Here is a 61,610-nt window from a genome sequence, read left to right on the forward strand (position 1 = left end):
TTTAAGGAGGGACCAGGACAGAGGATGCAGGGATGCCTCATCTTGAAAGTAGGAATAAGGGATCTTCCGGAAAAGAGCTTATTTTCTGCAAGATCCCGTCTAGACTGGCGCTTTTCTCCGACAAAACCCTGAGCCGGAAAAAAGCGGCAACCATGTTCATGCAAATGCTGCGGGGGATATTTAAATCCCCCGCGGCATTTGCAATTCCGACTGGTCTCATTAGCATCCCTTTTCCGGAAAGGGGTGCCAATGTAGACACAGCCTTTATGTTTAGATTACTTTAAGTTTTGAGATGTACAACTTAGAAAAAAAATAAGGGAGACCCTTCTTAAATTTGTATCAGCAGACTGCAGCTGAGCTCAATTATTGAATGGTACTAAGGACAAGATTTAGAAATGTTTCAGAAATTATTGAACTATTAAAGTTTTGTCATCTCTATTTACAGAAAGTTTGTGACACTGAACACTATTGTTGGTGGTTGGCTGGTCTCAACACAAGGTATTTTATGTCATGTAACCCTTCTGGCAGGTGAAGCCAGCAGCAAATAGGGCTAGGTTCAGAATCTAGACTCAAGATTCCTTTTGATTGATACACGAACTGGCTCCCCCCCTTCTGTGCGGCAATACTTCCCCACTCGCAAGCATAGAAACGGAGTGTAGAAAAGAAACCTAATAAAAGGAAGGAAGTAAATTGGCATTATTTTGGGAAAACACAACAGGATTCATAAACCATGAGTAAAAGACCCACTCCCAGGTAGGTTGGTGGGAAGTGTCATTTTCCCCTCAAAAGCGACGAGGAGTCCTGTGGCACATTATAGACTAACTGAAGTGTAGGAGCATAAGCTTTCGTGGGCAAAGACCCACTTCGTCAGATGCATGTGACATGCATCTGACGAAGTGGGTCTTTGCCCACGAAAGCTTATGCTCCTACACTTCAGTTAGTCTATAATGTGCCACAGGACTCCTCGTCGCTTTTGCAGATTCAGACTAACACGGCTACCCCTCTGATACTATTTTCCCCTCATGTTCTTAAGTCCAGCAACCCAACAGTCCTGTTCACATGCCCAACTCTTTTGTGCTCATCATTACTGTTCTTGGTCAGTGCAGACCCAGAGTTCACTGGCGCATCTATAGAGCTTGCCTCCCACCTCGAGGAAAGGTAAAGAGGCACCTTACTCACTCCTTTGCTCACCACCCTACTGGTCACTTTCTGCTGATGCCCTACTGGCTGTCCATTGCATCTCTTCAGTTCACCAGCTATTCATTCACTACCTCAGGGGTCAGCAACCTATGGCTCACAAAGGAGCCAAATATGGCTTGCAGCTCGAGTCCTCCGCCCTTCTGCAACCTATGCTGGTGATCCAGCCAGTGCCTGCTTTCTGCTGGAAGTGAGGGGTAGAGAAAGCCTCCAGCTTTCCTAGATTTTTAAAATAATCTTGTAATCTAAGAAGCATCTCTCGTCTCAAAGGACACAGACACCAAGATCACATGAGCAAGTCCATCTACCTGTGCTGGATGTGGTGGTGATGTACATTGAGTGCACTGGGGCAGCGTGGGAAGGGCAGCAAAAATGGCAGTGGAGGATATGGGCTTTGGTGACAAGGGCTACATCTACACTATGAGTTTTTATGGGCAAAAAATATGCTAATGAGGGACTCATTTGCATGCGTCATGATCTCATTTGTATATTTTCTGCCAATGCATTTTTCACTCGGGTTTTTGTGCAAAAACAAGCAGTCCGGATGTTTTCTTTTGGCAAAAAAAAACCCTCCTTTTCCCGCAAGATCGGTTAACCTCCTTTTTGGGGGCACAAGGAGGCCCACAAAATCCACTAATCCTAGAACTCCAGAAGAGTTAATCTGGCATGAGGACTTGAACCTCATTTCTTCCTGCCCTTTCCTCTCCCCATGGAGATGGAGTGCCACAGGAGTGAGGTGTCTCAGTTGGGGGACACATCAGTAAGGGTTGGAGGGTTTTTTGGGGGGGAGGGGTTGTTTGTTTTTTTGTTTGCTTCACACTTGTGTGGTCCCTGACTTTTTTCTTTGGGTCAGTAGCCCCTGACCAAAAAAAGGTTCCCCACCCTGCCATAAAGAAATACAATGTTGAAATCTTTTGTGTTGGACACAGTATTTTAATTTATTTAAAAATGAAGCTTGGCCAACAAGCCCCCTATTTGAGCCCATTCCCCATCTGGCTGCAGCATCATAACACTCCTGCCCCCTCACTCACAAACCAACCCTGAGCCCAACATACACATGAACTCCTTGCCCTGAGCCCCTCATACCGCTACATGCCTAATCTCCTGTACCCTCACATCTCGACTCCTGCACCCTCACATCTCCCAAGCCCGTGCCCTGAGCCCATCATATACTCCAACCCAGACTCCTGCCATAAGATTGACAGAAGATAGCCTGAAAGTGTGCATGAAGCACACTTTGACCAGTTATGATGTAAACTTCCAAGAAATGTGCAAAAAATGCAGCAGTGGAAGTCCCATAAAAGTCCCAGGAGTCTGTGAATACATTTCATTTATGCTGTTATTAATCATGTCAATTAATAATATTGTTGCATATTTGGAATCTTGCAAATGGGCATTCTTTTACAGCTCTTTTTTGACCACTTGTTTTGAATTTTGATGTAGTTTGGCTCTTTGGTTTGAAAAGATTGCAGACCCCTGCACAAGCTGACTGTCAGTTGCCTTCTGGTACAACAGCTACACATCAGTCTTTTACTAACTTTCAGTTCTTTGCAGTCTGGGCAGAAAGCTGCCTCCATCTTCAGTGATTTCAGTTTCAGTAATTTTTAGCAGGCTACAAAGCAGTTTAACTGTAATTGAGCATTTAACATAACAAAGAGGTTCCTATTGAAGCCTATTTACCTTTCTTTGAAGGGGAGAGGGGACACAAGTTAAACCACTCCAGGGAGGATTCTTGGGCTATGTCTACACTGGGGGGGGGGTGTTATTGTGCAAGAACGGCCATTCTTCCGCAGAGTATCCACACTGCCTGCCCGCTCTTACGCAATAAGATTTACAGTAAAGCATGGTAGGAGAGGGCTGCTTGTGCAAGAGCTACGCTGTTTTCTAACAGGTGTAAGCTCTCTTGCACAAGAGGGCAGTGTAAATGCATGGCAGGAGTTTCTTGCACAAGAAAGCCCTATGGCTAAAATGGCCATCAGAGCTTTTTTGCACAAGAGAGCGTCCACACAGTCATGGATGCTCTTGCACAAAAGCACATCTCACACGTGGCCGTGTTCTTGCATAAGAATCCTTGTGCAAGTTGTTCTTGCGCAAGAAGCCCCCAGTGTAGACATAGCCTTGATGAGGGTGTACAGCCTCCTAGATTAAACATCTGCCCCCACTCCTCTTCCTTTAACAGAGCTCTAACATTCGACCTGGCTTAACAAGGTTCTTTCAACCGAGGCTGGCCCCCTTATTTGGGACAGATTAAGGACAGCCCTGATTTTGCCTGTTGCCACAATAATTATAAAATTTGGTAATTATATTTCACTACCCCTGAATTCAGTACTAGGGTGATTTGTACCCAATACCAGCTGAAACTGATCACTTTGACAATCTGTCTGCTGAATGTGAGCAGGAGCAAACGGTATTACATAAACACACCCAAAGTCTTTCCCCCTCTCGGCTAGCTGTCAAGGAAGTACTTAAAAACAACATATAGTCTGGTAGCACTTTAAAAACTAATAAAGTATGTAGATGGTATCATAAGCTTTTGTGGGCACAGCCTACTTCTTCAGATGACCAGTGTGTGTTCATTGAGACCCTGCTCCCATCTACACTGACCAAAGGCTGTAAACATTTACACTAAAGTGTTGCTCTGGAAGCCACAAGAACAGTCATGTGATTCTACTTAGCAATATGTTTCTGGTGCCCAGGGCAATGCAGTAAGTACCTGAAAGGGTGTTACAAGAAGAGAGAAAAATTGTTTTCCTTGGCTGCTGCTAACAGCAATGGGCTTAAGCTGCAGCAAGGGAGGTTTAGGTTGGACGTTAGGAAAAACTTCCCAACTGTCAGGGTGGCACAACACTGGAACAAATTGCCCAGGGAGGGTGTGGAATCCAGCCCTCAGCCAGAGGCCCAGCCAGACTCTGGGCAGTGCGACCCCCACTCGCCCAGTCTGAGGCACGCGTGGATCCCTGGACAGTGCCCCATCCCTGGGCCAGCCCCTGGGACCCGCAAACACTTCGTCACCCCAGCCTGCCCGGAGGGGCCCCTTCTTCTTCGAGTGGTCCCCGTGGGTGCTCCACCAACCGCCCCTGTGACTTCCAATATGGCGTCCTCTCACCTTCCGCCAGCCAACTGGCTATTTGATTGACAGTTAACAGCCCAGCAACAGGCCTAAGAGAACGCTCGAGGTCACCCAAGATGAAGTTGGCTGATCCAATGGAATCTCTCGAACTGCCGAGTACCCAAGAAACACGAACCAACGGAAACAGAGAGAAAGGCAGCGTTTTCGGGGAGCCCTGGCCAATGGGTGGCCGGTGGGGCGGAACTAGATAGTAGACCCAATAGGATACGTTGGGGGCGGTACCTGATGGCAGCAGTAGCCAATGGGCAACAAGCGTGTGGCGCCTGCGTAGTGAGCGGAAGGGCGTGCAGTGCGGAGGTGCCGTTGGACTTGGCTCAAGGTGGAGGGAAACATGGATCAGGGATACGGTGAGCAAGCGGGACGGAATGAGGTCTGAGCTCTACAGAGAGCGCTGAGGCATCGCGGGGGACTCTCCCGCTCTCTATCCACCTTCACCGACACCGTTTGTTTGGGTAGGGGGTGCAGCCTACCCCCGGCAGTGCTAACCCCGCCTACCGTGTGGGTACGGCAGGTCTGATTGGTTGTCGGACCCGCCCCTCAGCGTTTGACCCCTGCGGATTGGTGGGGCGGGGGACGGCGTTGAGAGTGAGTTTGGCTGTTGTCCCCCCTCACCATGAGCAATGGCGCAGAGGGAGTAAGGGGAGGCAGGGCCCCTTTGGGGGGCGGAGGAGCCGCCCCGCTCTCTCCCGGGATTGGAAATGGAGCGGGTCTCATTTCTGAAGACGACACAAAATGGCGGCCGCCCGCCCCTCGCCGCGTGTGCGCGGCCCCGCGACCGCCTCTGTCCCGTGCGCGCTCCCTCGGATGCGCCGTAGGAAGCCGCGGCCGTCTGTGTGGTGCGGGCCTGTGTGCTGCTCCGCGGTCCCCCATTGGCGGGGCATGGGGCCCAACACAACTAGTGCTGCCTAGAATAGCGGCCCTAGCCCTGTAGCTGAGGCCTGGGGCGAGAGCGCCATCCCTTCAGTAGACACCCCAGCAGCCTTCCTCCCTGCATGCTCTGGCTCTCTCCATCTCTGTGTCTGCGGTAGCAGCTCCCCCCTCCCCTGTGCAGGCCTTGCCTAATCTCAGTAGTGAGCGCCGTGTTTCCTTCTCAGCCACCCCCCAGCGCAGCCCTGTAATCCAACCCCAAATGGCTTCCTGTTAGATGGAAAAATATCCGGGGTATTGAAATTGGGGGCGTAGGTGTTTCAAGCTTGGTGCTTGTTATGGCAGAGCTACCCACCCCAGCCTGTGAAAAGAAGGATCTGATTGAGAGGAACAAAATCAAAGCCAGGGTTATGGACATGAATAGGGAATTATTTAGGTTTCTTATGGTTTTGGTTCTCAGGTATATATCAACATTTGTAAATTCTGAGATCTTATATAAAACTATACAGATATAGTCACCTTAATGATAGAATATGCCCAATGGATCTCTAGCAGGTGACATTTTAATGTGTATTTAGTTGAGTGTATCTGTAAGTTTAAACACTTCCCCTTTTGAGTACAATAACAAAAATGTGTATGTGTGCAGTAGAGGGTGATGAATGGAATTCATGGAGAAAACAGATTTAACTATCAAAACGTTCTGTGACAATTGTTAAAACTGAGAAAATACTGTTGGTTTTTTATTCCAAATAATACCATGAATTCATGACATGAATATGCCTTAGGACAGTGATAAGCAGATGTTAAGCATTGTTGTTTATCATCGTTGTAGTAAATGCCAGTAGGTGGCCTTGTATGTTCTTAAATGATATAGGATTGTTAAAAGGAAAAGAAAAACCCTTCCCTAAATGTGGCTAATTTAGACATTTCTTATTTTAAGTTTCTTTTTAACCGTTGAATATATCTCTACTCCTTTGTGCTGTTCTGCCACAGACTTGGAATAAACATTAAGAACTGTACATATTAAGTTCCTTAAACTTCACATTATTTTCTAAACCTTTTGTGTGTTGTCATCCTTTGTCTCTTCCTAAGTATCAGTATGCCCTTTTGGAGATAAAATAATTTATAAATAGGATTAATCAAAAGGTCACTTTCTGTACCATTGTTTACTATAAGTGGATTGAAATGCTGCTGTCTATAGGACAATTCAGAATGGTGCCCTGACCAAAATATGTGCTGCTTTCTTTTAAAATCTGCAAAGTTCTTGGTGGAAACCATTTCCTTTAGTAGATGGCAAAGAATTCAACACAAGCAGATTGCTTTTATGACTGAAACAGCATGCTAAATTATCTGCAAAGCCTGTGATGATTGTGACTTACAAAGTTCATCACCTAATAAACCATCTTGTTAGTCTTTAAAGTGCTGCATAGTCCTGTTTTTTGTTTTAGCAAGACCAGACTAACATGGCTACATCTCTATTACTACTTACATTTGGAGTTATATCGGTCCTGTACAAAAACTAGGCGGTTGAATGTAAGAAGTACAGATTGTGGGTTGTGCCCATTAAAGTTCATGATACCATCTACATTTTTTGCTAGTCCCTAAGGTGCTGCAGGACCACTTTTTAAGTTTTTTCAGTTATAGACTCACAAGGGTACCCCTCTGAGAAGTAGAGATATAAATGAAACCCGTAGTGCCTGAAGCAGCTCTTTGCCTATTCTAGGCAGGGAGCCTGCCAGAACAGCTCCTGTCCATGGTGAGGCTGGCTTGCCCCCTGTTGTAGGTTACACACTGGCTCTGTGGGAGCCCCCTGGTCCCACGGAACTGGCTGCAGAGCCTGCACTCTGGGGAGGTGGCTTTGCTGTGGGCTCTGCAGTATAGAGATGTTAAATTGAGATTAATTGGCTAATCGAATAGTTGATGCAATTTACAGCTATTCTATTAGTTGATAAGGGCACCTCCACCTTTGAAGTGTAGCAACAGCCTCAGGACTGTTTCTATTCTTCAGAGGTGGAAGTGCTGCAGGGAGCATGGGGCCAGTGGGGCACTCAAGCAGTCCCCCACTGGCCCTGTGCTCCCTGTGGCATTTTAAAGCAGCATGGAGGCCAGGGTCAGCAGAGGAGTCCCCAGCTGATCCTGGGTTCCCCATGGCCCTGCCACTGCTGCTTTGAAACAGAGTGCAGCCCAGGGCCAGCTGGGGACTCCTCAGCTGTCCCCGGGCTGCACATGGCATTTCAAAGTGGCAGCGCTGCTGGAGCCCAGAGTCTGGCCCCAGGCACCACATGGCAGAGCTATTGTTTTGAAGCACCCCCTCCGCTGCCTCTTTCTGATAGAGGCAGCAAGAGTGGGGGAGCAACTAGTGTGTTGACTATCCAATAAGCATTTGCTTATTTGATAGTCAGCTAGTTGTTCCCATCCCTACTGAAGCTTATTTAAGTAGATTCCAAAACTGAAAGTGTCTAGGGATGTAGAACAAATCTGTTCTATATGAAAACCAAGAGGTGGAATGTGAGAAGTATAAGGCATAGCTCACAGTGTGTATAACAGCTATGATTTTTAGCAGTTGCATGGTTAAATTTTTAAAACAAATGTTTACATTCCTAGTGAGAGGTAGCTTTGTCCTAGATTCCAAGACTGAAAGGGATTAGGGATGTAAAAAATGGGGGAAAAATTAGCCATGTAACTGATAAAATTTTAACCAATAAAACTGTTACCTTTTCCTGGGGCACTCACACAGGCCTTCATAAATTATTCCAATTTGGAAATAAGGAGTAAACTAAATTTGTCTAACTTCAAACCATTGCATCATGTTATACAGGCAGTCCCCGACTTACGCGGATCTGACTTGTGTCGGATCCGCACTTACGAACGGGGCTTTCTCGCCCCGGAGCTCACAGGCAGTGATCAGCCACCTCAAGCTCCGGGTCAAGAAAAGCTGCTCCCGGTGCCCCTGGTCTGCTGGGGACCATCCCCAGCAGACCAGGGGCATCGGGAGCAAACCCGCAGCAGCGGCGGGTTTGCTCGCGGTGCCTCTGGTCTGCTGGGGACCGTCTCCAGCAGACCAGGGACACTGTGAGCAAACCTGCAGCCGCGGGGGGGTCCCGTGCTTCTGAGGCTTTGCTCTGGCAAAGCCTCAGAAGCGCGGGGACCCCGCCGCGGCTGCGGGTTTGCTCACGGTGCCCCTGGTCTGCTGGGGACCGCCTACAGCAAACCAGGGGCACCGGGAGCAAAGCGGTCCGGCCACAGCAAAGCCTCAGGGGCGAGGCACCCCCCGCTGCCGCTTTGCTCCCTGTGTCCCTGGTCTGCTGGGGGGGGGGCGCAGCTAGTGTGCCCCCCCCCCCAGCAGACCAGGCTTTTGTTGTGGACCCTGGGGCAGAGCAGCTGGGGCGCTGCCGGTTGGTCCCGCAGCGCCGCTCTGGGCACTACTGGACCAACCCGGCATCACCCCAAGTGCTCTGCCCCAGGCGTCCTGATTCAGCCGGTGCTGGTCAGTTTCAGCAGTGGCTGAATCAGGACTCCTGGGGCAGAGCAGCTGGGGTGCTGCTGGGCAGAGCAGCTGGGGTGCTGCTGGGTTGGTCCAGTAGCGCTGAGGAGCGGTGCTACTGGAACAACCCAGCAGCACCCCAGCTGCTCTGCCTCAGACATCCCCAAGTCAGCCGTTGCTGAAACTGACCAGCGCTGACTACAGGAAGCCCGAGGCACAGTTGCTCTGCCCTGGGCTTCCTGGAATCAGCTGCTGATCAGTTTCAGCAGCAGCTGACTTGGGGTTCTTAAGTTGAATCTGTATGTAAGTCAGAACTGGCGGTCAGTTTCAGCAGTGGCTGAATCTGGATGCCAGTTCTGACTTACATACAGATTCAACTTAAGAACAAACCTACAGTCCCTATCTTGTACATAACCCAGGGACTGCCTGTATACCTTTTTCTGCTAGAGTTCATTATTCAATATTTGTTCCTCATGTATAGGGCGAGTAGATTTCAGCTGGGTGCCCTGTTCATTTGCAGCATGCGCATGCTCAATGCTGGTCTTGCACATGTGCTGTGTGGGGCTGGCGAGTGGCTTTTGCTGCCATTTAAATTAAATTAACGGAGATTGCCTATCTCCTAGAACTGGAAGGGACCTTGAAGGTCATTGAGTCCAACCCCCTGCCTTCACAGCAGGACCAAGGAGCATCCCTGACAAACTTTTGCCCCAAATCCCTAAATGGCCTCCACAAGGATTGAACTCACAACCCTGGGTTTAGCAGGCCAATGCTCAAACCACTGAGCTATCCCCCCCCCCATTCACCAAGCCCTGCTTGTGTAGATGCTTATCAAGTTTAAAAGTCACCCCCTAATCTCTTTAACATAAGTAACAAGCTTAAAAATGGTTTGTTTTGAGCCTCACCATCTAGAGTCTTACTTCTGACCCTTGGAAAGTTATTTGTTCATCTGTAAAACTTAGGAAAAACTGATTTTCATTAAATTTTATGATTTTAATATTGGCGTGGAGTAGGGAGATACTTCTGTGATTGAGATGTGAATGTTCAACCTGTTCAACCTATAATCCTCACCTTTAACCCTATAGAGGTTTGCTTTAGGGATGTATCAGTAAGCCTCACCATTAATGGGTGAAGCTTACCCGGCTCTGGTTAACAGGTGGGGGCTGGAGTAGCTTCCTGTCCACCTTGGCAGGGTGCTGCCCAGGGCTCACTGGAGCAGCTCCTGTCCATGATGCACCCAGCCAGCCCTCCCTTTCCCAGCTGCAGGTGATACAGGCTCCCCTCAAGCAAGGCCTGCAGCAGCCCATGCTAGTCCCACTCCCAGGGAGGCTGCTTCACTGCAGTATAAAGCTTATTTAATTTTGTACTGCATCCCGCAGCATGTGTAACTACTATGATATTTAGAGATTACACAGTTATATTTTAAACCACATTTTTATTTGCCTCGTTTGCATTAAACACTTGTCATGACATTGAGGTGGACATCCAGTTTGTATATAGTAGAAGACATTCCAGCTGTCCTCATCTTTAATTCGGAGGTGTAGTCTGTTAATACTGGGGATATTAAGGACTAATCGGCTATCCAATAAGCAAATGCTTATCGGATAGTCGACCCGGGCTCTGTGCTGCCTCTTTGAAACACCTCCCTATTGACTAATCAAATAGTCAGTGCAAAAATGCATCGACTACTCATATAATTGTTTATTAATACTTAACATCCTTAGTTAATACTACAGTTTTCAGCATAGAGTAGTCTAGCCATGGACCAAGATTGAATGTTCCATGTTAGGCCAAATAGCCTCTGCAGACAGTAACTGTCAAAACTCGGGATATCTGTAGGGCATATTGTAGAGCAGAGATGGGGACCCTAAGGCCTGGGGGCCACATCCAGTTCCTGGCTGGCCTGAATCTGGCCCCCAAGACTCAGAGCTCCCTCCAGCATTGGGGAGCCCATACTAGTGCTCCAGTCCCCCCTGCCATGTCAGTGAGGGGAATTTTTTGTTTTTGTTGCTGTTTTGTTGGTTTTGCTTCTCACTTGTGTGACTGATTTTTCTGTGGGTCAGTGACCCCTGACTCAAAAAAGGTTCCCCACCCCTGTTGTACAGCTACTTAGGTCTTTTGTGGTTTTGTACATTTTGCATATACTGCAAAGCAAGCTTTAATTTGACATTTGTATTAAACCCATGCTAGTGATTTTTTGACTTGTGAGCTAATTTTCTATGTATTACAGTATTGTAGTCGAGTGACTAAGGCAATGCCTAGGATTTCAGATTTGGGGTCTTTGTTTGGCTCAGCTGCTTCACCTGCTGTGAACATAGGCAAGTCACTTTCTGCTCTGTGGCTCTTTCTTCTCTCAGGCTTTGTCTCAAATTCTGAATAGAGAGTGCATAGAAAAGTGGGTCATTAATCTAATTTGGGCTCTGCAGGTTTCATTGCAATACAAATATTTGCTCCTCTCTTCCCCTTTTATTTTTTCATATTTATAAGAGAATTATTTTCTGTCTGCTAAAGTGGTGGACTTCAAAACTAAGGGTCTGTGGTCCTAGTTATCTGTGTACACATATCATTTATAGGTTTCAGGCTTTATCATTAACTTTAAAAAAATGTACTTTTGTGTTTTGGACTGGGTTTAAACCTTCCTTGCAATGTCCCATATGCAGCCCAAACAGAGCAGCCTAATTCTAGTGTATATAAAAAAAAAAACCTGAAAAGTGAAACTGCTGAACTGAAGTGAAACTAAAGTTCATCCTGAAAGAGATGGATAATGTGAACAGATTAAATTTGATGATGAATCATCAAAAGTAAACATCAAAACTTGTAGACTTGTAAATATCCTTGACTTTTAATCTGACAATTCCCATTTTGCTGTAGCACCATACTGAGCACTACAGGAGCATTTAGAGATGTACAGGTTGAACCTCCCTGGTCTGGCATAGGGATGTTAGTGATTATCAACACACTAGTCAACTAGTTGCTTTCCCCTCCCCCTTGCTGCCTCCATCACAAAGAGGCAGCAAAGGGGGAGAAGAGGTGGGGCTACTGGTGGGAGCCCGCTTAACAGCCCATTCACCCCAGCTTCATGGGAAGAGTTAGGGCCACAGCGGCAGACAACTTTGAAATGTACAACAGCCCCAGCTGGAGCTATTGGGCATTTCACAATTGAAAGTGGCATGGAGCCCAGGGTCAGTGGGACTCCCTGCTGGCCCCCGGCTCCATGCTTGCCGTGTTCCAACTTTGAAATGCACAAGAGCCCCGGCTGGGGCTGTTGTACATTTCAAAGGTGGAATGCGGAAGCTCTTATTGACTAATCGAATAGTGGATGGAAATCCCATAAATTATTCGGTTAGTTAGTTAATTAAAATTTAACATCCCTAGTCTAGCAACATCCTCTGGACTGGCAGGGCCACGGGTGTCCCAGGATCAGAGAGTGCTGGTGGAGGGCTGGTCACTAAGGGTATGTCTACACTACAGTGCTAATTCGAACTAACTTAATTCGAATTAACTAATTCGAACTAAGCTAATCCGAATTAGCACAGCTAGACTTAAAAACTAGTTCGAATTAGCGTTTTGCTAATTCGAACTAGCATGTCCACACAGAGTGGACCCTGAACAGAGGTTAAGGATGACCGGAAGCAGTGCCGGCAGGGCATCAGATGAGGATTTAGAGCGTGGAGCTGCTGTCTCAGGCTAGCCGAGGGCTGTGCTTAAAGGGACCCGACCCCCACCCCGGACAGACAGTTCTCAGGGTTCCCCGCTTGCAAAGCAGTCCTGGCTTGGAGTGCCCTGAGTGCCCACACGCGGAACATCACAGCACTCGGCAATCAGCCTGGCTGCACTTGCCACAGGCTGCCATCTGGGGGGAGGGGGCAATCGGGGGGGCTGCAGGAGAACTTCCACCCCGAGAAGCCCGCAGAGCCAGCCCAGTCCTCCCCATCGGGGGTGCGTACCCCATTCCTTCCTCACCTCCTTCCACTTACCCTTCCCTAGCCCCCCTTCCTGATGTACAAAATAAAGAAAACGTGTGTTCAAAAATAGAATCTCTCTTTATTGAACAAAACTGGGGGAGACTGGGAAAAAGAGGTGGGAGGGGGAGGGCAACTAAAATGATCAGGGGTTTGGAACAGGTCCCATATGAAGAGAGGCTGAAGAGACTGGGACTTTTCAGTTTAGAAAAGAGGAGACTGAGGGGGATAGGATAGAGGTCTGTAAAAGCATGAGTGGGGTGGAGAGGGTGCATCAAGAAAAGTTCTCCATTAGTTCCCATAATAGAAGGACTAGAGGACACCAAAGGAAAGGAATGGGTAGCAGGCTTCAAACTAGTAACAGAAAGTTCTTCACAAAGCAAAGAGTCAACCTGTGGAACTCCTTGCTGCAGGAGGCTGTGAAGGCTAGAACTAGAACAGAGTTTAAAGAGAAGTTAGATCAAGTCATGGAGGTTGGGTCCATGGAGTGGTATTAGCCAGGGGGTAGAAATGGTGTCCCTGCCCAAAGTTTTTGGAAGGCTGGAGATGGATGGCACGAGACAAATGGCTTGGTCACTGTCTTTGGTCCATCACCTCCAGAGTACCTAGGGTTGGCTGCTGTTGGCAGACAGGCTACTGGGCTAGATAGACCTTTGGTCTGACCCAGTATGGCCATTCTAAGCTCAGGGCTCAGGGTTGGGGCTCTCAGTGGACCACCTTGATTTTCATGCCAACCTGCTCCGGGGTGGCCAGGCTGGCAGCTCTCTTGCCCTAGACGGCCACTTTCCTGTGCCTAGTGTGGAGTTCATGGACGAGGTCCACGATGTCTGCACTAGACCAGGTGGGTGCCCGCCTCTTGCGGTCCTGGCCAGGCTCCCGAGAGCCGCCAGCCTGGTCCCAGGAAGAGGCGGAGGGCTGGGGGGCATCGGGTGGCTGGCTCATGGCGTGCCAGGTGCAGGGTCTGCTGGCTGGGTGCTGGCAGGCTTGCACCTGGCACGGGCACCGTAGCCAGCCCGTGCCCCTTTAAGGGCTCCGGGGCCGGGAGGGGGGCATACGAGTTTCCCTGGTGGTGCCCAGAGTGGCCACCAGGGAAAGCTGGGGAGGGCTACCCTCCCACTAGTTCGAATTAAGGGGCTACACAGCCCTTAATTCGAACTAGTAAGTTCTAACTAGGCTTAGTCCTTGTAAAATGAGGTTTACCTAGTTTGAACTAAGCGCTCCGCTAGTTCGAATTAAGTTCGAACTAGCGGAGTGCTAGTGTAGCGCTTATGAAAGTTAATTGAAACTAACGTCTGTTAGTTCGAACTAACTTTGTAGTGTAGACATACCCTAAGAGCCCTGCAGAAGGACTAGGACCCAGTATTAGGGCTGCTGCCTGATGCCAACACTACGGGGAGTGGGATGCAGGGGCTGCGAGGCAGTGGGGCTGGAGTGCAGCAGTGAAATTGCACGGCGAAACCTGGAGACAGTGGGCCACCGAGTAGCCTGTCTGCTGCCAATCAGCTCAGCTGAACGGCAGGACTAGGAGGCAGCACAGTTGCCTCTTGGAGCCAGGAGCCTTACTGCAGGGCTGTCTTGCAGCAGGGCTGCAAATCCAGGAGTGGGGCTGTTATATGCCCCACTAGTGCCCAACAGACTTCCCTGATGTGATTGTTGCCCTGTGGGGCTGGCAGCCTGGTGCTGGGGTTGTGGAGCTGCCGTAATGGAGCCAGGAGCCCTGTGTGCGGAGGGGCCAGCAGCAGAGGGAAGCCACCTGAGAGGCTGGCAGCGATGCCATGGTTGGGGGGGGCAATGATGGGGGCCAAGAAATTATCTTCTATGGTCTGGCAAAATCCCTCATCTGTGACCCCAGGGGTGCTGGACCAAGGAGGTACAACTTGTACTTTCTTACTGACATATAACAATTATAATAGGAGCAGTAATTCTTTCTAAGCTCCTCTTGGCAATTTATTTTAGACTCTGAGGGTTTTTTCTTTGTTTAGTAATATCAGTGTGGATTTATCCTTATGAAAGTGTAGATTTAGTTAAGTTAACTTTAAGGTAGGGAAAATTCTCGGTATTCATGTTCTAAAGGGAGTTTTAGAATAGAGGATTCAATCCTTTAGTCTTAAATGAATTTATATATTTTTAAAATACATTTTCCTTAAGTCTTCTTTGAGAAATATGGACTTGTGAAACTAAATTAGAGGCAAGAGTCTCTACAAGGCTTGCCTACAGAGGGAAAGGGCAGTGTTTATGGCCCCGTATGCTCCTGACGAAGCGTGCAGAACTCAAAAATCCCATCCTAAATGTTTTGAGGAAAGGGTGGAATCCAGAATTGAGAAGAGAAAAATTACTTGATTTCTAGGGTAAAAATTACATTGGCTTTTTCTAAATTAGTAATAGGATTGGTAGCCAAAAAGAAACAGAGAGGAAAACCAGTCTTTTGCCTTCTATGGCTTCTTCAGCAAGATAACAACATGTATTATCTGAGTGTATATGGTCACTTCAGTGTGATTTGTAGCATTCTGACTAACTGTTCTTGAATTTGGGGAACAGCTAGACAAAAACTCAGAAAGCAAAATGTTTTTAAGTACATCAGAAGCAGGAAGCTTGCTAAACAACCAGTGGGACCCTTGGACGATCAGGATGCTAAAGGAGCACTCAGATGATAAAATCATTGCAGAGAAGCTAAATGAATTCTTTGCTTCAGTCTTCACAGCTGAGGATATTAGGGAGATTCCCAAACCTGAGCCATTCTTTGTAGGTGACAAATCTGAGGAATTGTCCCAGACTGAGGTGTTATTAGAGGAGATTTTGGATCAAATTGATAACTGAACGGTAACAAGTCATCAGGACCAGATGGCATTCATCCAAGAGTTCTGAAAGAACTCAAATGGGAAATTGCGGAACTATTAACTGTGGTTTGTAACCTGTCCTTTAAATCAGCTTCCGTACCTAATGACTGGAAGATAGCTAATGTGAGGCCAATATTTAAGAAGGGCTCTAGAAGTGTTCCTGGCAGTTACAAGAGTGGAAAGTCTAACATCAGTACTGTGCAAATTGATTGAAACTATAGTAAAGAATAGAATTGTCAGAAACAGATTAACATAATTTGTTGGAGGAAAGTCAACATGGTTTCTGTAAAGGGAAATCACGTCTTACTAATCTACTAGAGTTCTGTGAGGGGGTCAACAATATGTGAATAAGGGGAATCCAGTGTATATAGTGTACTTAGATTTCCAGAAAGCCCTTGACAAGGTCCCTCACCAAAGGCTCTTAAGTAAATTGCATGGGATAAGAGAGAAGGTGCTTTCATGGATTGATAACTGGTTAAAAGACAGGAAACAAAGGATAAGAATAAATGGTAAGTTTTCAGAGTGGAGAGAGGTAACTAGTGGGGTCCCCCAAGGGTCTGTTTGTGGCCTGTGGTACAGTTTGGGTTTATGCGGGTGGAGCCAAAACAAAAAAGTAGTTAATTTAATGTTCTTCTATTGAGATGCGTTTTAATAGTTAAATTCCTGGACTGTCATTGCTCATTAAAAATGTTTTACTATGGGTGGAAATTGGGTAAATATCTTTTTTATTAATATCAATAGAACTGACTTAAATGGGGCCTGCGTGTTGTGTCATTTTGCCTTAATCTTTGTATTCGTGCCTGTCGCTGTGAAAGAAGCTGTTTGCATATAGTTGTGTATATATATGCAATCACACTTAAGTTGCAGTCTTCAGCGTGTGCTGTGAGTATCAGTATGGCTCCCAGGGCTTCCAAAGTTAAGTAGTCCTGATGTAAAATAATGTACATTGGAAAAAATAATCCCTACTACACATACAAGGTGATGGGGACTAATATAGCTGTGTAGAGAGATTGTGAGGTCATTGTGGATAGCTCTCTGAAAACATGCACTCAATGTGCATCACCAGTCAAAGCAAACATAATGTTATGAATAATTTTAAAAGGGGAATGACAGTAAAACAGATATCTTATTGCCTCTCTATAAATCCATGGCACTCCCACTTCTTGACTACTATGTACAAATGTGGTCACCTCATCTCAAAAAAGATATATTGCCATTGGAAAAGGTTCAGAAAAGGTCAATAGAAATGATTGGGTGTTTGGAACAGCTGCCATATATGGGGAAATTAATGGTTGTTACAAAAATGGTTGTAAGTGTGGGGGGTCAGAACTTGGGCGGTTGCATCTCAGGAGTCTCCTGTGATTGCTTATTTTGGGGGGGGGGGAATCCTGTAAAATGTAGAGTATTTTAAACTTCTCAATGTTTCTGCTTTCACTTCTTATTATGTATCTTTGTGTTTAGCAGTAGTTTTTTAAAATCACAGATCCAGGGCTTCATATGCCAAACAATAAAAATCTGCAAACAAAAATAGTCCCTTAAACCACCGAAGAAAGAAACAAAAGCCACCCTTTAATGCTAGTCACTAGGGTAGCCTTCATTGTACAAGAGCCTTAGGAAAGAGTAGCATGTCCTTATAGTACAGTGGTTTCCAGTCTTTTTAAGCATAAGATCACTTTTTGAATTTAAGTGCAATCCAAAATCTACCTGCAACCCAAACACCCTTGCCCTACCTCCTTCCTCCGAGGCCCCCCCCCTTTGCATCCCTCCCCAGTCCTCATTCACTTTTATCAGGCTAGGGTTCGGAGGAGGGGGATGCAGACTCTGGCCTTGGGCTAAAGGATTTGGAGTGTGGGAGGGGTGCCAAGCTGAGCCTGGGGCAAGGAGTTGAGGTGCAGAAGGGGGTTCAGGGTGCAGGCTCTGGGAGGAAGGTTGGGGGCAGGGGTTTGGGATGCATGAGGGGTTCAGGACTGGGGCGGGGATTTGGAATGCAGCCTCCAGGTGGGCATTACTTACCACACGTGGTTTCTGGGTGGTGGTGCAGGCTTACCCCTACTCTGGCCCTGCACCATTTCCAAAAGCAGCCAGCAAACTCTCTCCATCAATGCCCCCCACCCGCTCTGTGGAGATGGGGTACAGGGTGGGTGGAGGTGCCTGACATCAGTGCCCTCTCCTCTTCCTCCTGTACCCTGCACAGCAAACAAAAGGCTCCCCGGGGCTGGGAGGCAGCTTCTCAGCAACAGCAGGTCAGTGCTGAGAGGGGCAGATGAAGTGCTGGCACTTGAAAGCCTCCCCGCCAAACCTGTCAGGATCACCTGTCAAAGGCTCCAAGATTTACCAGTAGATCCCAGTATACTGGTTGCTGGCCACTGTTATAGTAGCTTAATATGCTTGTTTCTTTCTATAGGTTATGGCACCTGGAGTACTGCAGCCACCAATGCTCAAGGTAAATTTCAGAGTGACATTGCAAGCTGGTAATGGCGAATTGCATTTTTTTTAAATAACTTGTTTTATGCCTCTTCCTTTCTAATGTTCTGCAACTGAAAGTGTAGCATCCTTCATTTTTGGCTTATAGCTTTTTTCCTCTATTATTATTATTATTTATTTATTGTTTAAATATTGACACTGTTTATTTCTTGAAAAACAGGACTACTCACTTCTGTTCTGTGGTGGTGTCTGTCCATCCTTCCACCTTCCCATCATATTCCTGGTCTCTTATATTGGAAGGTTGCTTTCCACACCTAGGCATTGATTCTGCGAATGTTTGGGTACTATATTCAGTGGGCAACATACTGTAGTAAAGTTAAATATGTGCTCAAGTATTTGCTAGATAAGGTTCCTACTACTTAAACTCATTATATCCCCCCTCTTGTCATCCATCTGAATTGAGGAGATAAAAGCAAGACATTTCAGAGTGTTTTGTTCCTGTTAGGGTATGTCTAGACTGCATCCCTCTGTCGGCACTGTCCCTAGACCCCAATCCCTCTGCCCCTCCCGTTCCCTGCATCCCATTCCCCATGCCTCCATCGCACCCTGCTACCCCCGATCCGTGCATCCCTCTGGCTCTGTGCCTCCCGTTCCCCGTGCCACCCCCGTACTCGCCCACTGTTCCCTGCACCCCTCTGGCTTTGTGCTGTCCCTGCACCCTGCTCCCCCTGTGGGTCGGTAGTGAAGGGTGCTTGCCCATAGGGAGGGGCTGGACAGGGCAGTGAAAAGGGAAGTTCACTTGAAGCGCCTTTGCCTTTATGGAAAAAAACGAATGAAAATGCTATTTGTTATTTATTGGGCTAAAATGCCGGGACAAAAAAGAAAACAAAACAAAAAAAACATTGCAAAATGCAAACATGTGTAAAAGACAACACCAAAGGGGGTGGGGGGCAAAAATGTTTTGCTTGGGGCAGCAAAAAACCTAGAGCTGGCCCGTGGGGAGGGGAAAAATATGGGGAAGAGGCTTGTGCTGAGGGGAAGAGGTCAGGAGAAGAATAATAATAAGAAAGGGGAAGGCACCAAGCGACAGGGGTGCAGGAGAGACAAATGCCAGGGGGCCATGTGCAGACAATGAGGAAAAGGGCAGATGGGGAGGTGTCAGTGGGAGGGGGGACAGGGTAATGCTGGGAGAGGAGAGGGTAAGGGCACTGGGGACGGTAGGGGGAGGGGGAGGTGCTGGGAGAAGGCAAGGCTTGAAAGAAGGGGTAGGCATGAGGAAGGCGGGGATGGAGCAAGGCATCTGTGAGGGCACGGGCATGAGGGGAATGGGGCAGAGGGGGTGGGTATCGGGGGAAAAAGAGAGCAAAGGGGGCAGGGGCAGTAAGAAGGGGGAGACACCAGGAGGGGGCAGGTGCCATGGGATTCTAGGGGTGAAGCAGAAGGGCAGACAACTGCATGGGAAAAACCAGCACCAGAGGAGAGAGGCAGGGCAGGTGTGTAGAGGGAGGTTTTAGGAGAGGGGATGAGGAGGGGTAGCTCACACGATCAGTGGGTCTACTGGAGGAGTGGGCACAGGGCAGAGAGAAGGGCTGGCGGAGAGGGGCAGGTCTCAGGCAGGCTGAGGGCAGTGAGAAGGGCAGGAGTCAGGACAGCACAGGGTGAGGGGTTGGGGGGCAGCAAGCACCAGGGGAGCTGATGGAGCAAGGGGAGGAGACATGGCAGCAGAGAGAAAAGGTAGAGGGTTATAAGATATTTATTAATAACCTGGGTGATAGTAATTACTAATAAGTTATAAGTAATTACTGTTCTTATTCTTATTGGGAATTTATGCCATTAAAAAACCACTTTTTGTGGGGGAGGGTGGCGAGTCCCTTTTTTTGTCTGGCAAGTAGGGTTTTCCATAGTTTGTCAACCCCTGTGCATTATGGTCTTGCCAATAAGAGATTGTTGAAACTGGAGTTCTTAGTAAGTTGCAGCCTAACTTCTGTGGTTGCTTATGTGGCTTCTGCTGAGAAACCTGAAAACTGATTTGTGCTTGTGAAGCAATCCTACATTTTTAGAGTTCCTTTTTGTAAAGAACTGCTTTAAAGGAGTGTTAATAGAACTGGAGGAAGCTAATAATCTTAGGTCTGCCAATGGTGAACATAGGCTAAAGATTAATAATATTTATTAAACCAACAGATTTTTTGAATAATAAGCTGCGGAAGAATATATTTATTTTTGTGACTGGAAGGTCTGAGTGTAATAGTATATTATTTCTGTATCACCGCCTTTCTCTTGAAATAAATCAGAGCTATTTCCCACATAATACAATTTTCCATTTAATTCTCCAATTACTTGTTATATTTTCATAAGACAGTACTTTGGAGAGCTTTTTCCTTCCTGCTTTATATGAAAGGATATTTTTGTAAGCATTAAATTGAATGACATTGAGGGAGCCTTTGTAAGTGGAATTGGGTGATTCATCTGATGTTGATATAATGCTTTTGCCTTTTCATCCCATAGGTACATATGCAACAAATGCAGCAAATTGGCAAGGTATGTCTTATAAATGCATTATTTTTGTGTTAATGTCTCTTTATACTCTGTTTAATTTCTTGAGTTGACTGCAATACCAAGGTCAGTTCTCCCAATTCACTCATTTATACTTTGCTTTGTTATTCTGCACTGTTTGGCTTCAAGCCAGAATAGTAATGAGCCTGGGTAACAAACCTTTCCCCACAAAAGCTAGGACTATGCTCTTGACATTAAAAATTACACCTAGATTATGTGCATTAAACATAGCTGTATCTGTCTAAGCCAAGGGTGGACAATAATTTCTGATGCAGAGCCACTCCAAGAATTTGGAAAGTGGTCGAGGGCTGCACTTTCCTCTAATACTAATATGGAATATTATATTAATATAATATTAATATAGGTGCAGGGTATGGGATAGAGGTTAGGTGCAGAAGGGAGCTTTTGGGGTGAGAGAGAGTTCGGGTGAAGGAGACATTTGTGACCTGGGGCACTGGACTGGGGGTGCAAAGCATTGGATTGTGATGTAGGGAAGGGAATTGGAGTGCAGGGGTGGGGTTGTGAGCTAGGTCAGGAGGGGATGTGATCTGGGGCAGTGGATTGGGATGCTGGATCTGGGAGGAGGCATGGGTGCAGGATAGGGGACAGAGGATTTGGGTATGAGGAGTACGTGGGCAGAGGGTTGGGGAAGGGAGGGGCCGGGGTACCAGATGCAGGCTCTGGCAACAAAACTTGCCAGCCAGCAGCCCCTTCCAGAATCAGCCTCCCTACCTGCTCCTCCCCCACATCCGCACAGGCTCAGCTGTTTGTTCTGTGAATAACTATGAACCCCTTGTGCTGCTTCATGGCTGCCTGTTATTGAAACAGGCAGCTCTATTGACTAGTTTTTGGCGAGAAGCCAGCCAATGGGATTGTGCTGGAGGCGGGAGCAGCTCCTAAAGTTTCCCCCTCTGTCCTCCGGGCTCAGTTTTTAAAGTCAAACTGCTCTGGAACCATATTTCTGAGCACTGTGTGGATGGGATGAGGCAAGCAGGGAGCCTTGGGCTCCCTGCAGCATCTGCGGGCCAGATCTGGTGGTTTGGCATGCCGGATTGGGCCCACAGGCCATATTTTGCCTAGGCCTGGCCTAAGCAGTAGTTCTCCAATTGTGGCCAGAACCCCAAAGTGGATCAGGACGACCTCATTGTATTGGGGTTGCCAGGCTTAGTGTTGGACTTGCTAGGGCCCAAGGCCGAAGCCTGAGCCTCACTACACAGGGTGGAAGCTGTAGCCCTGGATGATGGGGCTCAGGCTTTTAGTTTTGGCCTCCCTGCCCATGGCAGTGTATGTTGGGCAGAGTTAGGCTTTTGTCCCCACTCCTGAGGTCATGTAGTAATTTTTTTGTCAGGAGTTTGTGGTGCAGTGGTGTTTGAGAAACCCTGTGCTAAAGGATTTGTCTTTGTTCTCATAATAAATCCTTGTTTGGGGTTTAGAATTTACCTTTTCACTCTGGGTGTAATTGGCTGTGGTTTGAAGTATTTTTAAACTGGGTTTGTGCCTTAATTTGGGAAAAACTAATTATTACAACTTTCAGTCATCTTTTTCTCTAGTCTTCACTTTAAAAAAGAGGCGATTGTGTAGCATGGAAGGCTCTACATCTCTGGAAAAGTCAATAGGGAAGAATCTCTTACTTGTGTTTATCAGAGCCTAAAAGCCCTAGTTATAGACCTTTATATTACATTCTGTACAAGCATAGAACAAAAAGATAGTTCCTGCCCCAAAGAGTTTGCAGTCTAAGACAGGAGACAACAGATGGATAAGACAGATAGGGAAGTACAAGGAAATTAGACCATTTTGGTCCTGTGAGTAGGCAGTGGCATCAGTGGTCTAAAGTTGTCAAGTTTATTGTAGGCATAATAGAATGGAGGGATTTTGGGGAGCATGTTCTTGATGATCATTTGGCAGCCCTTCACTCAAGCCCTAAGATTGGCATTGCAGAAGGTATTGCAGGTCAGAAGTAGTAATGAGAGGAAGCTTGTATTTTAAGTACAGTACAGTGCTCAGAATGTATTTTCTTTTCAAAACTAGTACAGCCCTGGCTTGATGAGTCAATGCACTGCTTGTAGCTGTTAGGAGTGTGATAGTGTAGTCAATTTAAACGATTAACTGATAAGCAGGTGCTTATTGACTACACACAATAACCCCTGTGCCTCTCCCTCCCTTCCCCCCACAAAGCTCTGCAAGTAAAATTTTTAGTTGGTTGGCTATGGAGGCTGATCCTGGCAGAAACCACCATGGTCGGAGACCTCCTGGACTACGACGGGGGGGACTGGGTGGATCCCCGGGCGCTCGCTCGGTGCATGGGGCTCTCCACCCCTCGAACCCCCCTGCGCCTACTCCAGGAGGTGAAGGCGGCTTTGCCGTGGCCCGCTCTCGATTTCCTACAGCGAGCCCTGCGAGAGGGTACGCCCCGCCCCCCTCCCCCCTGCAAAACCTCTGTCCCTTATTATCGGGCCCCTGTTCCGCGGGCCCCCCCTGGCCTCCCCATCCCTGGACCCCCAGCCGGCTGCAAAATATGCAGCCGGTCTGTTTTCGAGCCGCGCCAAGACAACATCTGTACATGCTCGTGCTCCACACCCTGCATTTCCCCACCCTTGTGTCCCGCCCCGGTACCAAGTGGCGGGACTACCTAAGACCCGTAGAGGGAGGGGAACCCCGATGGGCCAGCATCTATTCTGATCTAATTCCACGGCCCATCGGGGACATTAGTTGGCGGCTCCTTCATGGAGCCGTGAGCACTGGCATGTACTTGGTGCGGTTTACCCCCATCCCAGACACCTGCCCCTTCTGCGGCGTGAGGGAGAGCCTGGCGCATGCCTACCTTGAATGTGCCAGGTTGCAGCCCCTATTCTGGCTCCTCCAGAACCTCTTACTGGGGTTCTGGCTGCACTTCTCCCCTCACCTTTTCCTGTATGCACACCCTACCCATGGCCCCACAAAGTCGCGAGACCTCCTCGTCAACCTGCTCCTGGCCCTAGCAAAGACCACCATCTATAATACCAGGAGCAGGATGTTGGACGAGGGGGTTCTCTGCGACTGTGGGGCCTATTTCCGTTCCTCCCTGGTTTCACGAATCTGGGCAGAGTTCCTCTGGGCGGCGTCCACTGGCTCCTTCAATAGCTTTGAGGAGCAGTGGGCGCTGTCCGGGGTTCTCTGCTCGGTGTCCCCATCCGGCTCCCTTATTTTGAACCTTTAGCCCGTGCTCCTTGATCCTTTTGTCATTATTTGTCCCAAGCAATTAATTGGACATGGGTCCAGTGTCCCTCCCATAAGGCTGGGGAGGGGCTTTTAGAAGGTGGGCGGGCTTTGCCCGCCTTCCCCCCCATGATTTCCAAATAGAACCCTTATCAATTAATCAAGTAGTCTACAGAATTTTTGATTACACAATTAACAAATTACATGCTTCTTAACATTCCTAGTTGCTGAGAGCTTATGGGTGTGTAGTGCTATTATAAGTATTTGCTGTACTGTCATATGCATCCCAAATTGAGTTGCTAGGTTTGCATAAGCAATATCCAGTAGTGGCATGAACGTAGCTGTAGTGCAGTTTGTTGTTCTTAGAACAACAAATTGTGACCCATAATTTCAAATTTTCTGGTTAGTGTCTTAACATACATTTAATGTTGTGTTTTATCCTTGGATATGTTTTACAAGCTCAACAACATAGGGGGTCTCAAATTTTAGTAGAACTTGATGGAACCTACTACATAGATAGTGCATGCTAGCAGCGTGTTACAGTGTGAATGCTGAACATTATAATAACAGCAAATCTTTATGATAGTGCAAGATCTTTCTTGTATCATTTAAAACCAGGCTGGACCAAGCTCTGGAATAATCCTACACTGGTTCATGATAATTGGCTGACTGCAACAGATACTTTCTTTGATTTCTGTAGTTTTAGAAAAACTGGATTTTCCTTTACAGAGTACCTGACCATATTTGTTCTAGTTTAAAAGTTTTCATCATATAGTAAAGATCAGCTGCAAACTTGACTGGTAGAGTGAGTTTGTTAGACTCCAAACTCCTTCCATGAGCCTATATTGCTGTGATGGTGTATACCATTTTATTTTCTCTTTCTCCAAGGCTATGAAAACTATGATTATTATGGCACCCAAACCACCGGCTCTACTACAGCTGCCTCGTACAATTATGCTGCAGCAGCAGCTGCTGCTGCTGCTGCTGCTGCCACCACCACTACCTGGGAGACTCCCAAAACTACTGACATGAGCATGACTGCTGATGTCAACACCAGTATGCCAGTTGCAACTTACAGTACAGAAACTGTGGCGAATGAGAACTCTGACTCCATCATAGCCAAAATAAACCAGCGTCTGGATATGCTGTCTAAGGAAGGCAGTGGTGGAGCTGGGGAAGGAATGGAAGACCAAGAAAGGTGACTTATCACTTCTTACTTTTCACAGAGATTGTAACATTTTTAAATTGCTGTAATTTCAAATTAGATTTGAAACCTTCCCTAGCCAAGATAATGATCCAATATAAATTCCTTATAAACAGACATGTTAGGATAAAATGCAGCCTTGATCTCTCATGCCCAGATTATCAACTCCTGTTCCTCATAATGCTATATTTTCTGGTTTCTCTGTTCACAGTTAGTTGGACAGAAAGTTACTTTTATTAATGAAAAGATGCTGAAGTGAGGTGTTTAATCTGCAACTATTTTATTTTCTCACGGAACCTCAGGGTTCCATGGAACACCATTTGAGAAGCACTGAACTAATTGAATAGTTGATGCAAATTGTGACTATTCAATTAGCCGATTAATCTAAATTTATCATCACGACTTCAGGCAGGTATTTTTTGCTCTCTTGTTCCTCTGCATCTAATTCTTCAGTTTATTATTATTTCTGCATCTGTGTACAGTACCTGGTTTATTGTGTGTTTTTGCTGGCAGTGGGAAAAAAAGGGATCTCTTGGCTATACCTCAGTATGGGTATGTCTACACATCAAAGTTAATTTGAAATAATAGCTGTTAATTCAAATTAACTTTAATAGTGTCTACACAGGCAAACCGCTATTTCAAATTAAATTCAAAATAGCAGGGCGCTTAATTCGAATTTGGTAAACCTCATTCTATGAGGAGTAACATCAAACTAGAATTAGCTAATTCGAAATAAGTGCTGTGTAGACACTTATTTTGAAATAGGGGGTCTCCAGCTTTCCCAGGGTGGCCTGGTGGCCACTCTAGCCTCAAGCAAGAATACTCCTCTCCCCCCCTCGCCCTCCCTGGAGCCCTTAAAGAGGTAGACTATTGCCACAGTGCCTGTGCCAGCTCCAAGCCTGCCGGCCCAGAGCCAGCAATCACTGCCCCTGACCCAGTGGCCCCAAAACATGAACCAGCAAGCCACTGGCAGCCAGCTCTCCTCCAATCCCCAGGAGCAGTCTGCCAGCTCCCAGGAGCCTGCCAGGACCCGGAGAAGGCAGGCACCTTCCTGGTCCAGGGCAGAGATCAGGGTGGACCTTACTCAGGTTTTGGGGGGGGGGGATGCCCTCAATGTCCATGCTAGATGGAGGAACACGGCTGTCTGTGGCAGGATAGCTGCCAGCCTGGCCACCAAAGGCCACGTGATCCCAGGAGCAGGTTAGCATGAAAATCAAGGTGATCCGGCGAGACCCCCAACCCTGAGCTTCCCCTCCCAGCTCCCTCCACCCAGGTTTCCCCTCTCCACCCTCTCTCTTCCCCTCTCCTGCCTCCTTTTCCCATTCTCACCAGAGTTTCATCCCCCTCCTCCCCGGCCAGTTTTGTTAAATAAAGAGAGTTTGTGTTCATGAAAATATGTGTATTTTATTTGACATCAGGAAGCGGGGTTGGGGGGAGGGGTAAGTGGAAGGATGTGAGGGAGGATTGAGGCATAAGCCTCCAGTGGGGCAGACCAGGGAGGCTCTGAGTGCTCTTCAGGGTGGAAGCTCTCCTGCAGGGCCTCCTGGATACTGACAGCCTCCCGATGGACCTCCGGGATGGCAGCCTGCAGAAAGTACAGCCAGGCTTGCAGCAACATGTTCACAAGAAGCACCAGAGTGCTCAGAGGCAGCTCTGGCTCCATGTTGCAGAGTGCTCTGGTGTCCCGAGTGAGGACAACCAGAGCACTCCGAGACACAAATGCTTTGCTGTCCCTCAGCGAGGTAGGCAAGCAAGCAGGGACACCTGGGAACCAGCTGCCCAAGGGGGCGGGGATCTGTGTCCCTTTAAGCACAAGCCTCAGATAGCCTCAGGCAACAGCCACACAAAGACACTGCTGACCTGATGCCCTACCCCGACCTGGTTCCGGCCAGCCTTAAATCCGAATCACTGTCCACTCAGTGTGGATGCAGTTTTTCGAATTAGCTTAATTCTGATTAACTATTTCGAATTAAGATAACTCGAATTAACGCTGTAGTGTAGACATACCCTATGGGATAAAGGTGGATAAACTCACCAGTTTTTGACTGAAGGATCAGCAAGTGCCCACTCAAAAGATAAAATTAAAAGTGAGAAACTTATTCAGACATATTTCTGATCAGACATATTTGTACTGCAAACTTTGCAAATTTTTAGTTCAATTCTCAAGTCTCCCTAAGGTCAGTGTAGTTCCTGTGAGAACGTATAATTCAGCAAGGGGCCATTGTATTTTTTCATTTTTTGCATCTTCAGTTTTTGTGTCCTGATGCTAGTTTTAACCCACATTAAATCTGTATATAAATTTCTCAGTTTCTTTTATGTTTGGCAGAGCATGACTCTGCACTTTATTAGCTACTCACTGGATTCCTTGCTTGCTGTGCAGCTCTTTCAGGTTTGAGTCTTTTGAGTCTTATGACTCAAGGTCTTCAATGAACGACCGTGATCTATACAGAGCTGGCTATGATTATGGCGAAGTTGGAACTGATCGGAACGATTCCTTTGGAAGCCAGTTTGACAGCCGCAGGAATCAGGCCGGCAACAGAGGAAATGGCTATGGTCTCATTAGAGGGAGGGGCCAGAATCGGATTCAAAATCGGGCACGTCTAAATGCTTTCAACCGCACGGACCGCTTCATGCCATCTTCAAGTACTGAGCGACTATCTGCACGCTGGAATGAGTTGAACTACATGGGTGGGCGGAGCATGGGTGGTCCCTGCCCCAACAGGCTCCCTTCTCTCTTCTCCCAAGCCCTTGTCCCTGATTATTGCGATTATGGGGACTATGGCGATTATGGGGATTATGGAGATTATGGGGACTATGGTGACTATGGAGACTACGGAGACTATGGTGACTATGACTATGGCATGATGGGAATGCCAGGAATGGGAAGGTATGGTAACATGCCATATGGAGTTGCCAGGCAAAGAAACAGAATGAGTACAGTGCCGTGGCATCTGAACGTTCTTATGGTAAGAACCGTCAAGCTACTTGTTCTTCTAACACCTTTGTTACTTTGCTTTTTACTCATTTAGTTACCCTTAAAAGGCATCTTGTGCATTGTTAATCCAGGAGCACTGGGGTTAGCTGTGAAATATGCACTTCCTGTTAGAACAGTACATTTTCCATTGATTGTCAGATTTGACTGTCACCTTTCAAAGAGTCAACAGACTGGTATGCGGTTTCTCTGTACAAATAGGATATAGTTTGAGTAGACTCTCTTTAGAAAAACTTAACTATTTGGGAGATAAGAAACCATGTATGGTATTTTGGATACCCTTAGTGCAGACTGCTCAATCTAGCTGTATTTTATGTAGTAAATCCTGTTATAATCTAGATGGAAGGGTCACACATGTTTTTAGGTGCTCATTCAACTTTGTGTTTCTAGCCCAAGAGGAGGAGTTTCCGCAACCGCTCAGGAGGGCGATCAGATACTGAAGGAGGAGGGCGCAAGCGGAAACAGTCCCAAAGTGGAGATGAACCAGACAGCAAACAGGCAAAGACTGACAGTGAAGGAGACGACACAGAGAATGGTACAGTTCTTTTTCTAAGACTAATAAGACTCAGAGCTAGCATGACTGTCTTCACTGACTATTTCCTCTTTACTGACTGACAGCCAGTGCTATAGATCTAGATCTTAAAACTTAGTGGTCCTTCATCTGAGTCTCCAATATGTCAGGGTATGTCCACACTACAGTGTTAATTCGAGTTAACTTAATTCGAAGTAGTTAATTTGAATTAAGCTAATTCGAAATAATGCATCTATACACAAAAACTATTTTGAAATAGCGCGTCCACACTGAGTGGACCCTGAACCGAAGTTAAAACTGGCCGGAACCAGTGCCGGCAGGGCATCAAGTTAGGACTTAGTGTGTAGGGCTGCTGCCTGAGGCTAACTGAACTCCTTGCTTAAAGGGACCCTACCCCCACCCCGGACAGACAGTTCTCAGGGTTCCCCACTTGCTTGTCTACCTCGATGAGGGACAGCAAAGCAGTCCTGTCTTGGAGTGCCCTCAGTGCCCGCACTCGGGAAACCACAGCACTTGGCCACATGGAGCCAGAGCTGTCCCTGGGCAGGCCGGCTGCACTTGCTGCAGGCTGCCATCTGGGGGGTCCATCAGGGCGCTTTCAGGATCCAGGAGGCTCTGCGGGAGAGTGTCCACCCCAAGGAGCCCTCAGAGCCACCCCGGTCCTCCTCACCGGGGGCTTGTGCCCCATTCCTCCCTCATGTCCTTCCGCTTACCCCTCCCTAGCCCCCCTTCCTGATGTTAAACAAAAGACACGTATGTTCAAAAATATAAACTGGGTTTATTGAACAAAACTGGGAGGGGCGGGGGGATGAACCTCTGTGGAGACTGGGAAAAGGAGGTGTGAGAGGGGAAGAGAGAGAATGGGAGGGGGAGGGGGAAACCTGAAAGGGGGAAGCAAGGGGAAGAAGTGGGAGGGGAAGCTCAGGGCCCAGGGTTGGGGTCTTGTCGGACCAACTTGATTTTCATGCAGACTGCTCCTGGGTTCGCATGTGGCCTTTGGTGACCAGGCTGGCAGCTATCCTGCCCTAGACGGCTGCGTTCCTCCATCTAGTGCAGAGATCATGGATGTTAGGGGCATCTCCCCCCGCCCCCAACCTAAATAAGGTCCCTGATCTCCACCCTGGACTAGGAAGGCACCCACCTTCTCCAGCCCCTGTCAGGCTCCTGGGAGCTGGCAGCCTGCTCCTGGGGAGCAGTGGAGGGCTGGTTGCTAGTGGCTTGGTTGGCTCATGTTTTGGGGCCACTGTGCCTTGGAGCTGGCACAGGCACTGTGGCCAGGGTCTACCCCTTTAATGGCTCCGGGGCTGGGGGAGAGGAGAGTTAAGTTTTCTTAGTTGTGCCCAGAGTGGCCACCAGGGCTCCCTGGGAAGGGCTAGAGACCCCCTATTTCAAATTAAGTGTCTACACAGCATTCAAAATAGCTGTTTCGAAGTTGGCGTTACTCCTCGTAGAATGAGGTTTACCAAATTCGAATTAAGCACTCCGCTATTTCGAATTAATTTTGAAATAGCGGTTTGCATGTATAGTCGCTATTAAAGTTAATTCAAAATAACGGCTGTTATTTCGAATTAACTTTGCAGTATAGACATACCCTCGCTGTTACTGTGGTATGCTATGAGGTGCCTCGATGCTCTGGGGACTCAGATCCTGGTGCTGTATATTCACCTTTAGGGTAAGGACAGGACCTGTAATGGGCTGCCAGACAAGGGAGAGAATATCCAGTTAGTTCTTTTTTGTGGTGCTGTACCAATGCTCTGTGAGTAAATAGACAATGATAATAGTGCTGGGTTCTTGTAACTTGCAGTATGAGGGGGAGGACAGGCTTTCCTTACCCAAGTTAAATGATCTGTTTTGTGTTTCTGGCAGATGATGGTGAAGGAGAGGACAAATCTGGAGATGAAGCAGACAAAGGTGTAAGTAACTTTCTGGAGTCTATATAATGTTAATGTGAATTTTCTGAATGTGTCTACTAGTTTCTTTCCTTTATTAGATTAGCCTCAGCTGAGAGTCAAGATAATGTTAGAGTAGTATAGCTTGTGTCCTTTATGTCATTTCCCTTGCATCCGTGATAGAATTTTAAAAAATAGCTTCAGGTTAGTCTAAATATAGGTTTAGAAGTCTGCGTAACAAAAGTTTCCTCCTCCTGCAATATGGGATATATATGACTGCACCTAATTCTGCATTCTAGACCAGCACTGTGCTCTGTTACTGTTAATTTCAGAGACTGTGTATTTGACGGGAGAGTGGTGTTATAAACATGATTAATAAGGAGTTTGACAGGAGTGCCTAAAGGCTAACTAAGGCTGGATCCCCATTGTACTAGGTACCATCAAACACAGTTCAGTACATGGCTGTGACTCATTGTTTTAGCAACAACAGGTACCACACATAAAATGTAAGAGTTGCAAAATAGGATCTCTGTCAAATTTTGAAGTAGTCTTAGCAAAAGTTTTGCAAATTATAGTTAAATATGATGGTTTGATGTTAAAATGACTCTACACTGTGTATATCAGTCACTGACAGATTAGTGTAAATACAGATTATGGATTTTTAAAGTTGTAGTTGTTGATGGCTTTTTTTTTTGTTTTTGTTTTAAAGGAGAATGGGGGTTGTGGTGAAGATTGGGAGAAGAAAGGTAGGGTGATTGCTACACTGTACACAATTCCTATGGACTTAATGAATCCAACTGGTGTGTGGGTTGTGTTTTTCCTTTCACTTGAGTTGGAGTGTGTTGTCATGTCAGGTACATCACACAGGTCCAGGTGACTGAGCTGTTGCCCTGAGCGTTAGTGTAGTCTTTTGCAGCCTGGTGCAATAATGCTGCTGGCCTGGGGAGGTGGGAAGGGGGAGGGGGAACCCACAGTGTTTCAAAGAGGCAGTGTTGCATGGAGTCCCGGGGTCAGCTGGGGACTCAGCCGTGTTGCTGCTTTGAAGCACTCTCTTCTCTCCCCCCGCCCCTTGCTGCCTCTTTCTGATAGAGACCACAAGTGTGGGGGGGAAGCAACTAGTGGGTAGTGGATAGTGTGTTGACTATCTGATAAGCATTTGCTTGTCAGATAGTCAATTAGTTGAGTAGTTGTTTGCATCCCTACTGAGAGTCTGTATTCCCATCATTCAGCCAGCCAAAGAAACCCAGGCTATAAGGGGGGAGGTACATGTAGTCGTGCAGGGAAAGTTGGGTAAAGATATGTCACCATAATACACCTACCCCAAGAGAAGGCCTTCACTCAACAGTAAGAGCCTAGTTCAATTTTTGGTTTCTGTGTCTTTGCTGAAACCAGCAACTTCTGAAGCCAAGTGATGAGAATTCCCTGCTTGTCATGTGTGTCAGTATGGATTTGATTTAAATAAGATTGAGGATGACTCAATTTAGCCATGGTTTTCTATATATGTATTCTTGTTGGTTGTCATATAACTTTAATACATACTCTTCACAACTAAGAGATAGACGTAGGCTTCATTTTTAGAAGGTACATACTACATTTTTAAATAGTGATTTATTTTGAAAACTTTTCAGATTAGTTTTACGGCTATAGCAGAAAATGATTGTTTGGTTATTTCATTTACCAAAGGTAATTGAAGCAGATACTTATGAAGTCATTGGGAAGTGAGCGATCTCCAGTTCAACAAGTTAATCATTAATATTTGGAGGATTTTCTTGCCATGCTATATTAGGAGACCATCACCAGACAGACATTTAAATTGTTTTATTCAACTAAAACAATGTTACATATTCTGGGTGGTTGTTGTTGTTAAATAGCAAACATAATATTTTAACAAAACAGATATGAATTTTTGAGTTTAGTTAAATCAAGGGGTTTTTTGTTAATTGTTTTCATATATATTTTCAAATTACATTTTTAAAAATTTAATTGACTATGTCAGCGAAATGTAAAATATTGGCTTATATTCATTGAACTTTTTGAAATCTTGCACTTTTAGAGAGAGATAAGGGATTGACTCTGTGTACACAAATTTGCAGAAATACAGTAGGGTTGAGGTCTGTTAATACTCACCTCTAAATATTTAAACACATTTTTGCTGTTATCAAGAATATCTCTGGAGACACAAATCCACAGTTTGAGAACTGTAAAACTAAGCATCTCTGATGGTAATCTTCTAGACTGAGCACTGAGTCCCATTGGGTAGATAAAAAGATTAATCTATGCAGAAGCCTCTGAAATCTCATTAGATAAGGTCCCTAATTCATGAACTACAGACAGTCCCCGAGTTACGCGGATCAGCCGCCCCCGTCCTCCGGGGCGAGAAAAGCTGCTCCCCGTCTCCCTGGTATGCAGGGAGACGGGGAGCAAAGCCTTGGAGCACGACTGCAGCGGGACAGCCCGGGCGTGCTTGAGTTGTCCCCCTGCGGGCGTGCTCCGTGGCTTTGCTCCCCGTCTCCCGACCAGCAAACCAGGGAGATGGGGAGCAAAGCCTCGGAGCACGCCCGCAGCGGGACAGCCCAGGGCTGTCCCCCTTGGGCTGTCCTGCTGCGGGCGTGCTCCGCGGCTTTGCTCCCCGTCTCCCTGCAGACCAGGGAGACGGGGAGCAAAGCCGCGGAGCACGCCCGCAGTGGGACAGCCCAAGTGCGCCTGGACTGTCCCGCTGCTCGCGTGCTCTGCGGCTTTGCTCTGCGTCTCCCAGGTCAGCAGACCAGGGAGACGGAGCAAAGCCGTGGAGGACTTGGGCGGTCCCGCCACCCCCGTCTCCCTGGTCTGCTGGGGGCGGGTGCAGCTAGTACTTCCCTCCCCCAGCAGACCAGGCTTTTCTTGCCTACCCCTGGGGTAGAGCAGCTGGGGGCTGCCGGGTTGGTCCCGCAGCGCCGCTCTGGACCAACCCGGCAGCACCCCAGCTGCTCTGCCCCAGGCGTCCTGATTCAGCCGCTGCTGGTCAGTTTCAGCAGCAGCTGAATCAGGATGCCTGGGGCAGAGCAGCTGGGGTGCTGCTGGGTTACTCCAGTAGTGCCGAGGAGCCGCGCTACTGGAGCAACCCAGCGGCACCCCAGCTGCTCTGCCCCAGGCATCCCCAAGTCAGCCTGCTGAAACTGACCAGCGCTGACTACAGGAAGCCCGAGGCAGAGTTGCTCTGCCCTAGGCTTCCTGGAATCAGCTGCTGATCAGTTTCAGCAGCAGCTGACTTGGGGACGCCTGGGTTTCTTAAGTTGAATCTGTATGTAAGTCAGAACTGGCGTCCAGATTCAGCCGCGGTTGAAACTGATCAGTTTCAGCAGCGGCTGACGCCAGTTCCGACTTACATATTCAACTTAAGAACAAAGCTACAGTCCCTATCTTGTACGTAACCAGGGGACTGCCTGTATTGGAACTCGTTTACAAAACTTTTCTTACAAACTCTAATTCATGTAATGTTTCATCCCTATTCCATCTTTCAGCAACAACGTATCTTAATTAAAACTATTTTATATAGTTTTTTTTCTCAAAAAGCATTTTATCAAAAAATCTGATTAAAAAAAAATCCGATTTAAATTTTTTTTTAAACAACTCGTTGAATATATTTTCAAATTATATTTTTAAAAATATGGGCACCAAGAGTCAAAAGTGGAGTCTGTTTCTGGGGTTTGTTCTCCAGAAGCTGAGAACTCTTCTTTCAGCCCAAATATCCTTGGACTTAATACTTCTATGATGGAGAAGCAGGCCTGAAAAAACAAATTGGACAAAAGAACTGTTAGAGATTAGGAGGGATAGAAATAGCCTAGTATGGGAGGCAAGCACAGTAGTTCACATCCTAATAAAACCCAAAGCCTTAGATTTCTGCTAACCATAAACATTGACATTAGGTATTATATAGCAACTTTTAAATATGAATCTCTGTAGCATCTGGAGATGGTGGTGACGATGATGATGATGAGGTGAAAAAGAAGAAGGAGAAACAGAGGAGAAGAGATAGAATGCGTGATCGTGCAATGGACAGGTAAGTGATTACAGAAGGCGCAATTAATAAATCCAGTTTTCTAAGGCAGTGCTGTGGTGCATCATTGCTAACCCACCTGGCACAGAAGTTTCCTGGGATCCCTGCAGGAGATGTGTACTCCCACCTACTCATACTGCACAGATATAAGTGCCTGTCTGGAAGTCAGCATAGTGGATCAGCCCATCAGTTTCAGCTAGGGATGTGATCGTGTACACATATAAATGAGCCCAGTTACATCCAGGTGCACACACCTCCCGCGTGCTGTTGCCTCTGTATCAGAGGCAGCAGTGCAGGAGGAATTGGGGGGGGAGGGGGAGGCAAGAACTGGCGCTTGAGGGGAGTTGGCTTTTAAGCAGGCTCCCTGTGAGAACCCACTCCCCTCGCATGCTGCTGCCTCTGACACAGAAGCAGCAGCAGGAGAGGGGGGATCTGTGGGAGCTGGTGCTCGCAGGGAACCGACTTTTGGCACAATCCTCCCTACCCCCACATGTAAACATGTAACCTCTGAAAATTCCAAAATAAGTGTATTTTAACATCCCTATTTGTAGTCAGTCTATTTCCTCTGTGCTTTGTGGCTCCCATTAAAGAAAAGGGAATGTAGGTGTTGTCTAATAGCCAGGGCTTGCCGAGTGGCAGCGAGCTCTGCTCGCCAGCCGTGCGGTTCTGTGCATGCACAGATCGCTCCGCGCTGGTTCTTCCGGGTTGTAATTTACTCGCCATGGGCGAGTAGATTACACTATTTTCGAGCCCTGCTAATAGCTACAGTTATAGTTTATAATTCATGATAACCCAAATGCTAAATACAGAGCATTGTCATTTTAAAAAATAAACACTCTAATGACTAAGATAATTTACCCATTCAGTCCATATCTACAAATTAACAATAGTATAATCAATTGAAAATTCACTTTGTATATTCCAAAATTAGGCTTAACTCTGACCCATAAAATACACTTCTTTGAACATGCACATACATGCTACAAACAAAAATTACACAATTTAGGAATTTAATAATTTTGCATCAGTTGAAGCTGGAGAGGAAAATTTGAGCACAAAATTCCTCAAATTGGAATTCTCTCTCTATGAGAAAGCTAATGATTTTTACTCTCATGAAAAGTTCCGCTGTGTAGGTTATTGTACTACACATTACTTTCTTCAGAATCCAGTTTGCCTGCTCTGTGTGTAAGTTCCGAAGCTTTGAAGATGAAGAAATCCAGAAACACCTGCAAAGCAAGTTTCACAAAGACACTCTGCGATACATTGGCACAAAACTCCCTGATAAAACAGTTGAGTTTCTGCAGGTATGTGGTTGGCTTAGCTTTTCTTGAGTCCTTATTTAAAAGTCCTAGAATGGTGTGGGAGAAGGCATAGGATAATTGAAGAATTGTGTTAGTCTCTGTCACATCTGGTAATTGGATTGTATAGGGTTTAGTAATGGGATCCAGAGCCTGCTGGCATTTACTGATTCATCTGAAATACAGTGTTTTGTTTAGTTCCTAGTGGATTACTTGTACATGTCACACAAATAACGCTAAATTGATGCTGTTTAAGCCATCAGTTAGCTGGCTCAGGAGAGAAACTAAGAAATGTATAAATTCTAGAGATTGATCTTCTGATCAGGTGAGGTGTCAGACAGCTTGTGCTTCTGCAGCCTCTATTTTATTCTTCTCCAGGTGACAGGTTTAAAGAGACATTTTCCACTTTGATGGCGCTATTGGCTTCCTGTAGTGTGGTGAGGTGTATAGATCTGACTGAGTAGATATTTGAGCTCCTGAAGGTATAGGCAGGATGGGGAGGAAGTGTTTGGCATGTCTCTTAATTATTTAGTTATGCTCTCTTCCTCTCCCCTTGGGTTTTCTTGCAAAGCTCTCATTTCCTCTTTTAGTGGCATGGTGTAGATTGTGCTACTTACTGATGACATTTGCTTGTGCCATTTTCATTCTGGGTGTCTGGCTGGTGAGTCTTGCCCACATGCTCAGGGTTTAGCTGATCGCCATATTTGGTCGCCATATTTGGGGTCAAGAAGGAATTTTCCTCCAGGGTAGATTGGCAGAGGCACTGGAGGTTTTTCACCTTCCTCTGTAGCATGGGGTACAGATCACAGTTGGAGGATTCTCTGCATCTTGGGGTCTTCAAACTATTTGAAGGCTTCAATATCTGAGATATAGGTGAGAGGATTATTCTAGGAGGGGGTGGGTGAGATTCTGTGGCCTGCATTGTGCAGGGGGTCAGACTAGATGATCATAATGGTCCCTTCTGATCTTAAAGTCTATGAGTCTGAGTTTCATTCCCCTCTCCTCTCCTTAGGAATATATTGTGAACAGAAACAAGAAAATTGAAAAGCGTCGTCAGGAGCTGACTGAAAAGGAGGGTACAAAGCAGAAACCAGACCCTTTCAAAGGTAAGTGATGTCTCTGAGTGCTTGGAGATTTTGTTTTGCAGTGCCACCTAGAAGCACTAGTAATGGAACAGGACCGCTTTTATGCTAGATGCTGTACAAACTCAAAACAAAAAGACCATCCTTGCCCTGCAGATTTTACAGTTAACTACTGCCTGTTCAGTAAATCTAGATCGATCAACTCTTAATTAGGCTCAAGATGCTACAAACTGTCCAACTCGCCTAGCAGAAAACAGTTGTATTATTCAGATCTGACATGGCTTAGATGGTCAGTGGGAAATCAGTAGGGCTGACAGAAAAGACTTAGTAGATGGGACGTTATTGGGTGAAGGAAAGATACAGGAGCCTCATTTGCTTTTCCTTTCTGGTGCCAAATTCCTTATCTGAAAGGGCTGGGGTAAGACAGAAGCTAATATTGCCACCTCCCCTCAGTTCAGTTTCTATTTCAACTTTGCTATCTCACTCCAGTGACTGAGATACCTGCTAAAAAGAACTGCATCTTGAAAGTTTAAAAATTATGCTTGTTCATTTTCTAAGGCCTAATGGCTTGCTCTATGATCTACTCATTTGTGTAAGCCAGTAGTTTCCAACCTATGGTCTGCGGTCCTATGGTGGTCCATGATGGTTCTGTAGGGGATCTGCGGAAAGCTTAAAATAGAATTTTGAAATAAATGTACGGAGCCTCTTGAAGCCAGCATGTCCTTCAGCCTGCATTGCTTCCCAAGCCGTGGGGAGCAATGCAGGGTGAAGGACTTGCTGGCTGCCGACATGAAAACTCCATGCCACAGCCAGCAAGTCCCTCAACCTGCACCGCTTCCCGAGCGGGTTGAGGGGTGCAGGTTGAAGACACAGCTCTGTTATTTGGGGGGAGGGGGATCTCTAAAAATTTTAATAGATTGAAAAGGGGTCTGTGTTCTCAAAAAGGTTGGGAGGCACTGATGTAAGCATTTCTAATTCAGCCTTGCTTCCGATGCTGTATCACAGTACATGTGAATGCTGTGGCAGATTTTGTAAAAATAAGTCCTCACTATTAGGGATTATAATAGTGTAGTTGATTAAACAATTAACAGATAAGTGGGTGCTTATCAATTAACACTGTCGGCTACACACGATATCCCCCCTCACCTGCCGCACAGCACTGCAAGTAAATTTTGTAGTGGGCTGTCTGCATTAGACACACTTTAGGAGCTGGTATGCGGGCAGGCAGGCTGGCCGAGTCCTGGCTCAAGCCGAGTCCTGGCAACTACTGGCTCTTCCTAATTCAAGTGTATCTGTCAGAACCCAAGGTCACAATATCAGTTCAATGCCTATTCATTAACTGGCAGTGTCTGAAGAGAGGGCACATTATAGATGTGTTGGGAATTGTGTGCTAAGCAGGACCAGGTAAGTTCTGTGGCAATAACCCTGCTATCTAATAACGCAGCTCTGCATTATTAGGGGACTGAGCCAGCCTGTTTGCATACTGGTTCTCCAGTCCCCTAATAATGCAGAGCTGTAGTGGGTGTAGTTGCTGGGATTCATCTCAAGCTGGGACTGAGTGCTAACCCTTATCGATTACTTATGTAGTCAATAAAATTTTCTTAACATGCCTACTCACTATGTAGGTGGGGGAGAGGTTGTAGATTCTATGCATAGTAGACTGAGTGTTACTGACGCTAAATTCTGTAGCCAGTGTAAATGTGTGGCAGTGGCAGATAGGAAAATGTTCCAAAGCAAGTTTACAATATTTGTAAATATTCAGCTGAACACTGCAGATCCTATGTTAATTTTACTATTTAACTTCATTAAAAGCTGTTGTTCATGGTTAGTTTCTCCCTCCCCCTCCCCCCGATTTGTGCCATTTTAGAAATGGGAGCTGGAACATTGCCACAGAACTTGCCTGTCTCTTCAGACGCTACCAATTAATGAATCGACATTGCTTTGATATTGTGATCTTAGGTTCTGACAGATACACTTGAATTAAGTTATGCATTGACCAGCAGTAAGCCAGCTGACAGGTTTTTGCTGTAGGCCTCTGAAAATGGGTAAACAAAGAGTGAACTATTCTAAAATGTAGGAAATGAATTTGAGACTAGAAAGTAGTTTCAGTGAGAGTCTTGCAGAAGCAGGTATGTTGTGGCAAAGGCACTTACCTGGGACTCTGGACATCTGGGTTCCATTCCCCACTCTGCTTAGGGAAAGTCAGTGATTTTTGTGTTTGTCTGGCATTAGGATATAGGTGATATTTGATGTGCTGTGATACAACAGTCGTGGGGCATGTGTTAGAATCTAGATTGGTTAGACAAGTGGCTTCTCAAATTCTGTTCTTAGAATGACACGCATGTCTGGCTCTCAGAATAAAAGGCAGAATTGAAAGAAAATGAGGTACTGGTGTCAAATTACTGCCCATTACATCCCAGAGGGAGTTATGTGAGATTTGTGGGAGTGGTGAGAGGGTGTTGATGGGACTCTCAGTACATTAAGTTTGGGTTGTAAAAGTATATGTCTGGTTAAAGCGGATATAAGCTTATTGGTTAACAGTACCAAGTACATACAGAGCCACTGGGCGGGGGTGGGGAGGCGGGGAGGGAATTGCATTTAAAGTATTTTGGGAACTGGCGCTCAGTCAGGCTGGCTCAGTCCCAGCAGCTACCCGCACCGCAGCTCTGTATAGAAAGGACTTTTGGAGCTGATGGGCAGGCACGCTGGCTCAGTCTCGGCTAACTCTGAATCCAGCAGCTACCCCTGCTGGCTCTGCAAATCCTTTCTGTGCAGAGCTGGGGGTGGGTGGGGAGTAGCCGCCAGGACTGGCACAAGCTGAGACTGAGCTAGCATACCTGCTCACCAGCTTTGAAAGTCCTTTCTATAAAGAGCCGCAGTAGGAATAGCTTCTGGGACTGATGTGAGCTGAGACTGGGCTAGCATGCATGCCTGCTGGCTCAAATGCTTTGAATGCAGAGCTTCAGCGGGGGTTAGTTGCAGGGACCCAGCGCGAGCCAGCTTGACTACACGGCAGCTCCTGAGTCTCCTTTTTATGCAGAGCCACAGTGGTTAATTGTGTAACCGACAAAATTGTTGTCAGCTACACAGTTACCAAATTACACACTTCCTAACATCCCTTATGTGACGTAACAGAACATTTTTTGAGATAACAGCAACTCTAATGAATGTCTGTGTCACCCCAGGTATCGGCCAGGAACACTTTTTCAAGAAGATCGAAGCAGCTCACTGTATGGCTTGTGACATGTTAATTCCTGCACAGAACCACCTCCTCCAAAGACACCTGAGGTCAGCAGACCACAATAGGAACCGCAGGGTAAGCAAGTATACTTACTTCCGGCTAACTACTCATTACTTTAAATCATCTAACTTTAATTCAGAGAAACGGTTTATGGACAGATGAGGGACTGTAGGTTACTGACCACGGAGAAACTGGTGTACTCTATGCTTTTGCATAGAGAAATGTCAGCTTGCTAGACATTGTTAGAAGCTCTTCTCATCTTCTGACTTATTGTTCCTGACCTGATGGAGTATGAAACCAACAAGTAAATCACATGGTGGGTGCTGGTGGTTATGGAAAGATCAAGGAACTGGACATGTGGCTTTTGTTCTGATGCAGGTATTAACAAGTAGGTAGGTAGGTATTAGCAGTTGAACTGGAAGGGGTTTCAGTACATATTGGGAGTGAGAGTGATTAATAGAAATGGGTACAAAGAAAGCAAGACCAGGTCTTGACTTTTGTAATCTGCCATCAGTGAATTTAAGAAGTTTCTATATGCTGACTATGATACGCAGGGAGCTAGCTAGATCCTTATTGGGCCAGGAATTATATTTTAGTTGGATTTATACATTTTAAGGCTAGAAGAGAGCATTGCGAACTAGTCTGACTTCCTGTTGCATAATACATGTTAGCAGTCATGTCCCTGGTAATTTGTGATGGTCTGGCTTTTCCTTCCTGTTCTTTTGGGGTTGCATTTTTTATAGCGCTTCTTAAAAAATTCAGAAACCTCCCTTGTTAGAATATTTGAGGCAAGCACAATAATAAATCCAACAGGTTATCATGTTAGATGAGCACCTAAACCAGCATAGGCTGCAATGGAAGTTGGAGCTTTACAGTACAGCTTCCAGGAGCCCTTTAGTCTCAGTTCAGAATGGAGCAATGCATGACGAATAAGGCTATGATTTAGACACAGCGGTCATGGCAGTTATAGAGTCCATGACTTGACTTGATCTCTGTGACTACTTTGGCTTCAGATGTCAGCAGTTGGAGCCAGCCCTAGCTCTGCAACCTGGGCTGCATGCACGCCCCTGTCCTGCAGCTTCTAAAGTTACTTTTAGTAAATGTCAGACAGGTCCAGAGTTCTGTAAATTTTTGTTTATTGCCAGTGACCTGTTTTTGTGACTTTTTTTTTTTTTTACTAAATATAACTGATAGTCTTAGCCTTAATGATGAGATCTATAATCTTTAATAAAAAGAGAGTGTCTCCTACTTCTAATAATTTTTATTTTTATAGTGGCCCAAGACACTGGGGTGCACTGTGCAGGGAGGCTGTGGTCTTGGCTCAGTCAGGGCTACACTTCAGGTAGTACAAACCCCCAAACGCTAGGTGCTGCTGAACTGTTTCTCCCCAGTATGATTTCTACCTTCTTGGTTGTTGGATGAGTGAGGCCAAGACTGCAGAGGACTCCCTGTGCAGCTGTAGGGCGGATGGCACCTAATCCCTGCAGGCACAAGATGCAGAGAAGGCAGCAGTCCTGGGGAGGCTGAGCAGAGACCTTTGGCTAGATCCGTGGTCACCGACGAGTCCTTCACGAGGCATTCGGGGCCCCCCCAATTCCCCCCACCCCCAAGAAGCCCCACTACCTACCTCCGAAAATGTAGGTAGTGCTGGCTTCCCGTGGGTGGAAGGAAGTGCGCTGCCTGCTCCCCTCCTCCAGGTCTGTGGTGTGCCGGGAGGAGGTAGGAGTCCCAGAGGGAAGGCGCGTGCTGGAGCTTGGAGGGGAGGGGAGGCGTGCACTGGGGCTCCCCTCCTCTGCTGGGGAAGAGGTAGGAGTCCCGAGGGCAAGTGTGCGCCGGGCAGAGGGGGAGGAGTCCCAGGGGGAAGCGTGCACTAGGGCTTCCCTCCTTGGGGGGGGGGGGGGGGGAGAGGTGTGTGCCAAGGATTCCCTACCCCAGCCAACACCCTGCCCCCACTGGCACCCTGTCCCCACCCCAGCACCCTGTCCCTTGACTCCACTGACACCCTGTGGGAAAATAGCAACAGTATAAGGATTGGGGATAGCAAGTGATGGAGAGGAGGAGAATAGAGAGGAAGGGGCAGGGCTTCAAGGAAGAGGTGGGATGGTAGATCTTGGCTTGTTCTGTCATTTAAAAAGTGATCTTGGTCATAAAAAGGTTGGAGACCACTGGGCTAGATGAATCTCTGGCCACAGAAAGCCCCTCCCACTGGCTCCTGCTAGGAAAGGAGCTATAACATTTAGAAGTGGCTGACCGTCCTAATGTTGGGGATTTGTCGTCATTCTTGAAGCACTGGTTTCCACTCATCTCTCCAGGACCACAGCTTTCCCTGCATGTTGTGCCTGCAGGGAACAGGGCTCACCTGTACCTGCAGCCATGCAGGGAATCATCTGGAGGCCTGCTGTCACAGGAGTGGAGGAGCAGAGGGGATTCTGCGCTGCTGCAGGGCTGCTGACACCAAGTCTCTATACGTGCAAGGGACTGGGTAGCTGCAGTTCCACTAACTGTTTTCATCAGTTTTCATTGTGTCAGCTGAACTCAATATTTGCTCACATCTGTCAATTTAAAATGGAATCCTGCCAAGCTCAAGTATGGTGCATCTGCTCATTTTATGCTAGCCATTCTGCTGGAGATCCTGCACTGACTCTTGTTCAGACAGCATTCATTTTAAAGTCTTAACATTTTGTTGCATCTGATTTTACTGTTAAGGTATTTGAGGCGTGTTTTCTTGTCTTATTGGGAACAGTTTCAATTAAAATTAAAAGTCAAGGCATAATGCCAGTCTTCACTTCATGGTATTTGGATGTGAATGCAGACAGAGCATAGCAGATATTGTTTAGCTGTCTTGATCATGAAATAAACTTACTTTTGGTAGTGAAAAGACCTAAGAATCTACTTCTTTTAACCAGAGATTGCTACATTTCTCCTTCCTTGTCCAGCACCTTGCATTTTGGTGATCATTTCAGCGAGGGTCCTTAAATGGACTTTCCCGCAGGGCTTGTATTGCCAGCTTGGGCATGTCCTCCACGGCTGACTAGATACCTTATGGAATTTCCCCTTTACAGTCTAGCTGACCAGGAAACTAACCTCTTATGACCAGTATTCCCTGTAAGCTGTGGGTTTGGATGAATCCCCAGGAAAGATTCAGATGCTGCCCAGCTGATTAACAGAGCGCCCATATCCAGTCACAGCTGGCAGCATGTGCTTCTACCAGTGGTGCACATCTGCACTTGCCTTGGTGCATGTAACCAAACTTATTCTGTACATGGATGGGAAAAAATAGAAGGAATATTGCTTGTGACTGGTCTCTGTTTAAACCCTTCTTTGACTTAACCCACAGAGTAACCCCCAGTGTCTGGTTTCCTTTTCAGATGGCTGCTGAGCAGTTCAAGAAGACTAGTCTCCATGTTGCCAAGAGTGTTCTAAATAACAAACACATAGTAAAAATGCTGGAAAAGTATCTCAAGGTGAGTGAATAGGAAAATTGACAGTCTTGCTTTTCCACAGAGAATGGGGATACACACCGACATGGTCCTGAACACTGATATAGAAGACATAGCTGAGTATCACTGTGTGTGCTGCATGTTGGTCACAAAACTCGCTTCTGTATACAGTTGGGAGAAACATAGATACCACTCTGATTTCTTATGTGCAGTCTGAGCTGTGGGTCTGGTTTCCTTATTTTCTTTTAGTCAGCTTACCACTTTTCATGTATTTTTTTTAACTTACATATTTTACCTGTTGCAACTCCCCAGGTGCACATAGACTAGTTATGAAATCATTCAAACCAAAATCCAATTTTAAAGGGACAAAATATCAAAAGGCACTCCAGTGCCCTAAACCCAGCCCTCAGGCTGTGGCCTGAGGGGGCATTCACCCTGGTACCAAAAGGAGAGACAAGGCATAGTCACCATCTAAGTCCCACAGGGCATGCATTGGACTGAAGTGGTGCCTAGACCTCATCCTAGCTACCTGCCTGGGGTGAAATTCACCCTGCATGAATAGTTAGGCTCTGAACTTTCCCAGCAGGTCAACAAACTCTGACAGACCAACAGGGGCATCAAATTCCAGAGTTGAAACACACTGCCTTTAGGTCCTGTCCATGTCCCTTGAGATCAAAGCAGGGGAGTATCAGTGAAAGCACCCTAGCTGATCCTCAGTGTCGGGATGGAACTTGAGGACTAAGTCAGGGCCCACGCCAAGTAGGGTTCTTAGGTCAAATCAGCACTTTGACTTGCACCCTGAAAGAAGCTGGAAGCCAGTGCAGTCTTCAGAGTATGGGTGTAAAGTGTTCCATGCAGAAGCACCGCTGAGTAAGCAGGCAGTTACGTCCTGCACTAACATTTCCAAGTTGCCTTCGAGGGTATGCCCATGTAAAGCACATTGCAGTAATGCAATCTGGAGGTGACATGGGCGTGGGTAACTGGCGAGGTCCGCATCTGAGACGAAAGGTCGCAACCTCCTTGCCATGCGAAGATGAAAAGAAGCACTTTGGCTACTGTTGCTACCTGGGAATCCAGGAGCAGCCAAGGATCCAACAGGACCCCTGATTTGCAAACTTGGCTAACAGGGCAGGCAAACCCCCTCATATGGGGGGAGCAGCTGTTTTCCCTGTTCCACCGGCATCATATCTGGATTGAGCTTCTGCCGACTAGCTCTCGTTCAAGCCCCAGTCTCTGCTAGACACTAGCAAAACTGAGACTCCACCCTCTGGGTCCAGTGAAAGAGACTGAGCTGAGAGTTATCAGCACATTGATGGCAATGCAGCCCAGATAGTGAGGCTGTCTCCCCTAGCGGCCTCTCATACACGTTGAACAGGAGGGGTGACAATAAACCCTGCGGTACCCCACGCGAGAGAGCCCTTGGGGCAGATGAGCAATTGCCCAGTGCTACCCTCTGGGATCTCTCAGAGGAAAGAACGGAACCACTCAAGTGCAACTCCGTCTACCCCTGCCAGGGTCCGCAGGCACATCAACAACACCTCATGATCAACTGTATCAAAGGCTGCCGGCAGATCTAAAAGAATCAGCATGGGCACCTGACCTTTGTCCATCAGCAGGAGGAGATCTTCGACCGATCCCAGCACGGTCTCCGTACCATACCCAGGTGCAAAACCAGACTGAAAGGGGTGAAGGAAATCTGAGGATTCCAGGTAATGCCAGAGCTGCCTCGCCAAAACCTTCTCAGCAACCTTCCCCAAGGAAGGCTGGAGACAGGGCGATAATTGCCAAGACTGTCAGCGTCAAGAGATGGTTTCTTGAACGTGGGCCCAATGATTCCTCCTCTGAGGGATGCTGGCACCTTGCCCTTCTAAGAGGAGGCTGTGACAGTCTCCACCAGTAGTGGACTCCATATTCCCCTGTAGATTTTACTGGCGATTATGGACCTGAGTCCAGATCGCAGGGTGTAGCCCGGAGTTCTTCCAGAACCTCAGTAGATAAGATTGGCTGGCTGAAATCCAGCCAGAGAAGACGACATTGTGTTTGTCCTCCACCTGCATGGATCTGCTCTTGTGGAGGCAGCCAGACTGGTCTGAATCTGATCATTCTGGTACATGAAGTAGGATTTCACGGATACTGGCAGAGCAGGAGAACTTTCTCTCCTCACCTCCATCACAGCCATGACTTAGAGTTCAAAAGCTCTTAGATTCTGGGCAAGATTTCTGCCTCTGGCATGTTATCTTCCTCGCTCACATGTCATCTGTTGCAGGCTGCCTGCATACCAAGGTGATCTGTGAGGAAGGGAAGGAGAGCTTTGGAGCCACCACACCATAATCCCAAACAAACCATACAGGGGGTCCATCTGCTGGCTATACAATATTTTCCCTCAGATAACTTAGGGGGTTCCCTGTCCCACAAGAGTAAAGTGAGCTCTGATTTCAGCCTTATTCAGGCTAAACAAGGCCAAAACTCTCAGGGCCTTGACCTTCTCTGAAAAATGTGAATAACTCCCACTAAAATAACAATCTAATTAGTTATCACTTATCATGGGTTGGTTTAGCAGGAACCAATTCCTAAGACTACCAAGACAGTTTTCATTTGAAATCAGTTATAATAATACTTCAAAAAATACCTGGATTTCTTGGCTACTAAAGATGGGGTGGGTGGTATGAAAACTGTTACTTCAGTTGTTGATCTGCCTGGACCATTTCCAGTGGGAGAAATTGCTCTACCACTGGGTTGTGTGCTCAAGTGGGACTGGACAGAAGGTGAAAAATAGTTTTAATTGCTTTTTAGAAGATTGGACACCCCTGGTTTTCCTAAGTATTGCAGCACACACAGTTCTTAATAATATGCCTTCCCTTCCCCAGCCCCGGGGTTACTGCACCCTGAATAGGTTACAATACAGGAGATTCACATATAATTTGCATTTCTGCAAGGTAGAGGCTTTCCCAACAATAAGTAACTGCCTATTGATATGGGGCTTCGACAAATATTTTCCTGGGTGCTTTTCATGATAAAAGTTTAGAGTGCACAACTTTATAGGAGCTTTGAGCTTGACTGGATCAATTTTCACAGTTTTCCTGAAATCGAGGATCTCGTTTCCAATTACAAACCTCTGAATTTCATGTCTGAGGTTTCCTGTAGGAGAAACTTAAACCATACTACAAACAAATGACTTCTGTCTTTTCTCCTCTCTTTATCAGGGTGATGATCCATTTACAGATGAAATTGTTGACCAGGATGTTGATGAAACTGAGGCCTTGGAAGGAGGTGATGGAGGTGCTGAAGGGGCTAATGAAAGTGCGACTGCAGAGGCTAAGGAGGAAGGTACTGGGGATGCAAGTGAAACCACAGAAGCCCCTGAAGCCACTAAAGTAGAAGGAGAAGAAATAGAAAATGCCTCTGAGGAGTTGCCTGAAAATGAATTACCTAAAAAAGAGGCAGAGGAGCCACAATCACTCCAAGAGGAAGCTGAGGTTGGGGCAGAGGCTGGAATAGAAGCACCAGAGGTTGCAACAGAGGTTGCGACAGAAGAACCAACCCCCCCTCAAGAAAATACAGATGCGACAGTGGCTTTTGCAGAAGCTGAAGCTGAGGTACAGCAGGTCGAAAAAGAAGAGCAAAAACCAAGTGAGGTAACACAGTCTGAAACCAGTGATGCAAAGGTGGAAGAGGAGGCACCACCTGTAGAAACGGAGCTGCAGCAAGAATAACTGCGTGAATGTTTGTGTAAAGGTGACTTGTCCTGCACAATTGTATAATCCATTATTTTGATTTTTTTTCCCCATCTTATTTGAATGCAGTTCCTGAATGTGCATTGCCAGAAATATGTCTGGCTTTGGTTTTGTTCAAGGGGAGGGACCCAACTGTTCTGTTATGGGAGCAGTCTTGTGCGTAACTGTCTTGTTCTGTAGACTTGCTTAGTTCTGCTTTCTACATAATTTTTTAGGTTGAAGACTGCAGGAAGCCGTACATTCCCCAAGAAACACTTGAGGTGCATCATCTTTTTGAATTTTAGAATGAAAAGCAGGATTTGCAAAATAAAAACATGATGATTAGATTCTCACAGCTGTTTGGTTTTTAAGTGCAGCGCTAAAACAGTATGGTTTCTTTTGCAACAGAGACTTTGGTCCTTTACTAATTTGAGAGCTGATAAATACCTTCAACATTTTTTATCTCTACCTGTAGGGAATTAATTACATTTTAAATACTCCTGGAAAGGAGAGGATTTTTTTGTCATGAGATCCACTAGCTTCATCTGTCAAAACTCCAGTACTGCATGAGATTTAGGATATGTAGTTTTACTGTTTTTAAGTACCAAGTTGGTTATGGCTAGAAATCAGGCCACGCTTTGTATAGTGCACTGATTTAGAGATCTACTTTGAGGGAGGGAAGAATTACACTTCCCTTGAAAACCATTTGTCTTTCCTTCTACATTTTAATAGGGTCACTATAGTCTCATTCACAGTACAAAGCTGATTGCCAAAATGCTGTCACAGGGTTATTCAAACAGTACCAAGATCAGCGAATGGTAGGAACAGCTGACTTAAGTGTTATTATCTATGCTTGTGGTATAAGTGTTTTAAGTCTGATATAGACCCACTATTATTTTGAATAAATCCAGAATTCTTGGTCTTAAAGTCTAAATAAACTTCTGAATCTGGGGGGAAAAAACCCCAACCACTGCTAATTGTAATTGAGCTGCCTATGAAATGTCTGCATTTTGAGCACTTGTTAAAGATTTTTAAAATGAGAACCACCAGTTTCATTTCTGGGTCTCAGGTTCTGGGAAGATATCATACACTTCTTATAAGAACTAATGCAGGTGGTGCTTTTGTAAAAATTCTCTTCCACAGTGCATGGAGGGTTGGGAGTAAGGTTCCCTCTAAGCTACGTGGCAGCACAGCCCAACCAGCTGCTTAGTCAGCCACGCTCAACTATGGACTAGGGCGCTTCTCCCTCAGTGACAGCAGCAGCTCCCTGCTGAGGACAGCAGTGAGTCTCTCCAGCTGGTAGGGAGGGGACTCTCCCTAACGGCTGGGAGAGACTTGCTGCTCTGTCCTCAGGAGGGAGTTGCTGCTATTGCTGAGGGAGAAGTGCCCCTCCCCCAGCTAGGCAGCTCCATGCACTGAGCCCTTGGTTGGGCGGGGCTGATGCCATGCTACTACGCAGGTTGGGAAGAAGGGAACTTTGGTTGGGAGGCTGCAGCTTTCTGCTGCAGAAATCACGTTCATTTCTGCCTTCAATTCATTGTGCAAATGTAACGTAACATTTATACATGCAAAGGGAAAACTGAGATATCAGACATGACAGTCTGAGAGAAGCTGAGATCTGCCTGGAGTGGTAGCTAAGTTTTTCTATAAATTAGTACTTTGTAACTGCTAAATCTGTGGCACCAAAGATCTTGGTAACAATACATGGTCTTGGTAACAATACATGCATCTGACAAAGTGGGTTTTTGCCCACGAAAGCTTATGCTCCAATACATGTTAGTTTAAGGTGCCACAGGACTCCTTGTTGCTTTTGCAGATCCAGACTAACATGGCTATCCCTCTGATACTGAATACATGGTCTGATTCTCAGGGCATCAAGATGAAGATGCTATATATACACACACCATGTGCAAGCTTTTTCTTAATGGTCATTGCCACACTTGAGAGAAAATCCATCACTGTCTGCAGAGCCATCCCATCCATAAGAGAGTTTGGGTTGGCTGCCCCAGGCCTTGCGACGGCTTCCTCAATTGTCTATGGATGGGACCCAGGGGATTAAATGTGAGCATGGGGCAGCAGCCAGGGATCTATCCCTGCTTGCACTCATCACAGCAGTGGGAGCCAGGGCGCAGCCCACTCTTGCCCCACTGCCTTCTCCTGGCCTGCTGCGCTCGGGTTCTATGCAGCAACTGCTGGATGCTTGGCTTCCGGCTGCTATGGAAAAGCCAATGGCAGCAGAGTGGAGCAGGTGCTGAGTCGCTCCGGCTCCCACTGCTGGAGTGAGTGCCGGAGGCAGGGGAGAAAGAACACGTGTTGCCTCCCCATGTCAGGCCCTCTGTTATCCCCTGGATTCTCAAATCCACTATAGCTTCTGGTGTAATAGCTGTAAATATGTGAGGCTTCCAAGAACTGCATGAGATTGTTTATCTCAGGGAATGTTTGTTTCTTTGCTGCAGATCAGATCTTAGCACCAATCACATTTCCAGGAATGCTAAAGCTCCTGTAGAAAGAGATTGCCTTGTAGGTCCTATAAAATTGCAGCCTGGGCTTTTCCCTCTGCTTTCTCAATAACAAAACTATGCTCATGCACAATTAGTAAATTTCACTTACTGACAGCTCTATGGAAGAGAGAGAGGTTTTATAGAAGTGAGAATTGGTTGACTTTTTGGTTACTTACCAGTTAGCAGATGCAAATACATTAGGTATGTCTAGACTACATGGCTCTGTCGCCAGAGCCATGTAGATTAGTTTATTAGACATACCCAAATGAAGTGTTGATTTAAATAATCGTCGCTTCATTTAAATGTAAATGGCTGCCACGCTGTGCTGATCAGCTGTTTGGCAGCACAGCGCTGTAGTCTGGACACTCTGCAGTCGACATCAAAGGCATTTGTTGACCTCCCCATTATGCCTTGTGGGATGAGGTTTACCAGGGAGGTTGACAAATGGCTCCCTAGTGCGCCTTCGGTGCTGCACATTGGAGAATTTCCTTAGCAGTCCATTCTGCCGATGCATGCAGAGCTCCCTTTTCACAGAGCATTAATCCTCTGAAGTTTTGCAAATTTTAGCTTCCTTTGAAGACTTTTTGTTAGTGCCTTGTTTATTTTTGGGGAGGCGGGAGTGACACTCTTGGCCAAGGGTATGCCTAGCGCTCCAGGCTTCAAAATGCTTTATCTGCAAAGAATCTATCCCCATAACAGATGGACATTTGTGCTGTTCATTGCCTGGGGGAAAACACTATCCACAGAAATGTGATTTGGTGCCAGCAGTTAAAACCCAGGTCCTGGAAGTACAAAGAGTTAAGGCTTAAACTGCTTATACCCTTTGAGCCCTGGAGTCCTGGCAAGAACTTTCACCGCAACCTCCTATGTGAAAGACAGGTGATTCCAAGGAGATGAGCCACTCAGGACCACTAAGAAAAGATCTGAGCATCCCCATTGTAAGCCATGATCAAGTCAGAAGCTATCTCTGGTTCTGTTGGTGAAAACAGAATTAAAGCTGTCTAGTGCTGGTACGCAGGGCACATGTGGTACCAACCCAACAGAGCAAGTTGGTCTGCCTATGACACAGTGGCTGCATCTAGACTAGCAAGTTTTTCCGCAAAAGCAGCTGCTTTTGCGGAAAAACTTGCCAGCTGTCTACACTGGCCGCTTGAATTTCGGCAAGAACACTGACGATCTCATGTAAGAAATCAGGGCTTCTTGCGGAAATACTATGCTGCTACCGTTCTGGTAAAAGTTCTTTTGCGCAAAAGGGCCAGTGTAGACAACTCAGATTTGTTTTGCGCAAAAAAGCCCCGATCATGAAAATGGCGATCGGGGCTTTTTTGCGGAAAAGCGCGACTAGATTGGCACGGACGCTTTTCCGCAAAAAGTGCTTTTGTGGAAAAGCGTCCGTGCCAATCTAGACGCTCTTTTCCGCAAATGCTTTTAACAGAAAACTTTTCCGTTAAAAGCATTTGTGGAAAATCATGCCAGTCTAGACGTAGCCAGTAGGTATAGGCAAAGTAATACTGGCACAGTAGGGCCATGAAAAGCATTAAAGATCTGTTCTAGGGAGGGCTGTGTAGACATGGTCACTGGGATCAGCCCTGGTGCACATGGCACCAAAAGGCCATATAATTAGGTCTACATCTCAGTTCTGTTGGTACAAGCTGCTTGGCACTGACAACCATTGCCACTGACATCTTCATGAGCGGATTTCTGGTGTACAATTGATCTGTTGGTGTCTGATGCACTGGCCTTGCCTCTCCTAGAATCTTTCCCATCAGATTCAGATGGTGAGCAAGAGGACTTGGTTTCTGACTACTCATCCTACCAACCATGAGTCCCATTTTCATCATGAACATCTGCTTCATGGTGCGGACAATGGCTGTCCTGGGATTCCTGCCATTTTCAGAGTTAAGTCTCTAAGGCCATAAATGTGACATATCAACAGGCAAGGAGGTACCTCCTTCAGTTGTGTCAAAAGGGTCACACTTCTGAGCAACTGGGGGAGGAAGTTGAAGCTGAGGCAGAAAGGGAGGATATCCCTCAAATTCATCTCATCCTCCTCACTTGATGAGGCAGTGGTGCCCCCTCCCTCCCTCCATACATGGTAGATTATTTTAAATCCTTCCAGGATTTAGCTCAGGATTGGCCTGCAGATACAGCTGCACCAAGTGACCAAGCCTCACCACAAGCTGGTAGACATTATGCTCTCTTCCATCTCTGTCAGAGTGGCCCTCCCAGTTAATTAGGTGCTCCTGGATCCTGCCAGCATTATATGGCAGTTTCCTGCATCAGTCCACCACAGGCAAGTGGGGGAACAAAACATTCTATAAGCCAGCAACGGGCGTAGAATTTTTATTTTCCCATTCACTTTTACATTCCATCATTGTAGATATGGTCAATTCCAGGGGTCACCAATGCCAGTTTAAATCTACCCCTTATGATCAAGATAGAAAGTGCTTGGGTCTGTTTGGGAGAAGGATATTCATCAGCTACTTTTCAGTTTAAAGTGGCTAATTACCAGCACTTGTTGGCCAAATATGATACCAGATCTATGTGAAATTAGATTCCTTGATTGATCAGCTCCTGCATTCTAAGAGAGACCAATTTATGACCTAATTAACAAGGGCAAACTAGTGGTGGAAGCATCTCTCCGGTCTGCATTTGAATGTTTTACCATGTCTGCCATATCTATTTTTGTGGCTGGGGTTGCCTCATAACTGTAATTCTGCTCCCCTAAAGAGGTTCACATCACAGTGGAAGGCTTTTCCTTTTGAGGGAACAAATCTGTTTCTTAAAGGATTCACAGGTGAGCCTTTGTCCCATAGGGATATACATGCCAACCTACAGGAGAAAAACAATCCTCTGCTGACTTTTTAGCCCCGGTCATCACAGTATACACCTCAGAACACATCAGATCTCATGAACCATGGAGTAAGAAATCAAGGTTCCTGAATTAAAAGCAATCAGGACCGCAACCAACTTCATCTTAGTCCTCAACCTTGAGGCAGCAGTTTCGATGGGTTGGTCAGGGTGCCCGTAGAACACTCTCCTCACCACCTTGTTCTGGAAAATGTTACTCCTCCTTTTGGCTATTGCCTTACCTCATTCTGCTGCACCTGGGAACAGAATCTCCAAGTAAGTGTTGGAAATAATCCAAAATGGCTATGCTATTCATTTCTCCTCCCTTCCGCCTCCCAAACACCCTTCCCTGTTCTTCTGGGGCCCTTCTCACAAGTCTACTGTGTCAGCATAGAAGTTGTAGAACCTATATCCTTACATCCAAGAGGCAAAGACTTCTTGTCAATTCCTGATAAGGGAGGTTGGAAACCTATGCTGAACCTCAGTGCTCAACAGCTATGTCAAAGTGTAGAAATTCAAGATAAGTCCATAAATGAGCATCCTAGCAGTAGAAGGAGACTGTTTTTGGGAATCAGCCTTCAAGACTCGTAGTTCCCCATTTCTATCATACCAAGTCACAGGCATTTCTTCAGATTCATGTTGGTCCACTGCCGGTTGAGTACTCTCTTTTAGCCTCTCTTTGGCCCTCAGGATGTTCTCCACAGTCCTCTTGTAGTAGTGGCTTACTTTTGCTCTTTGCCATAATGATTAGATCTAGAGTGACTTAGACAATTTGGAGGACTGGGCCAAAAGAAATCTGGTGAGGTTCAACAAAGACAAATACAGAGTGCTGCACTTGGGATGGAAGAATCCCAAGCACTGCTACTGGCTGGGGACCAACTGGCTTAGCAGCAGTTTGGCAGAAAAGGACCTGGGGATTACAGTGGATGAGAAGCTGGATAGGAGTCAACAGTGTGCCCTTGTAGCCAAGAAGGTCAGTGGCATATTAGGGTGCATTCAGAGGAGCATTGCCAGCAGATCCAGAGATGTCATTATTCTCCTTTATTTGGCATCGGTGAGACCGCATCTGGAGCCTCCAATTGTGGGCCTCTCATTACAGAAAGAATGTGGATGCATTGGAAAGTCCAGTGGAAGGCAACAAAAATTATTAGGGGGCTGGAGCACTTGACTTACAAGGGGAGGCTGCGGGATTTGGGCTTTAGTCTTCAGAAGAGAAGAGTGAGGGGGAATTTGATAGTAGCCTTTAACTGCTTGAAGGGAGGTTCCAAAGAGGATGGAGAGAGGCTATTCTCAGTAGTAAGGGATGGCAGAACAAGGAGCAATGGTCTCAAGTTGCTGTGGAGGAGGACTAGGTTGGATATTAGAAAAAATTATTTCCTGGGGAGGGTGGTGAAGTACTGGAATGGGTTACTTAGGGAGGTGCTGGAATCTCTATCCCTAGAGGTTTTTAAGTCCCAGTTTGACAAAGCCCTTGGTGGGATGTTTTGACAAAGTCCTGGCAGGGTTGGTCCTGCTTTGGGCAGGAGTTTGGACTCAATGACCTCCTGAGGTCTCTTCCAGACCTAGGATTCTATGATTTATCCCTACCTAGATGATTGCCTTCTCAGAGCATGTTCGTGCACAGAAGCCACAAACTTCAGGGGGTAGCCGAGTTAGTCTGTTACAGAAAAAAACAGCGAGCAAAGGGTCTGGTAGTACTTTATAGACTAACAAAACGTGTAGATGGTATCATGAGGTTTCGTGGGCACAGCCCACTTCTTCAGATGACCGGAGTAATGACTAGGGGATAAGAAAACTCGAAATAGGAGAAGGGAAGAGGGGGAGAGAAAGATGCTCTGTCGCCCACCCTCCACCTCTATACATAAAGGCTGCATCTACACTGGCATGATTTTGCGCAAATACTTTTAACAGAAGAGTTTTTCCGTTAAAAGTATTTGCGCAAGAGAGTGTCTATACTGGCATGTGCCTTTGCGCAAAAGATTTGCTTTTGTGCAAAAGCATCCGTGCCAATGTAGATGCTTTCTTGTGCAAGAAAGCTCCAATGGCCATTTTAGCCATCGGGCTTTCTTGCGCAAGAAATTGATGTTACCTGTCTACACTGGCCTCTTGCACAAAAGGACTTATCCCTGAGCGGGAGCATCAGAGTATTTGTGCAAGAAGCACTGATTTTGTACATTACAACGCCAGTGTAGACAGGCGGCAAGATTTTGCGCAAAAGCAACTGCTTTTGTGCAAAATCTTGCCTGTGTAGACACAGCCAAAGTATCAGGAGAAAGGGTGCTAAACCTGAGTAGATAAAGATCAAAGTCAGTGGATAGATTCGTAAGGCAGGAAGGATACCATTCAGAAAGCTGTTAGCACCTTCAGTGATAAAGGGTCCACCACTCCATAGCTTGATTAAGTCCATTAGTAATTGAATTGAATGTGCATATGTATTGTAATTCCAAGCTTTCCCTGTGTATTTGGCTTGAGGAGCTGGCCTGTGACAAGACCGCCATCTTCAGATCTGTGAGATTATGGTTAGGTAAACAGAAATGTTCTGCAACTGGCTTCTGAGTATTTTCTTTACGTATATCTGATTTGTGTCCATTGATTCTTTCCTGTAGAGAACGTCCAGTTTGACCAGTGTGTATAGTAGAGGGGCACTGTTGGCATTTGATGGCGTAGATCAAATTACTAGATGAGCAGTCAAAGCCAAGAAGTTTCACTCGGACTACCCAGGACCTGTCTCTGAAACTGGGCCTACAGATTAATTAACAAAAATTGGTCTTAATACTGGTTTAAAGACTAGAATTTATAGGAGCTGACCTCAGCTCCATTCAGGTGAGGGTACTCCATCCATATCACAGAACTTTCAGTCTCTCTTTATTGATGCAGGCAATACTATGCAGTCCTCAAATCTTGGCCAAACATTGCCCTCCGGTTCTGGGGCACTTGGCATATCGGTTATTGCTCATGCCAGACTACACATGAGATGTCTCCAAGCCTGGTTTGTTTGTTTTTTAGAAGCAGAAGAGAGACAACATAGGCGAGCTTTTATCCATGTCCACCAAGGTCAAGCTGTACTTAGTCTTGTGGAAGGACTCAGTAAACATCTAGCTGGGAATCTCATTTGCTCCCTTTTCTTCATCCCTTCTGACCGCTAACGTATCCCTCGTAGGATGGGGAATGCATCTCAATAGTCAAACAGAACAAATGGTCTCCAGCAGAGACATGTCTTCTCAGCAACCTGCTTGAGCTCAGAGCAGTCAGAAATACATGCACTCACTTCCTCCGTCAAGGACATGCACACAAAGGTCAAATACTGCATAAACCTACAAGGAGGCACCTGGTCTCATTCCTTGTGCATTGAAGCGCTGAAGTTATGGAACTGGTATATATCCCACTATGTCCTAATAGCAGCAGCCTACCTACTGGGAATACACAATATGACAATCTCTCCAGGTCACTGCCGACATGACTTCAGGTTTTGCTGCCCAGTCAGACCACTGTTGCTGCAACAATAGTCAGGTCAGACAGCGCCCTCACCCAAATTGACCAGGAGGAGATGAGAGAAATGGAAGGTCAGGAGGGCTGTTCCCCACTCTGGCACTCCGAGTGCAGAAGGTGGGGGCCCGCAAGTGACCTTATCTACCTTGCCACTATAGGCTCTGTTTACAGAAACGCCCCAGAGACACAGACTCACTGACTTGGTGAGGTGGCTGCCACCACCAAGTGAAACAAAAGAAAACCCCTTTCTTGAACCCAGGAAGAAAGCACTTGGACTTCTACCAAAGGGGTGCCCCAAAGCTCCTTTACCACAAGACAGCTTGAAAAACAGAGAAAACAGCTGCAGTCTCTGGTAGCTGACTTTTTAGTCTGAGGCATGAATACAGACAGACAGACCTCCTGATTCTTTTCAGGACACGAATCAAATCAATTTTTAAAAAGGTGGTTTTATTAACAGAACAAGAGATATACTTGATAAAGCATGTTTCTTTGCTAGGTGTTACAGAGCAACTGAGCAAAACAAATTAAAACAGTGTACCCAGAGATATTCTCTATCTCATTCGATAGTGAATAGGAGAAGGAAGGCATAGATTTTACATAAAGAAGTTTAACCAAACAACCAAAACAAAGAAAAATGCCCTCAGCGGGACTAAATATTCTGCTCACAATCTGCGCTGATCCGTACTTCAAGGCCCAGTTCACTTCCATGCCCAATATTCCTTGTAGGCTAGGCATGTTAATTTTGATGACTGTATCTGCTCCCTCCTGCCCTTAACTTAGAACTCACGCAAAGAGAAAGGCAGCAGGATTTTAAAATTCAGCACTGTATCCCATTGGTTCTTCTGCCCCCCCTGACAAAACCCTTGCTAGCTACCCGAATTTAACCTTTTAGTCATAGGTACTGGCCAGCACTCGTCCTATCCATCATAAGAACCCGCATAGACTCGATAGACTTTAAGGTCAGAAGGGACCATTATGATCATCTAGTCTGACCCCCTGCACAGTGCAGGCCACAGAATCTCACCCACCCCTGTATTGTCTGTGGCCGCCTCCTCATTCCCAGAGGCAATAAAATGGATTTTGAGCTCAGGACTTCAAAAAATGGATTTTGAGCTCAGAATACAAGGCATACCAAGACCTGTTGCATAGGGTCTTTTACGACATGGGGCTGCAGGCTATCAATCTCATAGTCGACATCCTAACACCACAGGGTACTTCTGGGGTAGCTCTGCCTGGATAAAAACAATTCAGAGCAACTTTAAGACTGGCAGACCCATGCATCAATCTTGCCTATTACTGAAGGGCTACGTCTACACTGGCATGATTTTCTGCAAATGCTTTTTCAGTTTTCCGTTAAAAGCATTTGCGGAAAAGAGCGTCTAGATTGGCACGGATGCTTTTGCGTAAAAGCACTTTTTGCGTAAAAGCATCTGTGCCAATCTAGATGCGGTTTTGCACAAGAAAGCCCCGATCGCCATTTTAGCCATCGGGGCTTTTTTGCGCAAAACAGTTTTTAGCTGTCTATACGGGCCCTTTTGTGCAAATAGGACTTTTGCCCGAATGGGAGCAGCATAGCATTTCCGCAAGAAGCACTGATTTCAGACAGTAGGAAGTCAGTGTTCTTGCGGAAATTCAAGCGGCCAGTGTAGACAACTAGCAAGTTTTTCCGCAAAAGCAACTGGTGTAGAACACAAGGGCTGCGTCTAGACTGGCAAGTTTTTCCACAAAAGCATTCGCTTTTGCACAAAAACTTGCCAGCTGTCTACACTGGCCGCTTGATTTTGCGCAAAAGCACTGACGTTCTACAGTCCAAAATCAGTGTTTCTTGCGCAAATGCTTTGACTTTCCCATTCAGGCAAATGCCCTTTTCCGGAAATGTTTTTGCGCAAGAGGGCCAGTGTAGACAGCTAAAAACTGTTTTGGGCAAAAAAGCCCCAATGGCGAAAATGACTATCGGGGCTTTCTTGCGCAAAAGCGTCCGTGCACAAAAGCGTCCGTGCCAATTTAGACGCTCTTTTCCGCAAATGCTTTTAACGGAAAAACTTTTCTGTTAAAAGCATTTGCGGAAAATCATGCCAGTCTAGACGAAGCCAATTACTTTGTCCTCTCCAATGGGTCTGAGTACCTGGTCTCTCATTTACAGCCTTGTAAATACCACTACCCTTGTAGTGGCCATGGTTAATGAGGAGAAAAGGGGCCAACTCCTAAATCTAAGGAGTCAAAATGGTTAAACCTCTTCGGTAGAATGAGTTACTAAACTGGGAGCGCGCAGCTGAGGATATCTAATCAGTGAGCTGTTCTCAGTAGAAATAACTTCAGTTGATGGGCCTCCATGCTGAAATTTAAGGACCTAATTTCAACAGACTCCAAAGCCTAGTTTGCGGCTCTTATTGCTGAAGGAAAGGCAGGGGCGTGGACCTCCTTCCAGGCCTCTCTAGATGCTGCAGACTCTGCCACCCACAGCCTTTCTTCTGGGATAACCATAAGAAGGGGCTCATGGCTACAAGCATCCAGGTTGCCCTCTGAAGTGCAGCAAACCCTGCAGGATGTGCCGTTTGTCAGAACAGGGTTATTTTCGAAGCACATGGATTCTAGAACGCACATGGACTCCTAGGCAGTCATGAAATTGTTGGGTATGCACACCTGGTAACCGAACATAAACATTTGAAGCCGCAGCGGCAACAGCAACACTTCTATCATCCTTGTCCAAGTCAGGACTTCTATAGGCGGAGGGGTAAGAGTGGCAAGTGTAAGCCTTCCCATCCTCCCTCTGGGCAGGCCAGGGCCAAAGCAAACCATCTTCAAGCTCAAAGCAGGTGTTTGGAAGGTGTACCTGAGGAGACTGCATCTGCTACAACATTGGATCCTTCCCCTTATTTCATGAACCTTCTATCCCACTTCTACTGTGCTTTGTCCCAAATAACATTGGATTCCTGAGTTCTTCACATGGTAGAAGGGGAAATTCTCTCTAATCCTGCTCTTCTCCCTCCTTCCCACCTCCTTCTTCATCCCTGTTCTGGGATCCTTCTCATGAGCTGCTCCTTATTCAGGAGGTGTTGGGGCTTCTCTCTATAAGAGGTTCCTCAGGAGCACAGAGACAAGGGATTCTATTTCCACTATGTCCTAATCTCCAAAACTGGGGGTGGGAAGGTGGGTGCACAGTGTCGCCCGGGCTGGACATCGTGCAGTGGTCCATGCATGTGCAATCACGTGCTGAGTTACTGTGTGGCACATGGACGCAGCAGGCAGTGGGTGGGATCCTACTCCCAGGCTCAGGGGAAGCCACGCGTCCTGCCACAAGGATGCAGACACGACCCCACACAGACCAAGGAGTGCCGCACACCGCACGCGGGCATGTCTGCATGTGCAAGGCAGAAGCTGCTCCCACAGGCAGCCCAGAGAGCTGCACCTGTGTGTGCAGACCTCAGGGACGCCCGGCTCCTCTCCCACCCGCAAGGGGATCCCACTGTGGCAGGACATTTTCCTTGGCTGCTTGTCCATGGGCCCTAGGAGGTTGGGTGGGAAGTGAGCAGCACGGTCCTCTGGGCTCGTCATGGCCCCTGTGCGACAGGGCCTCGTGCAGGCCCCACATGGCCTTCCCCCTCTTCTGGCTGCGGACTGTTGGTCGCTGCTCACAGAGAAGGGCACAGCCCCAGGGACGGTGTCTGTAGGGATGACTGACTGCCTCTCCCTCTTGTGTGTTCTCCACAGCCGGACCAGTTAGGACTGAGGGCTGAGCTACACCACCGCAGCCACCTGCCAGAGCCTGGGGGACCCAAAGGCAAGCCAGGGTGCACGAGGACCTGATGTCCAACATCCATGAAACCCTGGCACACGAGATCCACGCCGACTTGGAGTGGCGGGAGCATGCCTGGGATCAATTGATGCAGCGGTGTGACACCATGTGTGCCATCATGTCCCACGTGATGGCACACCCGCCTGATGCCGCTGCTCCTGGCTTCCAGCCTCCTGCCCCCCCGCTATACCCACTCCTCATCCGCCTGCCTCCACTGCCATGCCTCTGCTCCCTCCCCATGCCAGGCCCATGCCCCCTCTGCAAGTGATGCCTATGGCCCCTCCCCTGGGCACCCTGCCAACCCAGACCCTGCTCCAGCTCCACCTCTTCACCCTCCCTGTGCTCCCTGGACACACCCACCCCGACGAGGTCCCCGCACCCGAGGTGGCACATCGAGCTGCCCCCCCCCCCCACAGTTATGATGTTATGCTTATAAGAAGCACACGGGATCTTTTTCAGGGGGATAAGGCAACATGCTGCATTTATTGACAATACAACAAATAGCATATGCATTTACACATATACACACAGCTGCTTTTGCGGAAAAACTTGCCAGCTGTCTACACTGACTGCTTGAATTTCCGCAAGAACACTGATGATCTCATGTAAGATTGTCAGTGTTCTTGCGGAAATGCGATGCTGCTCCCGTTCGGGCAAAAGCCTTTTTGCGCAAATGCTTTTTACGCAGTATTGTTTTGCACAAAAAAGCCCCGATGGCGAAAATGGCGATCGGGGCTTTCCTGTGCAAAAAAACCGCGTCTAGATTGGCACGGACGCTTTTCTGCAAAAAGTGCTTTTGCGGAAAAACGTCTGTGCCAATCTAGATGCTCTTTTCTGCAAATGCTTTTAACGGAAAAACTTTTCCGTTAAAAGCATTTGCAGAAAATCATGCCAGTCTAGACGTAGCCAGACACATCCTGCTAATGGAATAGTTACCGGTTATCAGGTTATCAGCCCAACCTATTGGCCAGATAGGTAAGGTGTGAGGTAGGAGCCGGATTCATGTCAGTCCAGACTGATGCCCCTCCTGGTCTTGATCTTAGCAGGACAGAACCCAAAGAACCATACAAGACACCCCCCATCCTTTATAGGACTTTCTTTCCATGCAAGTCTATGCATTTTGCCTCGTCAGGCTTTAGTCATTCAGCATCACAATCAATCTTCCTACGACCTGTGCTTATTGGGAAGAAGTTGTTCTCACAGTCATCTGATATCAGTGTGCTGACTTTCCAGTGAAAGTTGTGATTGGTTCCCTATCAAGGGGTGCTTGCCTCTAGCTTCAGGGTTCGTCAGTCTGCCCAAGTAGTCGGCATCTTCAGTGTGCTTTGAGTATTATTTGGTGCTTCTGAGTCTCCAGCCCCTCCTCTGACCACTTGAGCATGCAGTGGCCTTGACACTTATCTCTCTCTAAAACATTCTCTCTCTCATTCGCACAAATAATATATTTGCAGAATTGAAGCATGGAATAAAGGAGACGTCTAGTCAAGTTACAAAGTCTTTCAACATTAAACTTCTGTCTTATCTACTACAAGGCCTTATCTAACTCTAACATCACTGGCTACAGCTAGACTGGCATGATTTTCCGGAAATGCTTTTAACGGAAAAGTTTTCCGTTAAAAGCATTTTCGGAGAAGAGCGTCTAGATTGGCAGGATGCTTTTCCGCAAAAAAGCCCCCATCGCCATTTTTGCGATCGGGGCTTTTTTGCGGAAAAGAAATCTCTGCTGTCTACACTGGCCCTTTTGCGCAAAAGTCTTTCAGAAAAAGACTTGATTTCTTACAGTAGGAAGTCAGTGCTTTTGCGGAAATTCAAGCGGCCAGTGTAAACAGCTGGCAAGTTTTTCCGGAAAAGCAGCTGATTTTCCGGAAAAACTGGCCAGTCTAGACACAGCCACTATGTAT

The 61,610-nt window shown here is 46.7% G+C and overlaps 1 protein-coding gene across 4 annotated transcripts; it reads left to right on the forward strand.

Annotated features, from left to right (window-relative positions):
• The first annotated feature begins 4,564 nt into the window (after positions 1 to 4,564).
• On the forward strand, positions 4,565 to 60,084 carry AKAP8 (A-kinase anchoring protein 8). Of its 4 annotated transcripts, none has more exons than XR_012896641.1 (14): positions 4,565 to 4,674; positions 17,879 to 17,917; positions 20,404 to 20,436; positions 24,535 to 24,844; positions 27,231 to 27,816; positions 28,233 to 28,377; positions 30,241 to 30,285; positions 34,206 to 34,302; positions 35,462 to 35,603; positions 36,610 to 36,703; positions 39,865 to 39,995; positions 43,289 to 43,384; positions 44,875 to 45,069; positions 46,564 to 46,701. XR_012896641.1 is itself a non-coding variant. In XM_075902147.1 (14 exons), the coding sequence occupies exons 1-13, from the start codon at positions 4,659 to 4,661 to the stop codon at positions 47,071 to 47,073; spliced, it is 2,244 nt and encodes a 747-aa protein (XP_075758262.1). In that variant the 5' UTR covers positions 4,566 to 4,658; the 3' UTR covers positions 47,074 to 47,095; positions 59,625 to 60,084. The 4 variants fall into 4 exon arrangements, 3 of the variants coding, with proteins under 3 accessions (XP_075758262.1, XP_075758260.1, XP_014427450.2); XM_075902147.1 differs by lacking the exon at positions 44,875 to 45,069 and adding an exon at positions 59,625 to 60,084 and having other exon boundaries at positions 4,566 to 4,674; positions 46,564 to 47,095; XM_075902145.1 differs by lacking the exon at positions 44,875 to 45,069 and adding an exon at positions 47,310 to 47,426 and having other exon boundaries at positions 4,566 to 4,674; positions 46,564 to 47,095.
• The last annotated feature ends 1,526 nt before the right edge of the window (positions 60,085 to 61,610 follow it).

Source organism: Pelodiscus sinensis, chromosome 19 (assembly GCF_049634645.1).
Source record: "Pelodiscus sinensis isolate JC-2024 chromosome 19, ASM4963464v1, whole genome shotgun sequence".
Lineage (NCBI taxonomy): Eukaryota > Metazoa > Chordata > Testudines > Trionychidae > Pelodiscus > Pelodiscus sinensis.

Coding starts and splice junctions, on each gene's coding strand:
- AKAP8 (XM_075902147.1), top strand. Junction 24,845..27,230: donor GGAATGGAAGACCAAGAAAG/GTGACTTATCAC, acceptor CTTGCTGTGCAG/CTCTTTCAGGTTTGAGTCTT. Junction 30,286..34,205: donor TGGAGATGAAGCAGACAAAG/GTGTAAGTAACT, acceptor GAATCTCTGTAG/CATCTGGAGATGGTGGTGAC.